General features: G+C 34.9%; 3 protein-coding genes across 3 annotated transcripts; 1 reads left to right on the top strand and 2 right to left on the bottom strand.

Moving 5' to 3' along the window:
* Positions 1 to 36961: 36961 nt before the first annotated feature.
* Positions 36962 to 44103, top strand: LOC149031297 (uncharacterized). The gene is made up of 2 exons (XM_089176361.1): positions 36962 to 38768; positions 42417 to 44103. The coding sequence occupies exons 1-2, from the start codon at positions 38540 to 38542 to the stop codon at positions 43805 to 43807; spliced, it is 1620 nt and encodes a 539-aa protein (XP_089032487.1). The 5' UTR covers positions 36962 to 38539; the 3' UTR covers positions 43808 to 44103.
* A 3349-nt stretch (positions 44104 to 47452) lies between these two features.
* On the bottom strand, positions 47453 to 52215 carry LOC149031296 (uncharacterized). The gene is made up of 2 exons (XM_089176364.1): positions 47725 to 52215; positions 47453 to 47504 (listed from the first exon to the last, which is right to left on the bottom strand). Exon 1 carries the CDS (start codon positions 52213 to 52215, stop codon positions 48427 to 48429), a length of 3789 nt encoding a protein of 1262 aa, XP_089032490.1. The 3' UTR covers positions 47453 to 47504; positions 47725 to 48426.
* A 6443-nt stretch (positions 52216 to 58658) lies between these two features.
* On the bottom strand, positions 58659 to 60364 carry LOC149031295 (uncharacterized). The gene is made up of 2 exons (XM_089176359.1): positions 59246 to 60364; positions 58659 to 58894 (listed from the first exon to the last, which is right to left on the bottom strand). Exon 1 carries the CDS (start codon positions 59555 to 59557, stop codon positions 59252 to 59254), a length of 306 nt encoding a protein of 101 aa, XP_089032485.1. The 5' UTR covers positions 59558 to 60364; the 3' UTR covers positions 58659 to 58894; positions 59246 to 59251.
* Positions 60365 to 72089: the final 11725 nt, after the last annotated feature.

Below are 72089 nucleotides of genomic sequence, written 5' to 3'. Positions count from 1 at the left end.
AGCCTATGGTTTTTGGTAGTGAGAACTATGCATAAAGAAACTTGATCAAAAACATCGGAATGTTATCGCTTTTTATGGTGTATATATATATGTAAGATTTATTTAAATTTAAAAATATAAGTATTTATTATAATAGAACAAATGTTTAATATAATAATAAAGAGATAGAAAAGATAAGAAAAGCAAGTAATAATAGTTGACACACTCGAATTACACTTCTTTCACTCACAGATAGTAGCACCGAATCAAGAAGGCGAAGACCGCATTCTTCGCCGCGCTTATATACACATTCACCCCACCAATGGTCCTAATCACTTCCGTCAATCATTCTCGAAATCTCCAGACTATTCCCGACCGATTAAACAAAAGACCTTTTCCTGATTTCCGGTTCGGGAATATTCGAGAGACTTCGGGGTGCACGCTCGCTTTTCTTTCTTACTGGACACACTCATATTCATACTGCTGCATGCACTCACACTTATACCCATATCGCTGCGCGCACTCACACTCATATCCATATCGCTGCGCGCACACACACTCATACCGATATCGCTGCATACTCTCACACATCTTTCACATTCATCAATTGTTTTCACACACACCATACACTCTCACTCTTCGTCTTTCTCTCACTCTCACACTCGGCCGTTCTGACAAACATATCTGTCCTCAGATATACGATCGGCTTTAACTATCTTCGATAAATATTTCTTCTTCCTCTTGAGCCCATGGCTTCATCGAATCGGCCGCAGTCGATGTTGTGTATGGACCTTCGTGTTCTCCCACTTTTCGCACCATATAGCGATCGCCCCTTAATACTGTGATTACCTCGTATGGTCCCAAATATTTTGGGTGTAATTTCAATCCCGGTCCAAATTGTGTTCGTCGTATCGCAACCAGATCTCCTTCTTTATATCGCGTTGCGACAGTTCTTTTTTATTAAATGATCTACGATTTTCCATTTGTGCCCTTAGGATGGCTTCTTTCGCTCGTCTGCGACACTCCTCCCGTTGTTCTTCAAACATCTGTCTCCATTCGTCTTCTATCATTTCACGTATAGATGGATCCTCCTTCATCTTCATATCCGTACCAAACAGCAATTTAAATGGGGTGGTTTTTATACTCTTGTTAGGCGTAGCATTTAGATATCGCTGAGCCAAGTCAAGGTAGCGATACCAATCTTCCGGTTTTGGAGAAGACATTTTCGTTAATAGGGGTATAAGCGTGCGATTAACCCTTTCCACCTGCCCATTACCCCTCGGCATTCCGGTTGCGATCTTTATATGCTCAATGTTCTCCTCCTCGCAATACTTCTCGAAATCATTTGATGTGAAAGCGGTTCCTCTGTCCGAGATAATTCGTTTCGGATTTCCGAACACACTCGCCTGTTTTTGTAGATGACGTAACACCTCAGCTGAGTCCGTAGATTTAGTTGCATACAACCATACAAACTTCGAGAATCCATCTACCACTACGAATATGTACCTATTGTTCTTCCTGGTGGAGGGGATAGGTCCAAGGTGGTCGACGTGGAAAGTGTGGAGGGGAACCTCTCCCTTGTCGATTGGATGCAGCCAACCTTCCGCTCTTCCACTCTTTCTTTCGGCCAAAATACACTTAACACAATTTCGCACTACTTTCTCCGCGACGTTGCCTATTCCTTCGAACCAATAGTCTTTCTTTACCAACATAACAGTCTTATCTACCGCAAAATGTCCCTGTTCATGCGCTCGACGAACAACTTGCGCCTGTAATGCCCTAGGTATTACCACCAGCATATCACCGTTTACATCTTTATACAATATTTCGTTTCTTATAATATAACCACTCAGTTTATTTTCCTTCACACCGTTAACTATGCCGCGCAGACCTTCGTCTTCGTGCTGCGCTCGCTTGAAGCTAGCTATGAGTCCACTTTCGTCCTCGCAAACAAACATTACCGTCGGCAAAGGATTGCGGCTCAACGCATCCGCATGCACCATCTGCCTGCTCGCTTGATGTTCAATCGTATACCGAAATTCTTCGAGAAGTAAAGCCCACCTCGCAACGCGAACGCACAAATCCTTTTTTCGCATAGTGAGTGTAAAAGCACGGCAATCTGTAACTATCTTAAATTCTATCCCTAATAGATACACTCTAAACTTTCGCAACGACTTGATAATCGCGAGCACCTCTAGTTCATAACTAGGATACTTCTCTTCGGCAGGTGTGGTCTTTCCACTCGCGTAATATATCGGATGGAACATATTATCAGCGTTATCTCGCTGCATCAAAATAGAACCGTATCCCTTAGCGAACGCATCTGTATGCAACTCGGTTTCGGCGTTCACCCTATATAGGCGCAAAACCGGTTTACTACACAATATCTCTTTTAATTTTTTGAAGGATTCCTCTTCTTGGCTTCCGAACTTAAATTCTACTTCTTTCCGCAATAGGTTAGACAACGGTCTTGCAATTATCGAATATTGCGGTACAAACTTCCGAAAATACCCCGTTAAACCGAGAAAGCTTTGTACCCCCCTACAATTAGTCGGTCTAGGGAATCTCGCGACCGCGGCCGTCTTAACAACAGAAGGTTGTATCCGACCGTCCTCAATTATGTGTCCTAGATATTCCACGCGTCTCTTCAAGAACTCGCATTTTTTTCAATTAATTATCAGTCCGAACTCGCTCGCCGTTTTTAAAACCAATTCTAAGCTAGTTATCCCGTCTTCGATGTCGTCGGAGGGTATAATTATATCATCTAAATAAGTTAATACCTTTTTTAAAGCTATCAATTCCCCAAATACCAGATTAATGAACTTTTGAAAAACAGAAGGTGAATTGCATAATCCAAACGGAACCTTTAAAAATTCATAATGACCATTCGGCACCACAAACGCTGTGTACTTTCGGCTGCTCTTATTTACTGACACAGGGAAAAAACCATTCTTCAAATCTATTGTGGTGAACACGCGTGCGTTTTGTAAAGCGTCCAACTGATCCTCGATCAGCGGTAAGGGATATCGATCCTTTACAATCTTATCGTTTAGTTTACGATAATCGACACACAATCTTCCCGACCTGTCTTTCTTTCTTACTAATACAACCGGGCTAGCGTAATCAGAAAACGATGGTTGTATTATACCGTCGTCCAGCCACTTTCTTATCTCGGCGTCTACCTCGTCTTTCTCTTTCGGCGATAACCGTCTTGGGCGCGCATATACCGGCTCATCGTCTTTTAAAATGATATTCATTTCTAAGTTTACTTCACGGACTTTCTCTGGTCGATAATTTTCAATAATTGATTCTATTCTCTCTCTTTTTTCCGCGCTTACAATATGTGACAGATCTATTTCGCTACAGTCATTCAATGCATTGATTTTAAAGATTTCGTGTACCTCGTCATCTGTCTTCGCAACCTCGTTCGCGTCACTAATGGAAACTTTACCGGCGTCTATCGTTACACTCATCTTCCGCAAAAAATCATTGCCTATTAGTAAACTATGATCTAAAAGAGCATCGGAAACTACGTGAACTTTGATCGGATACATTTTCTTATCGATAATGATACTTGTTTCTATCACGCCATATGTTTTAATTAGGTCAGAGCCCACACCCCGAAAACGCAAAATCTCTTTATTTAATTTCGGTGTGCCTACCTTAAAATATTGTTCTGTCGTTATTAAACTTATGTCACTACCCGTGTCTATTAGCGCTGTAATTATATCGTTTCCCATTTGCACCTCTTTTACACACTTCCGTTTGGTTTCCATACTCACACCACACACTTTCTCCGACGCGTCCTGTTGCTTCTCGTTCTTTTGACAAGCTGTTGAAATATGTCCGAATTCGCCGCACTTAAAACACTTTGATCCTTTTTTCTTAAATGGACAACTCCGTCTCTGATGGTTCAACCCTCCGCAACTAAAGCAGCGTTCGCCGCTAGTCTCCGACGGTGGTCTGCGTGACTGCTTCCCCTTCTCGTTGGTAACATGTGTCCCTTGTGTCTTTGTCGTCTTCGTCTTCGCCTTCATTTTTTCTTTCATCACTTCATATAATGCAATTTTCTTCTTTAATTCTTTGATCGTTGTAGCTCCGTACAGAATTGTTTTATTTATTTCTTCGTCTTGAATGCCGTCGATGATATATTGTATCGTAGATGTTTTATCGATACCTGCTTGAGCGGCAATTTCACACATCTCGTAAATGTACTCTTGATAGGTTTCATCTGCTTTTCTTTGCCGTCTTCTAAGTGTCTCATGTACCTTATATGTGTTTGTTACTTCCATGAATTCCTCTACTAATGCCCTCTTTAGTTGTTTCCACGACTTACAACACTTTTCATACCGCACGAAAGATTTCGCCGGTCCTCGTAATAATCGCTTACAATAGATAATCTTTTGTAAATTACCCCACTGGCATATTTCAGCCATCTCTTCAAATTCTCTTAACCAGCTTTTAATGCTAGTTGTTCCGTCTCCACTGAATGTGTTGACCGACTCTTCAACGTCTTTAAAAGACAACATCTGCATTGCCCTTGCAGAAGTTTCTTTTTCGTCGATGATAGATTCCTCGTCTTCGGTATCATCATCCTCTGAATCCTCTTCATCATCATCGTCATCTTGTTTTTTATTGTTAGCTGCTCGAAAGCGTTCCGCTAACTCCTTCTTTCTACCCTTTGAGCTTAAGCCCATTCTCTTCAAGCTGGCTTTCAGCTCCAGGTACTTCATCTGATCGACGTCTGGCTCTGCTGCCACAACAGTCGTATTAGATACATCTTCTTGTGATGTCCCCCTTGATTCCATGATGCACTAGACACTTTAACGCTTCCAACTAATAATTACTTACACGCTCGTGAAATCGATTCTATCCCGGCTGAGCCCCCAAAAATGTAAGATTTATTTAAATTTAAAAATATAAGTATTTATTATAATAGAACAAATGTTTAATATAATAATAAAGAGATAGAAAAGATAAGAAAAGCAAGTAATAATAGTTGACACACTCGAATTACACTTCTTTCACTCACAGATAGTAGCACCGAATCAAGAAGGCGAAGACCGCATTCTTCGCCGCGCTTATATACACATTCACCCCACCAATGGTCCTAATCACTTCCGTCAATCATTCTCGAAATCTCCAGACTATTCCCGACCGATTAAACAAAAGACCTTTTCCTGATTTCCGGTTCGGGAATATTCGAGAGACTTCGGGGTGCACGCTCGCTTTTCTTTCTTACTGGACACACTCATATTCATACTGCTGCATGCACTCACACTTATACCCATATCGCTGCGCGCACTCACACTCATATCCATATCGCTGCGCGCACACACACTCATACCGATATCGCTGCATACTCTCACACATCTTTCACATTCATCAATTGTTTTCACACACACCATACACTCTCACTCTTCGTCTTTCTCTCACTCTCACATATATCGCATATGTTTATATAAGAATTCGAAATTCTTCAAAGGTCCCGACACTGCACACAGGATTTTTATTGCACCAATATATTCCGATAATCCTTAGGTTTGTTTAGGGTTTTATGGCCTTCCTAATCTTTTCTTTTAGTCTCTGAATAGAGTTTTCCTTTCCAAAAAATAAGATATAAAGAAAAGAACTAAATACTAGTTTTTCGTCTACATCTGCTACACTTAAAACTCTCCTACATACATATCATTTTTCAAGATTTCCGATTCCACGGAGAAATCAGGTTTTTCGTCTTCAGCCAGTTGGTGAAGTGTGCGAATAGCTAGAAATGGTGCGCAAGAAGTTCCATACGTAATGGTAAGTAGTCTGAATTCTTTTACAGGTTGCGTTGGAGATTGTCGCCATAAAATTCTCTGGTAGTCAACGTCATCGTTAGCTACCAAAATCTGTCTGTAAATTTGTTTAATGTCTGCAACCAGACAGATTTTGTGCTGTCTCCATTGGGTTATTAAATCTTATAATGTATCTGAATTAAACTCATATTGTATCTTTAAGCCAGGTCATTAAATCTAAATAATGTTCTTCTGTTTGTTCAAAGTTCTCCTCTAAGTGAATTTTGTATTCTTCTTCTAAGGTTTGTGTATCTATAGATCCAGCAAGAGCATCATAATACTAGGTATAATTAGTCCAATACTCCTGTAAAGTCTCCTTACGTGAATCTAAAAATCCTCTTGTTCGTTTATCCTTAGCACATTTTTTCGAATTCACTTGTAAATTTTCAATCTAAAGTGCGGCTTGACTTAGTTTCACCATTTGCTGTTTTATTTGTTTATCCGCCATTGTATATAAAGTTCACAAAACTATCGCGGGTAGACCAGGAAACTTAATTAGTTTTTATTCTTACAGTTCTTTTTATTGTTCACTATACCGCAGAAACTTATCACAAAATTAAACAAACTTATCACAAAGTCTTAATTCACTTTCAGATTTTAGATTATAGATTAAATTATTTTAAGTCCCTTTCACTTCACAATTTTCTACAAGTTATTTTAATCGTGAATTTTTTAAGTCCTTTTCACTTTACAATTTTCTCTAAGTTAATTTTAATCGTAAATTTTCTAAGTCCTTTTAGAGCAGAAATATTCTAAGTGTTTTTTCTTCACAAATTCTGCTAAGTCCTTTTTAACACAAATTTATCTAACAAGTTCGTATCACTATTCACCTTATCATCATATGTAAGTCCGATATCATTGTTCACTGTATTGCACTCCGTTAATATTTGCACTTTCACTTACAACTTATCCGGCTCGAAGGACTAAATGGTTAATTGAGACACTCACTCACTTTAAAAATATATTTTATTGAAAACAGAAACTTATGGATACAATGTTTATTCCGCTTATATTCCCTAACTCGGAAAATAACAATAGCGAGTTTTACTTTAACCAGGAACGCTATCTCGTGGTTAACATTAAAAATTACTCGATGTTTAAACAATATGTAGTCGATACGTGTGTATATGTATGTACGTGATACGTGAGTGTATGTATGTAACCAAAAATAAAAACGGTTATAAAGTCGGTTATCTGGGAAGGAAAACTCGATGTCTAAACAGAAGGAAAATAAAAATATAACAGTAATTTACTTGTTTTTGAAAACAATTTGTAAGCCGCTTCTAATGTATTCTACAGTGTTGTCTAATTCTTTTTCTCTGATGTATCTTGTAATCTTGAAATAAAGAATTTAATATTAATTTTTCAATAAAATAGAAACATTTTTAAATAGAAAAGAAGTGATACGTTTGGTAAAAAAAAACACACTATATTTGCTATTATATTTTCAATAAAAATAATGCAACCTACTGTAGAAAAATAGAAAAAAAAAATGAAATTAGGAAGTTAATCTGATGAGACTTGATCCAGCGATCTCTAGGTTACGAGTTTAGGTCAATACGCGCTACGTTTTTTTTTTTGGTTTGAAAAAGATTGTTTATTTTTAACACTGTCATTATACATATATAAGCTATAAACGACCTTACAACAGATTAATCAATAAAGTATATAAAATATAATTTTTGGTAGTCTTTTTTGGTTGAAGCGTCTCTCCAAAACTCATTAATAACATTTATGGTAACTAATCGTTATAATCTTAAGCTCTACATATTGCAGTCTGTTATGAGATCATCTAATATGGTAATGAAAAACTAAAAAAAATAAGAAAACCATTACATCTTTGGCAATCCTCTAGGGCAAAGGGGGGGGTAAAGAAGTATAAGGGAAAAGATTTGAAGCTTATAGGAACTTATATACAATATTTACATTAATTACAACTATAGCAAAAGAACACAGTGTCTAAAGCACATTCTGTAAAAATTATTATAGGTAACACTGTTATAATTAATACTGATATAGTTACTGCTGTTCAGTCTTATTATCGGATATTATATTACATCCGTTACTGCTGCTCTTCTTGCAGCTGCGACCGATGTTGTCTTTTTGCTCTAGCTCTACGTCTGATTTCGTTGATGTGTTTGGCATCATTCTGAAGCCTCCAGTAGTTCCTTGATAGTCTATCCAGACTTTGTTGGTCTTTAAATGATAAGGCTTTCGAGTAAACCCATTTATCGTTCGGTATGTTTTCAATGTCAGTCCAGATTTCTTTTTTAGCAATATGTCTTTGGATATGGTAAATAATCGGAATATTATTTACGTCTTGTATACATCCTTCCTTGTCCAAGTTGGTAAAGAGTACAAGGGGTGAGTAATTGCTACGTGCAATTCGGAATTCCATCGCTGTATTTTCCACTTTTAGAGATTTTAGATGAACATTATCTATTTTGTGAAAATTGCTGAAATAATTTCTTGTTAGCATTATTGTGAGTATGTCAAATCTATGTATACCGGCAATGTTATACAGTGTGGTGTTGCTGATACGTTTGGTGTAATTAGATTCTGCTGTCCTGTACATTCCCAAGCAGGCTTTAATGCAAGATCTTTCAAAACGTTTGTAATGCTCCATAGCTGATGGCTCTATGTTCCACCAGATAGGTGCAGCATACAATATGATTGAACGAATTAGTATTTGATAGCAGATTATTTTGGCTTTAGATTCCATGTGCCGATTGTAGAAGATTCTTGCATTAGCCCGAAAGGCCTTTTTCGGTTTATCTAGTTGGTTAGCGTGGTGTTTATTCATTCGTAGGAGATAGTCGAAGTTGACGCGGAGGTATTTGACTTGATCCTTCCTTGGAATTTCGATGGATGTACCTGTATTTACGTCGCCGATTTTAATGGAAAATTCTTTGATTATAGTGGTACTGTTAGTGATAATATCTCGTATAACCGTTTTGCAAAATAGTATAGTTTCGGTTTTAATTGGGTTGATTCTTAGGTTCCAGAGTTTGTAGTAGTTATATGTATCGTTAATTATTTTTTCTAATTTTTGTTGAATAGTAGGGATTTTTCTGTCAGCAACATATACCACCAAGTCGTCGGTATATGCGATGAAATTGGTTTGATTACCTGAATTAAAGTCGAATAGATTTAGAATTTTTTTATTATAGATTTTGAACAGTATTGGGGCAGTCACTGTTCCCTGTTGCAATCCTTCCCTTACCCAGAAGGTTAGTGTAGAAGTGAGAGTACCATTCCAAACTACGAACGATTGCCAGTGTAACATGTCGCAGATAAAAAGTACTAGTTCTTTAGGAAAATTACGCTCTAATAGAATGTAGATCAGACCATTTAGCCAGACGGAGTCAAAAGCTTTTTCCAAATCTAAGAATACTGTCCCAATCAACAAACCGTTATGTAAATATTTATTTAGATCTGAGGCGAATTTATGGATAGCATAAGTGGTCAAGTGCCTTGGTTTAAGCCCGTGTTACGTCCTAGAGGACGAGTTTAGATAAGTAGTAATTGTAATGCCTGTTTCTGGTTACTCTGCGTCCACCGAGTTTAACCGGGACCAGGCTGGTTCGTTTCTCGTTTGAAACAGTGATAAAATCTGGCAAAAAGTGTACGATAAAGAGGGTGGATTGAGGAAGGTTTGATGCAAGGGAGAAGATTTGGTAACCGCAGCTCTGATTTATCAATAATTTTAATGAAAATAAAGATGATTTGTGACTTACAGTATGTGGTACAATGGCGGGTTGTCCTCGAGATTGCGCAGGAGGCTTGGGGCTGCTTCTTTCCAATGGAAGTTCGAACAACTCAATGACTCAAAAAGTAAATTATTTATTGTAAACTGATCAATAAAATCGAATACTCGAACACTGGATAGCTGGACGCTAGTAGTGAACGTGGAAATTACTGAATAATTATAAGTGACGACCGAGTTATAAAATGACTGATAAAATATAAGTTGAAGTCAAAACTATAAGTTGAAAAGGAAAACCGTAAAGTGTAAACTATAAGTTGAGTGAAAAACCGTAAGTGAGTGCGGGGGCGATGTCCTCTGGCTTTTATAGCCCCCAAAAGTCCTTCGTGGAAGGGGTAGCTCTAGTACCCCCACTCTTTGTCTTTAGCAGGCCCAAGCTTCCTGTGCATTCCCGTTCGAGAAGGTTTTTACGCACTCATGGCCTACTAATACATGCTTACATGTTAATAACATTCTTACATATTCTACATATTCTTATAGATTAACATTTGTGGATTTTTATCTTCCTCATATTCATCGTATATCTTTGGTCAATTATACTTTGCCTCTTATTACTCAATTACATTTCATTAATTCCTAATCGATAACATCTTATTATTCTCGAACAATTACGTTTCATTATCCCTTGATTAATTATCTACTTAATACAATTCCAACGTTGAGATTATTTATTTATTATTCTAGGATACCTCTAAGTTCACATATTTAGTCATGCATTCAATCATATGCGTAGCTTCGCGAGTTACATTGTCTTGAGGCGAAAATTATTAAAGATTATCTTTGGTTTTTGAATGTTCTAAAAAGTGATATTTCCATTAGGCCTACGTGACTCTCGCCGGGGTGTCTTAGCTTGGCGACACTCAGTCGTGGGAAAAGTAAGGACGAGGAATGTTTCGAGAGAATTGTTTATAATATTTTGTTGCAAGGAGGTATGGTTATTCTCCAGGATTTCGGTAAGGGTTGCTTCCCTGCGTTATAGTTTTTATTTTTATGTTAGGTTTCATATGTTGAAACATAGGCAGGGGTTCTCGATATTATGAATGTGAAGGAAATCTTTGAAGAGGTTTTTCTTTAGTTGAAGGTGCCTCTACGCCTATGCATCGGTGAAATTTATGAGTTAGCTAATGGGTCCATGTAAGGGAATTGAAGAACATTAGTGGCTATTGAAACCTTGTAGTCTTTACATGACGAATCTCATATTTAATTCTTTTCCTCGACATTTGTTTATTCGTTGATTACTTTTCCACGCTGGCTAAAAGAAAGAACTCTATTCAACAGGAAGTATTCCTGGGACGATAGATATTGGTGCAACGGAAAATCTTAGTGCAGTGTCGGATTCTATGCGTGGCCTTGGAGTGAAAGCACGTGCGTCCTGGAGGAAGAATAGTATTCTTTGTTCTGGGAATTAGGTTCTTCAGGAGATAATTTATGGTTCCGGCTTGTGTCTGGCACGGGACAATCCTTCCAATAGTTTATTTCAATATAGAGAATTAATATTCGAGTAATGCGAGTAATGATTATTCTCTTATGCGTACTACTTATAATTGTTTCTATTGTTATTCATGCGAATTACTGGAATGATGTCTCACGCAACTGGATTTATATCACTGCGAAAAATTTAGGTAGGCGAATCTTGGCGGAACGTCACACCCGTATTGGCTATCCGGAATGATGTTGTTCTTCACGTGGTCCATACTTTTTTTTTATTAGTTTTTCAAATATTTTGCTAATATTACACGTTAGGCTTATAAGGCGGTATCCTGACGGATCATTGAGATTTTGTCCTTATTTTTGATTGGGATCACCTTACCCTCTTCCATCTCTCAGGATAATATGAGTGATTTAAACAGTTATTAAATATGGTTATGTAGTCTTTGATTAGGTCTGTTGGTAGATGTTTTAACACAATCATCGGGATTTTGGAGAGTCCGCATGACGTTTTATTTTTTGTTGTCTTTAGTATTGCACTGACCACCAAATGAGAGTGAAAGTAAGCAGGTTCGTTTTGTTCTAAAATGGGAGAAAATGCTCGGTTGTTTTCGGAGAAAGTTAGAGTGTGTGAGTGAGTTAATTCTGTTATACTAGAGTTGTATTTTGATGTTGTTGGCTACTTCATCTGCCTTCCGTTTTGTATCTGTATCAGTATTCGTGTACCGTGGAGAATTGATTTACTCGAAATATTTCCTAATAATATTTAGTTTTGGTGGCCGGTTGAGAGATCCGAATCTTATCGTTGACTATGGTTGCCGGTTCAGGTCCCAAAATTTCAGTAGAGTATATTTTGTTGTTTAAGAGTGTGTGGTTGGACTATATGTGCCATTTGATGACCGTGTATTCGATCACTTTATTGCAACAGGTACGTTATTGTCGTGAAGTTGATTCGGTTGTTGATTAGGATTGCTGTTCCTCCACCGTTCTTACCGTTCACTCTATCTGTTCTAACAAACGAAAAGTTATTAAAACTCAATTTATGTTTAGCGTTTAATTTCGGAGATGAAATTAAAGCAACATCAATATTATTTTTCATGACGAAATCAAGTAGGTCATTTTTTTTTTGTTGACGCAAAGTGAGTTACCATTCATTGCGCATATGGAAATAATGTTTTCATCGTCTGTAATTTGTGACGATCGGTTTAGATGTGCTTGGCTATTTTCGGCCAGATTAGTAATCATACTGAAATAGCAGAAAATCGATCTTCCTAATATTGTCAGCTACTATTTAATATTTCCATGTGGTGATTTACCACCTTCATCATCGAGTTTTTGAAGTTATTCAGAAACTTATTCATAGCACTGTTTGCTTGGTCGTTGTAGTTAATGTTAGCAGTACTCGGGATGTTTCCTGGTACTACACTGTTGCTGAGGATTATTGGTCCCATGGGCTGAGTACTCTAAGAGGCCCAAATATTCTCTTCATGTGGCTTTAAGCGGTCTGTACTACCACAGTTTACGCATATAAGCATATTGTTTGCATTATCACTTGCAACAGGTCATACATTGCCAGCTTTTATTGGTCCATGGTTACCGCTACATTTAACACACCTGAATTTAAGTGCACAGATTCTACTAGCGTATCAAATTCTTTGAAAACGCATGCACTGGATAACATCTATCTTCTTTAAACGCACCCACCTGGCTCATTGACATAGTACGTGCTTTATCCTCGTGATCGCTGCTGCATTACTCTCCGACGAAAGCTGTATTAGGTAGAATCCTCTTGTCAAATCGGTCTTATTAAATCTTATTTTTGTTACTTTTGTAATGTGGCAGTCGTCCTTTGTACGTTCTGCTTGGAATCCTGCGATTTTCTTCCTCGGGATAGTCTAGATTGATACCCTTGAGCACAAGAGATTTGGTTTTTGAAGTGAAAAATTCTTTAGAATAGGGAGTGATTTGAAAAAAATGAAACACGTTCTTTGTTTAATGCAACAGACCGGACGTTTTGGAAAATTCGAGAACCACGTGCGGAAGGTAATAAAGAAGCAATTATTGGGTCGTCATGAAAAGTCGCCAATCACCAATCGTCATCAGTCGTTGTTTATCGTCATTTAGTTAAAAATGTGCAGTTGTGTATATCTTTTATTACAATAAAATTATAAGCTTTTATTGTATCTTTTCTAATACCAATTTTAAATATATTATATCAATAGGGTTAAACTGGGTGTACTGTAGCATCGAACCTTTACACTAAACACAATCCTACATGTATAAGTGCATGGTCTATATTTTTTTACAAAACGTGTCAAATCTTTTCTATTTTTAAAAATGTTTCTATTTTATTGAAAAATTAATAATAAATTCTTTATTTCGCGAATATTATAATTAATAATTATGAAATATATAGAATATAATAATTGTATTGTCCGCAATATTTTACAAAAAAAATGATTACAAGATACATCAGAGAAAAAGAATTAGATAACACTGTGGAATATTTTTCTTAGAAATATCTAAAGAAATGATTTTTAATTATAATGTTTGCGTATTTAAATAATTTATACTAATTTTTCTATAAAATTAAAGAGTTTTTAAATAGAAGAAACTGGACACGTGACACAAACAAATAAACCTTATTTGCTATTATATTCCTAGTAAAAATACAATGATATAACTTATTGTAAAAATATAGAAAAAAATATGTTAATAGATTCTAAGAATTATAAAATAAAACAACGAAAATAAAAAATAGAATTTTTAATCGTCGTAACTCAAAACACGATGAAACGAAAAAATACAACCAAAATTGTTCTGTTCTTTTTCAAGCATCAAAAGCAATAAGTAGCAACAAAAAAAATACTTTTATGTGCTAACCCATAATCTCTTATTCACAGAAAGACTATCATTTACCTGAATTACAGAAAAGGATATATTATATTTACTTAGATTATAGGACAGGGTATCTTTCTACCGACACACCTTCTACCATTTTTGTATTTATCTATGGCTATCACATTCGGCATTTTATCTTAATGGATAGAATTTTGAAAATGTTAGTTTTCGTCAGCTACCTACACCCCAAGGTCGGTTTATTTTCATGAGCACAAAATTATAAAAAACAGGAAAGATCCGTTAAAATTTGATCTATATTCCTAATTTTTATTATGGATGCAAAAATATTCATGTCTATAGTTTTATAAGGAACATAGACGTGTTTTTATCGCTTCTTCCTACTTCTTAAAATTTTTGTTAAGAATACCTTACTCTGTCCATTAAAAAATTACAAAGTATGTCAGGAAAAAAAATTAGGCAACACTGTAGAATACATTAAAAGCGGATGACAAACTGCATTCAAAAGCAAGTAAATTACTGTCATATTCTTATTTTCCTTCTTCATAAAATACATTCGATTAATTAAGATTTCAAGAGGTCTATTAAATTTGATTTATATGTTTTTTTAAAAAATATACAGATTTGTATTGACCCCGAAATACGAAAAAATTAAATTATTATATTTAATATTTACGTAATAAAGAAATTTACGTTGATTTTTTATTCAAATAAAAACATTTTTAACAGGCTAAACGCACAGCGTGAATCAGTGGAGCTTACCACAGGACTGAAATTTGGTACTCGTAGTGTACACAGTTCGATAAGCTGAGGGAGCGATACGATTCAATGAATTTTTGAGATTTATCGTTGTTCAGATCTTTATTTAGACGAGAGTATTTAGAAAGATAAGTTTGTGATCCTAGATAGTCCAATAAGATTGTAATGCTTTACCAGTCCAAGAAGATTGTGGTCCAATAAAGACGAGATATGTTATAAATAATGAGGGTCTCGAAGTGTTGCAGGCTATGGAGTTGAAAAATCATTTCTAGAAAAGATCTCTATTAGATCTCTCACTGCATTTGTACCAGAACCTTTGTTCAGTCCAGCAGTATTTTCCATATGTTTTTTGTAACGTCTTTATTTCGTCATTCCTAAAATGTTTGTTAGACAGCGCAAGATTGTAAATAAAAACGGGAAATTGAAAACCATACTAACAAAAAAAATTTTATATCTGAGTTTCACAAAAAGAATATTCTATATTTACTTATTTTACGCCGAATTATCCCACATAACACGAAAGGTTTTGAAATCTTTCAGCGAAATTTTTCGTATAATATTTCCAAAAAATCTTTCAGAAACCTTGCAGGCATAATTCTAAAATATTTTGAAAAAGATTCATAAAAGATTTTACAAGAATATTTTTAAAACATTTCGCAAATATTTTACTGATAGAGTAATTAAAATGTTTAAAAATATTTCTATGTAACCTTGCAGAAACCTTGCAAAAAGATTTTATAAAAATATTTCAAGAAAGTTTTTAAGAATATTACTTAAAATATTTCATAAAATGTTGTAGAAAGGTTTTCAACCGTTCTTTAATATTATTTTTTCAAAATGTTTTTTAAATCTTGTAGTATTCATTTAAATAATATTTCTCAAAACATTTTTAAAAACTTTCTTGAAATCTTTTGCGATATGTTCTGGAAACATTTCCGAAATATTTCAAAAAAATATAATTTTTCGCAAAACCTTGATGAAAATAAATTACAATAAAACCTTGCAGAAACCTTTTGCCTAGATTTTACACAATATTTCAAAGAAGTTTGTAAAAATATTATGAAAAATATGTCAAAAACATTTCAAACATATTTAGAGAAACCTTTAAGGCCGGCGATACATGTAAACGCCTAAATTTTGACCGTTTCTTAGAGGCTTATTTAAAATGGAAGGAATAAATGAAGCGTTTTGAAACTTAGCATGTTTATTTATTACATATTAAAATATAAGAATCCGATTTTTTTTTTATTTTACTTGTAATGCCGGCCTTAACAAAACATGACGATAAGGTTTCAGAAAATCTTCCAAAAACCTTCTGTGGAACGAGCGCCTCCATGTCAAACTTATAAGGCATTCGTAAGAAGTATTTTTTGGTAACCCTGAATAGCTTAATTGATTAAAGAGCAGTCGCGCCGGGAAGCGAAAAATCCGTGGTTCGAATCCCCGTCGGTTCAGTCAAAAGTCAGCGGACCAATTTTGTTCACGAATCCCACACAGGGGGCTCAGCCGGGATTGGAGGGTCTGTTTCGAAATATGTTCCACAGTCTTACAACGCCACGAAAAAAAAAAATTCGGTCATTCGTGAGAAGGATTTGGTCGGTAAGCCCCCTGGCTGGAGAAGCTCTCAATTGTCTTTTTTGAAAAAATTTCAAAAATGTTTTCTAGAAACCTTTCGCAAAATATGGTGAAAAGATTTTAAAAAATCTTTCAAAAACCTTTTTAGAAATCTTTTGCAAGTTTCTGAACGCGGACATTTTCACCTTGTAGAAAGATTTTTTAGAAACCTTTTTGAAAGACCTAAAGCTTTCCAAGAAATGTTTTAGAAAGATTTTAGAAAGTTTTTATGTTATGTGGGATATTTCCCTAATAAACTTCCTACGATTTTTGTGTCTATCTATGACTATCGCATTCAGTATTCCATTTTTATGGCTTGTTTTTTTAAAAGTGTAATTTTTATCGGCTATTTCATCCACTAATCATAGCGGTGCCCTTTGTTATATATAGTAACAATATTATAATAAATAAGTCCTACAATTATCTTACTGTTGATACTGTGGATTCGTCTTATTTTCTCCAAACTTAATTTTTCGAAGGTTTCACTTCTAATACTTGTGATATACACACGTGATTTTTTATCTCTCTCGTGGTGTATGTCAAATAATTTATGTTCTTTTTATTAAGAATTTCTCTTTATTATTTGTGTACCTCAGTAGTGGAAGCATTGACATTAACCCCTCGACCTATTACCACGAGTCAGACTCGTGATAAAAAAATTTGTGCCATAAGCGAACACAACGAGTCTGACTCGTGGTAAAGAACTTGTGCCATAAGCGAATAACACGAGTCTGACTCGTGGTAAAGAATATGTGTTTTAAAAGAGCGGGTACGCAACGGAACAGTTGAATAACATAGCGCGCGACCGATTTTCTTGTTTCTTATGGCAAGAAAAATTGTCAGATATCGCGTAGGTCAAGGGGTTAAGGTAGTGTTTATCGGATCTATCCAAAATGTTGTCACTTTTTATATTTTCATTAATTAGTGTTTTTACCAATTCTATGAGACGTGCACAGGTGGGGGTCTTACTTTTTCGTGGTTGCTTTAGGCCTTACGCTAGATGTCACTTTATGTGACATCCGTGTAGAGGGTTTCTATATAGTAAAGATAATATTAGACTGAATTTTAGTTTTAAAGGATGCGACTTGCTTTTCTTTCTTGTACACTTCTCAACGGCTACGTACAGACTGTTCTAGTCTAGTGGCCACTACTTGTTAGCGTGGTTCCCTAGCCTTCTAGTAACTTAAGAGGGCGCGACCTTCGGTCGTACCGCTACATTACTCCCTTCGGAGCATTTTTCTTATTACATAAAATGCGAAACTTAAAATTATAGATATTTACAAGTATATAAAAATATATAAAAATATATAAAGATATATAAAAATATTGCACTATCTCTATCCTAACTTAATAAGTTTTAATTGGTACATACGAATCGGTATTGCAATCTTTTTCGACGAACGCTGGTTTTAGTCTTTCTATAGATACATTTATATGTTTTCCTTTATAGTTAATTTTGAAAATATTATCTGTAATTCTTTGTATACAACGTGCGTACATGTATACAACCTATCCTGCATAAAATGTTTCTTTTTGATATGGTGCGCTGTGGGTATCGGTCTGATTTGCCTTATATGTTGTCTTAATTTTTCTAAGAATATGTGTGGATCTTGTAATAGTTCTTCGCTGAGGAAAAATTCTCCTGGTAGTCTGATGTTTTCACCATATACCAATTCCGCAGCTGAAGCTTTTATATCTTCCTTTAGGCTTGTGCGTAGACCAAGGAGCACTGTTGGTAGTATTCCTACCCAGTCTTTTTCTTCATGGCACATTATTGCTGCTTTAAGTGATCTATGCCATCTTTCTATCATTCCATTTGATGCAGGGTGATATGCTGTTGTTCTAATTCTTTTTGCTCCGACTAATTTGGTTAACGCTTTAAATAGTTGACTTTCAAATTGTGTTCCTTGATCAGTTGTAATTGTAATAGGAGAACCAAATCTTGAAATCCACTGCGAATAGAATGTTGTTGCCACTGTATCTGCTGAGGTATCCGGCATTGGAATTGCTTCTGGTCAACGAGTAAACCTATCGATCATAGTTAGGCAGTATCTCATATTTTTAATCGTTGGTAATGGACCTATTATATCTATGTGTACATGTTCGAAACGTCCTTGTGGTACTTCTATTTTTGAAGGTACCTGTTTGTTATGACGGCTAATTTTGCACTTTTGGCATGCTAAACATGTACTTGACTATTCTGCAATATCTTTGTTCATTTTTGGCCACATGAAGCTTTTTCCTATAAGGTGTTTTGTTACTCTGCCGCTGGGATGTGACAAATTGTGTACGTTCTTATAAATCTGCCTCCGTAAAGAGACTGGAACGTACGGTCTTATGCTTTTTCCTACTATGTCGCCATAAATATATTTATCAGAGCTATCGAGGAAAATCTTTTGCAGGTTCCATTTTTCTTCTGCCAAAATATTCTTTAGTTCGTCATCCTCTTGTTGCTTTGCTATTAGTTCCTCTGTTGATACTAGGACTGGCATGTCTATGGTTTCCAGTCTTGACATAGCGTCAGCTGCCACATTGTCTTTTCCAGCAACGTAAACAATTTTGGAAGTAAACTGTCCTACGTAATCCAACTGTCTGGCTTATCTTGGGCTTGCTTTGTCCATATTTTGCTTAAAAGCGTATGACAGTGGTTTATGGTCAGTCTCTATTATTAATTCTCTTCCTTCGACAAAATATCTGAAAAACTTTAAACTTTTATAGATAGCTAATAATTCCCTATCATACACACTATATCTAATTTGCGGTTTTTCTAGTTTCCTTGAGAAATATCCTAGTGGTTCCCATTTGTTATCGCAGAATTGTTCTAACACTGCTCCAATTGCGTTATCGAAAGCATCAGTCTTTAATTTTAATACCGCTTTTTTTTTCGGGTATGCCAATAACGTTGCTGTGGCAATTGCTTCTTTGGCTTTTTTGAAAGCTTCTTCCGATGCTTGATTCCATTCTATCAGTCTTTTGTCGTGCTTCTTGGCACCTATCATATATTTGTTAAGTGGGTCAAGCCATTCTGCAGCCTTTGGTAAGAACCTCCTATAAAAATTCACTACCCCAAGGAGACGTCGCATATCTGAAACAGTCTTTGGTTTGGTATAGTTTTGTATAGCGTGGACTCGCTCATCCAACGGCGCTATACCCTTATTATCTATCTTATAACCTAAGTAGTTTACGCTATTTTGAAAAAAATTGCACTTTGAAATGTTTATTGTTAGTCCATATTGCCTAAGTCTATCAAATATTGCACGCAGATGTTTTTCATAGGATTCCTTATTTTTAGACGCTACAATTATATCATCTTTGTAACACGCACAGAAATCTAATTTGCTTAATACTATATTCATAAACCTTTGGAATGTTTGCGCCGCGTTACATAAACCGAAAGGCATCACTGTGTATTCGAACAAACCAAAAGGTGTCATTACCGCTGTTTTTTCTATATCTTCCTCAGCTAACGGAATTTGGTGATATGCTCTAGACAAATCTATTGTGGAAAATATATTACAGTCACGAAATTGTTGCGTGACGTCGTGTACATATGGAATGGGGTACCTGTCTGGTACCGTAACGCTGTTTAATCGCCTATAATCTCCACATGGCCTCCATTCGCCGTTTTTCTTTGGTACCATATGCAGAGGGCTCGCCCATTGACTCTTAGACGGGCGACAGATTCCTTCGTTGACTAGTTGCTGAAATTCGGCTTGTGCGATTCGCAGTTTTTCCGGATTTAGCCTTCTTGCTCTCTCTGCTATTGGAGGACCTTTTGTGGTAATATAATGTTTCACCGTGTGGCTGATGGGTTTCCTTGAAGTTGGTTTAGTTAAATCTGCGTACTCTCTAAAAAGTTCTAAATACGGACTATTGCAATTAATGGTCAAAATGGTTGGAACGTCAATATTTACTAATTCTGCTTTCCTAGAAAGCAATGTATTGCCGTCCAACAATTTTTTGTTTCTTAAATCAGGTAATAAATTATAAAAATGCAAGAAATCGGCGCCTATTATTGCTTTTGAAACATTCGCTATAATGAATCTCCATGAAAAATCTCGACGGAGTCCAAGATTTAAGTTTAAAAGTTTTTTTCCGTATGTGTCTATTTCTGCACCATTTGCCGCGTATAACTTACACGTATTGTCTTTGATTTCACTTATCGAAGTACGTGGAATCACTGAGACGTCTGCACCAGTGTCTATCAGAAAACATGCTCCTGTTTTCCTATCATTTACCATGAGGCGCAGGTTTCTCGTCGCGTCGTCAACTGCCTCTATTTGAGACGCTTGCATTAGTTTTCCGAAGGCTTTCTTTTATCCGGGCCTGTCCACTTGCACGGGGGTCTGCACTTCCACGATTGTTCCGCGAATTTCCAGTGGTAATAACATAGGCCGTCATTGTTTCGGTGTTTGCTTGATGATCGGCTTCTACTTCGGGATCTTCCGCGGAAACTTCGGTACCTTCTTCTGCCGCGCATTAGGTTTTTCATCTCCTTCGTTAGTTGCGCGATTTCCCGCTTGATTTCCGCTACCTCGCGATTGATTGTTGTTTGAGCGGCACTTCCTATTGGCGCTGCTTCCGTAATGGCGGCCGTTTCCGGCAGACGCTCTCTCTCTAGGATCTTATCACCCATTTCCGCTAACTTTGCGGGTGACGTATTTTCGTCTGCAATGGCCAGGATCTCTTGTGCCCTGGTTGGCATCCTCTGCATCCATAATGTTAGGAGCATTTTCTCGCTAACACTATCTCCTGCTAAGCGTTTCATTTCTCTCCAAAGTTCGGAGGGTTTTTTGTCTCCTAATTCCACTCCCATTAACAATCGCCTTAGCCGTTGTTCGTCGGATTTAGTTAGTCTCTGTACTAAGGCTTCTTTCAAATGTGTGTACGTACATTGTTCGGGAGGGGCTGCTAGGATGTCGTATACCTCTCTTATCAGCGTGGTATCCAAACTTCTTACCACCGCTGACACTTTTACGGCATCCGATTTAACGTTGTACGCCGCGAATTCCTTTTCCAACATCACGAACCATAAATTTGGTTCCTCTTTCCAAAAGGATGGAAGGTTTACATTTCTAAATTCACTGGCGTTGACTTCCTTTGTGTCGGTATCGGCACGGGCCACGTTGGCTTCGCTGGTTGATTGTGCCATTGTTCTTCCTTTTTATTATGTTTTCTATTTTAGTTTTTGTATTATTTTTTTATTTTTTTACGCGGACGTTCCCGGGTTTCGGCACCAATTTACTGTAGAGGGTTTCTCTATAGTAAAGATAATACTAGACTGAATCTGTTTTATGATCTTTATTGTTAGGATGCGACTTGCTTTTCTTTGTTGTACACTTCTCAACGGCTACGCACAGACTGTACTCGTCTGGTGACCACACTTGCTAGCGTGGTTCCCTAGCCTTCTAGTAACTTAGATGGCGCGACCATCGGTCGTACCGCTACACCCACCAGCACGGTGCTGACACCTCTCGGCCGTCAACGTTAGGCTCATTATGTGCCACAGGTAACGGCCCCGCAGAAAGTGCGCCTGTCTGGAAGTGGCACTGTCTGCCTCTGTCCAGTGCTGTCAGATCGTGGGTAAATCTTACCCTCTCCCTGTGCCACTGGGATTGCACACAATGAAAGTTTTCCATGTCCGTGTGTTTGGGATGTCGATGAAAGCCGAGTGTAACTGAAGTTGGCAGTTGGCCACGAAGTGGCACACTATGAAAGCGACTCGTGTCCATGTGTTCGGACGACACGAGTCGCTTTCATAGTGTGCCACTCCGGCGTGCCCGCCAACTTCGGTTACACTCGACTTCTTTCGACATCCCAAACACACGGACATGGAAAACTTTCATTGTGTGCAATCCCAGTGGCACAGGGAGAGGGTAAGATTTACCCACGATCTAACAGCACTGCTTCGGTCACGCGCATAGAGATACTACGTAGAGAAAAGAAGCCAGCATAAAACCTGTTGGCAAAATATATATATATATATGTGTGTGTGTGTGTGTGTGTGTGTGTGTGTGTGTGTGTGTGTACCGCATGAGTTAGAGAAAGACAACATCAACCTTTCGTTTTTTGCTGCCATATTCATGCAGAGACATTTCCACTTACACAACCGCCTATGGTTTGTTTCCTCTATCTGTAATATTTCGATGGTCACGCGGCTTCACTGTAACGCAGAGTCATCCGATTAATTAGACTACGTGGCGTGATCGTGCCCAGGGCATTCGATTGGTCAGACTACATGGCGTGATCGCGACCAGGGCATTCGATTGATCAGGCTCTGCGGCATGATCGCTCCCTCCCTCCCCTGCGATCGTCTCCCTCTCGTCCACATCTGACGATCAGACCGGCATTGTGATTCTCTCTACTCATTCATTTTATTATGAGATTTTTATAATGATCTCAAAGCAACACATCTAATTGAAGTTTCGTGTAAGTCAGCGTGTTAACAGACATAAACTATGTAAATTTTTAAAATAAAAAAAAATGCTGGCTCTATAGATTGTTCATTTTTTTACTATATTACCTATTAAATTAATATAATATATTCTAGAAATAAACATATGTGCAGATCACACAAGTTAAAAATGAAATCTTCAAAAAAGCAAATTTTGAGAAAATGAGACGAGTGCATACTATTAGAAGTAAGATCATTTATTATATTGTACAATACCATAATAATATTTTTTTCTATCTTTCTACAGTAAATTATATCATTTTTATTGGAAATATAACAGCAGGTATGGTGTCTTTTTTAAAACGTGTCATTTTTCTTCTATTTAAGAATGTGTTTGTATACTTATAATAAAAACATATAAAGAAGAAAATATCATGTGTGCAGATTACACGGTATAGAAGTGAAACCTTCAAAAAACTAAGTTTTAAGAGAATGAAACGAATGCCCAGTATCAAGAGAACGATAATTGTAGGATTTATTTATTATAATATTAATACCATATACATATATCATAGAATCATCAGCCATAGATAGAAAAGAAATTGTAGAATTTTTGTCGACGGAAAGATAAGCCATCCTAACCTTAGTAAATATAATAAATCCTTTTTTGAAACTCAGATAGATGATAGTCTTTCTGTGAATTTGAGATATCTTTATAATGAAAAATGAAAAATACCAGAACAATTTTTGTCGTATCTTTTTGGTTTCATCGAGTTTTGAATTACAACGATTTTAAAATCTATTTTTCATTTCCGTCGTTTAATTGTTTTTTTTAATTTATTTAATTTAAAAAAAAAATTTTTTTTAATTTTTTTTTAATTTGAATTCTTTTGTTCTATATTTCAGAAATAAGATACATTATTTTATTTTTACTCGAAATAAAATAAAAAAAATATGTTTTATTGTTTGGTCTTACGTGTCGAGTTTCTTCTATTTAAAAATGTTTCTATTTTATTGAAAAATGGTTATTAATTTCATAAATACGCAAATAATATAATTACAAAAATATGTTTAGATATTTATTAGAAAATCCTAGAAAAGAAACATTAAAATCGCTGGAAAAAAATGCACAGTATCAAGATTAAAATAATTTTGTAGGATTTATTTATTATAATATTGTAACCATATATATATATATATCAATGGGCACTGCTATGATCTTGGGGTAGATGACAAAAACTATCAATCTCCAAATTTAATCAATTTAAATGGAATGCCGAATGCAATAGCCACAGATAGAAACGAAAATGGTAGAATGTTTGTCGACAGAAAGATACGCCGTCCTAACCTAAGTAAATAAAATATTTTTTTGTTGAAACTCAAGTAGATGAATTTTTTCTTTCACACTTTTCACACTTTCTGTAAATAAAAAACAGACCACGCACCTTCTATCTTTATTTTGACCGTCGGTTCGTTTGTACCCTATTCTTTTGTCGAAGCCTACGTGCTTATCTCTGTTTATTCTTCTACCCTTCTATCGCTCCTACCTACAAACAGGTATAGTATCGAAATTATTCTATATGTGTCTACGCTTCGTAGTATGCAGTCGTACACAAACACACGCATATGCAACAAAGAGCGATGACTACGAAGTAGAGCATAAAGAGGAGACCGAGGATAGGAGGAAAAACTATATGGTTATATTCTATCTCATTCTCTCGCAGGCTCAATCCTATATGTTTGTCTCTTTTTCTCTTCTTACTAAATATCATTTGCCGTTCGCAGATTTCTCGAGTCGCCGCAGCGCTGCCGCCGGCGAGATTCACGCTGAAGGAAAATAAGCCACGCGTACGTGACAGCGGCCGATAACAGTTGACAAGAAAAAGTTACGTATACGTGACAGCGGCTGGCAAAGTGTTAAGAGTTAATAGATAAGAGTAGTTAGGAGGTTACGATGCACCGTAACAGTACAGGAGACCGTGATAAAAGGAAACACTGTATACTCTATTCAGTATACTCCAGTGGTTCCCAAGGTGGTCGATATCGCCCCCTTGCGGGAAAGAAGCGATTCAGGGGGTTATGATTGATACAGACGTATTTGGGGGTGGGGAAGGGCGACGAATTTCCTTTTTTGAGTTACTAAAAGAAAACAAAAAGAAGTAATATTTTTTCAGGAATGGGGGCGATCGGACAAAAAAGTTTAGGAATCACTGGTATACTCTATTTTATCGAAATTTTTCTTAGTCTAAATCCTGTAGATGGACTTATGTTTGTCTTTTTTTAGTGTTGCTTTTTCATTCCAACGAATTGTAAATCACAACGACTTTTAAAGAAGTTTTCGCTTAAAAAAATGTTCCCTCTAGAGTTATTGATCTGGCGACATTAGAGGCGCGAGATCATTTTTGCGATATTTCTAACCCCCAATTTTTTTGATAACGGGGTAAATATATAGTTTTTTGTATTTATAGTTCTTTTGGTGTGTTAGGGAAAAAATAATGACTGTGATCTTTCCGACGTTTTAGCACAGCGACATGAAATTTAACAGCATGAAGTTATTCGATAAATTTCTCCTTTTTTCTTGTATTTCTGTATACATAAAACGTGTTATATATCGATACAAATGAAATGAATTCGATATAATTCGATATATTCGATATAATTCGATATGTTCGACATGTTCGATATGTTCGTTATGTTCGATATATCTTTCTTATTCCGTATTTCTATGTACAGAACTTGTGTTTTATATTCATATCAATAAAAATTAGATATTCTTATATCTTTTTTATTACTACATGTACGAGTGATTAATATTAAATAACTCTTAATATTTTCAAAAACATCAATTATTCGTAAATATTAGTAATAAAAGTTATTTTTGTAATCTTTTTTAAAGTATTTTTGTATCATTGAGGTTATAATTGAGGTATGTATTATTTGTTATATTATTTATAAATTATTACTTTATTATTTACTAACATATTTAATATAAATATTAATCAGTCAGATCAATTATAGTATAATGCTATTAATAATAATAGAAGATTTGACCAGAATAACACTTTACCGAGTGCTAGAATTTCTACAACATATCCCCAGTCCGACCGATCGCTCAGCTTCAAATTCTACTAACAGGTTTTAACCATTAACAAACGAGTGCAGATTAATCCATTAGTTGCCACGATCCCCATTTGGGAATTGGGGAATTTTACGTACACCATTCGGTGCCAAAAAGATATTTGGTACGCGTGAATGTCTTGTTTCATTCTATCTATTTTAGTCAGTATTTTTAGTGATGGAAAGTGTGTATTCTGTGCTTTGTTTCGTTACAACAAGCGAACAAATTTGAAATTCGTCTGTAAGTTGAGCAGAACAGAATTTTCATACTTAAAGCATTATATTTTTGTGGTGTGGTTTTTATATTATAATGAAATACCGTTGATAAATATGTAATTTAGAGGTTATAGTAACGATCTGTTATTTATTCAGTCTTTTGTTTTTTATTGAAATGATTTTATTGATCATTTTATAACGATAACCATTTAAAGACTGCGGCTGATATCAAGTTTCTTTTTCTCTCTTATAGAGTTTATTTTTATTTGATGAGAGATAGGTACTAGTAATTTTTTTAAGCTTGCTGAATTAGAAGACGCTGTAGATTATCCTAATTTTTTTGAAAGTAACGATTATGGTGCTACTGTTAATATTGTTGAATTTTCTTTTGATAAAGTCGATATTGTTTCGGATATCAAAGCAATAATGAGACTACATTAGAAGACAGCTATCCCAGAGATGTTTCTATTCGAGTTCTTTGAGTATAGCTTCTGCATACACACACTCTAATAACAACAATGTAACTAGAACTGTACAAAAAAGAAAATGTATAAAACAAACTAATAGGAAGAGTCAAGAAAAGAATTCAGATTGGCAAAAAGTAAGATAGGACTTTGTAAAAATACTTGGAAATGATAATGACATTGAGAATGTTCGATCACAAATAAAGTAGTCCTTAGAAGGAAAGACACCGGTTGAGGCTTTTAAAACTGTTTTTGATGAAGAGATAATTACAACAGTTGTAAATGCCTACGTACTATATTGCCATGGTAACAAAGCCATGCCATTATTGGAATGTTGACGAAATATCGCCCGAGCATATTTGCAGTTAGCATCTTCTTCTAATCTTAATATTGGAAAATTCTATCTAATGATTTCCAACACTCTTGGTTAAGATACTGAACAACTATATTTCAGATATAATAATATGCATTACATAAAAGAACAAAAGAAAAACTAAGAATAAGAAACGCTACGTCCACGCATTTCGGTTGACGTCCTATAACTAACAACGCACGCACTTCGAGACGTACAGCACACAAAAAAAACAACGGAAGAACAATGTAGCGTTTACGAGTCCACCGTCACGACGCCACGCGGCACTCTCAATACTACATTAGCCTAAATATTCTTCCAATACTCCCACTTATTTAGACTAATACACCGATCCCGTGTCGTAATTTTTCAAATTGTTGCTTACTCAAGGGCTTCGTAAAAACATCTGCAAGCTGCCGTGTGGTATCGACATAATTTACAATAATATCGCCTCGTTCGAAGACTTCTCGCACAAAATGATAACGAACGTCTATGTGTTTTGTTCGTTTATGATACTCAGGATTACTTGCTAGTTTAATCGCTGATTGGTTATCTACATTCATAGGTATCGCTTCACATTTTAAGCCAATATCTAAACAAAATTGCTTTAACCACAAAGCCTCCTGAGTACCCTTCGCAAGTGCAATATACTCCGCTTCAGTTGTTGACAATGCTACCACACGCTGCCTCTGACTAGACCATGAAACTGCCCCATTATTTAATACAAATAAAAAACCTGTCGTTGATTTACGAGTAGTTACACATCCTGCATAATCTGCATCCGTATACCCGTTTAGAATGCCATTACTCCCACTTGTTCCGTACACAATTCCATGATCTAGCGTTCCTTTCAAATATCTGAAAATTCTTTTCGCAGCTTGCCAGTGTTCCCGCCCATAATTCGTTAAAAACTGACTTAATTTATTCACCGCAAATTCAATATCCGGCCTACAGACCCTTGCTGCAAACAATAATGAACCTATAGCTTCCCGATATGGTACATCACACATTTTTACATTTTCTTGTGATGACAAATGCAAACCAGGCTCAAACGGTGTACTAACTGGTTTTGCATCCTCCATTCGAAATCTTACAAGCATTCTTTTGATGTACTGTTCCTGCTTTATTTTAATAGTACGATTTTTGCGGTCGCGCTCAATTTCCATACCGATAAATTGTTTTCGTTTCCAATAGTGATTTCAAAATTTTCTTTTAATTTATCTAAAACCATTTTAACCGCTTCTTTTGATTTTGACAACACTAACCCGTCATCTACATATAAAGCTAAAATAACGTCTGCATCATTCACTTTCCCTAAAAATACACAATTATCATTTTCAGAATGATGGAAACCAAAACCTCTTAGAAAATTTGTAAATTTAGAATTCCAACACCGTGGTGACTGCTTAAGCCCATGCAAACTCTTATTTAATTTACAAACTGCTCGTGGTTGACATTTATCGACAAAACCTTGTGGCTGCTCCATGAAAATAAGCTCTTTCAACTCACTGTGAAGGAAAGCAGTTTTAATATCAAATTGTGCTAACTCCAAATCATCTCTCGCCGCGATCGCCAATAATATTCTAATAGACTCATATCTAACCACCGGCGCGAAAGTTTCAGAAAAATCAATTCCTTTTCGTTGAGTGAAGCCTTTTGCCACAAGCCTAGCTTTATAACGCTGCACATTACCGTTCGAGTAAAACTAGTTAGTAGAGTAAAAGTAAAAACCCACTTACAAGCTACAGTCTTTTTATTTTCTGGTAATCTTTCTAGTGTCCATGTTTTATTTTTACGAAGCGCACTCATTTCTTCATTCATCGCACATTTTCATTGCACTGCTTCTACACTAGACACCGCACTTTCATACGTTTGGGGCACTACATCCGCTATGGAGGCATAACCAAACTCACTATAGCGGTCTGGCACACGTAATGTTCTTCTATCGCGCAATTGTCTACCGGTTTGTTGCACTTCATCCTGTTGACGGTTACTTACACTTGGAGATGCTTCGTCATTATCTTCACCTGATGATTCAGCCGACTCAAAATCTTCTTCGTCCTCTTCAAGTGATTCATTATAATTTCCAAAATCCAAGTTTACAGAAAAACGTTTACAGGACTCTTCATCAAAATTTTCTGCAGCTTCTTCATTAAAGGTGACATCACAGGCTATATGTATTTTCCGTGATTTCTTGTTCCATAGTCTATAATTAGTAGAATCGCCTTCGTAGCCAACCAAAACCAACCGAAGACTTTTACTATCCAACTTCCTCCTACTTTCCTTGGGAATGTTCTTGTAGGCGATGCTTCCGAAAATTCGCATATGTTGTACTTCCGGTTTTCGTCCAGTCCATTTTTCATATGCAGTCATTTCATCCAACTGTTTTGTAACAGTCCTGTTAAGAATGTACGCTGCTGTTTTTACCGCTTCCGCCTACAAATATTTTGGTAAGCCTTTTGAAATTAACATGGACCTTGCACTTTCTAAAAGAGTTCGCATTTCCCTCTCGGATCGTCCATTCTGTTGAGGAACGTACGGCGTAGATTTTTCGTGGATGATTCCCCTCGATTGTAGAAAATCTCGAAATTCTTTCGAAATATATTCTCTCCCATTATCCGAACGTAGAATTTTTATCTTGTTACCTGTCTGCCTGTGGACAAGAGCTTCAAATTCCTTAAATTTATTTAGAACCTCCGATTTGTTCCGTAGGAAATAAATTGTTCGAAAACCTGTACAATCATCCTTAAACAGTAGAAAATACCGCGAACCACCTGCAGACTCCACATTTATTGGGCCACACACATCCGAATGCATCATCTCGCCCAGTTTATCTGCCTTGACCCGCCTACTTGAGAAATGAGGTTTTCGTGCCTGTTTCCCCAGCGTACAAGCCTCACAGAAAAACTGTGATCCATTTTTAATTTTCATACCATTTACAGCTTTCATTTCATCAGTTTTCTTGATGGCGTTCACATTGATATGGCCTAATCGCTCGTGCCATAATTTTAACGAGCTTTCTCGTATTAAATAACATTCCATAGACTTCTTCGTTTTAAATAGCATTCTAAATAATTGTCCATGGCGCTCTCCCACTGAAGATAAAGCACCGCTACTATTTCGAACTTCGCACCGCTTTCCGATAACATGAAATGAGAACCCTCTTTCAGTAATCGCTCCCACTGAAAACAAATTCTGTTCCAAATCCGGAACAAAAAGAACATTTGAAAGTTGGCGGCTCTCCTCTTTACCGTCCACACACGCGACGATATCTATTGTCCCCATACCCGCCACGGATAAAGTTTCGCCTCCTGCCACTTTCACATATCTTATCTTATCGGCCGGTCTCAATTCTCGAAATATTTCTTTATGTGGCGACATATGCATCGACGCCCCCGAGTCAGCTATCCATATCGATTGTTTTTCATTTGTTGCCTCCAAAGAAAACGCCGCGACATTATATGTTTCTTCAAGATTAGACGGCTTATCCGATTTCTTTTTATTTTCTTTATCAGCAATTCTTTTCTTACATTCACGATACCAGTGTCCTTTTTCATGGCAATAATTACACGAAAATTTTTGTTTCATTTCATTCACTCTGGCTTTACTTTTCTTTTTCCCAGCTTGATTACTAGAAACTGCCTTATCGTTGGACCTCCCGGGCTGCAAATTCATATTTCTCACCTTTAACGCTAACGACGATTCTTCTGCTTCGACCGATGTGAGAGGCTTATCTTCTCGGATTATTCTTGCGATTAATTTATCTTTCTTCCTCTCTCCTGCAGTTGTACTCTCCCATGCCATTCTAAATGTAGAAAACTTCGACGGTAAACTATCTAGGAGTCTCGACATAACCGCGCTATCGGAAGGCTTATCTCCGGCATTTTCTAATTTCCTACAAATGCTTTCGAATTTTTCAATACTCGATGCTACCGATTCACCATCAGAAATTCGAAATTTGTAGAATGCTTGCCAGTTGCTCTGCTTCAGATCTTCACTGGTATCCCCGTACAGCGTATTTAGTTTTTCTCAAATTTCTTTCGGCGTGTCACAGTTTATCAAAATTCCATGTAAGGACGTTTCCACCGAGCTAAGGAGAATAACCGACGTTTTAGCACGAAGCGTTTTCCAATCTTTCCATTCCTTTGACGTTTTACTTTCTGGCTCTGCGTCCGTTCCTTTGACAAAATTCGTTAAATCTTCTGCTTCAAGCAAGAACGATACACTGTATTTCCATAAAGCAAAATTTTTCCCATCGAATTTTGTAAGACTATATTTCTCCCTATCTGCCATTTTGTTCTATATTACAATAAAACACAGCCGAGAAAACACACTACGGAACACTACAGAATATTCTTTTACAAGTAACACGCACGTATCATAACCCAGAAAATAACACTTTAAGCGCAGTGGAAGCGTGCTGGGCCCATAACCTATTGGAAAATTCTATCTAATGATTTCCAACACTCTTGGTTAAGATATTGAACAACTATATTTCAGATATAATAATATGCATTACATAAAAGAACAAAAGAAAAACTAAGAATAAGAAACGCTACGTCCACGCATTTCGGTTGACGTCCTATAACTAACAACGCACGCACTTCGAGACGTACAGCACACAAAAAAAACAACGGAAGAACAATGTAGCGTCTACGAGTCCACCGTCACGACGCCACGCGGCACTCTTAATACTACATTAGCCTAAATATTCTTCCAATACTTAAAAATCATGGTGACCTTCTCTACAAAAGCAAGCGTCCAAACGTATTCCCGAAAGCGTAAGGACGGACTTAATGGGGCATTACTTAGAAAGAACTCTTGAAGGAAAACAAAGCAAATGCGCAGTATGCAAAACAAATGTAAAAAAACAATGTAACAAATGTAACGTCGGGTTACATGTGAACTGTATGAAAGAATGGCATAAATAACAAATATTCTTGTATATATGAGAAAACGCATATAATGAAAGAATTAGCTTTCTTTCATGTAACCTGCCACAATCCCCATTTGGGACTTTTCAAAAATATTAAATATTTTAAAAACAAACATAATTTGAATATAATTATACTGGTACACAAAATTTTGTGCATATATATAGCTTATCCGGCCAAAACTAAAAAAAAAAAATTTGGGAGTTAATGGGTTAATATAGCTTTATTGGATTTTATGGAAATTTTTAGTATATGTACAGATTTGTCCATTTAAAAGGATATTAAAGTGAATGTTACAGAAAAATAATTATATTTGCAATAAATCAATAGATATATGTATGTAATATATAGACATATATACACTTATACATTATTTTTATTACAATTAATCTATTACAATTAATCTATACAAAATTAGATAATATTTTTGTATAATTTAGGGACTTTTAACAGTCCCTTATGTTAATACAAGATTTTTTAGGACAATTATAGCAATAATTACGCGTTTCGTCAGGAAATCACGATATTAAACTTTATTTAACATTAGAACTACCAGACCAGTAATTTTGACTGGTCGTTCAACTTCATTATTAAATTCCCACTTCATGTTACATTTTTGTTCTGAAATGATATGATAACTTTTATAGATATAAGTAAAGGTTTAAAAAAAATAACTTTTTTTTTCTATAACTTATACAGAACTCGAGTAATTTTGTACCTTTGCTACTTCTACTAATACCAGTTATTTTGACTGTTGCTTTTTAAGATATTTTAACATCTTAAAATATCGGTTTTTAAAATCTACACCGTTGATTAGAGATTTTTAGAATAATCTAATATTCTTTGTTAAAATATTTCCTTTCTTGCCAGCTTATCTGGCGAAAAAATAGAGATAGAATCATTGCTATGGTACAGCAATAAATGAAAAATACAAAGGCAACGTAACAATAGTAATCGATGTCGTTCCACACAATCATTCTGATGTTCAAACAAAGTATATTCTGAATTGGTTTCCTTATCTAGGAGAAGATGAAACACGAGCAAAATCACAACCTCTTACTTAGTGAATATATCGTACTCAAGCTTATGAACCACATACTATGAAAGAAGATGTGTAACGACTGACAATTTTTTTACAACCTTACCGCTTGCATTGAAATTTCTTTCAAAAAATACCACGCTTGTTGGTACTATACGCGGCAACAAAAAAGAATTGCAAAAAATTTGTAAAGCAAAGAAGTATACCATGACTCGATTTTCATCATTGTTGTAGAGATTAAATGAGATTACTCTTACTAATTACAAAAGAAAGCCGAAAAAGAAAGTTCTTATATTGAGTTCTAAACATAAATCTATCAAAATTGACAAAAGTAAAAAAAGCTTACCCGAAACGGTTGCATAATATAATAAAACTAAATTTAGATACCAAATGGCAAAGAAATATAGTGTAAAATCGGATCTAGAAGATGGCCACTCCAAGTATTTTATAATATTTTAGATTTAGCCTGCATAAATGCCCTGATCTTATATAGGGAAACCGCAGGTGAAAAGATATCTCGATAAGACTTTATATTTCAATTAGCACATGAACTTGCCATAGAAAATGGAGCAACGAGACACTAATATTCAAAGTATTTCAACAAGCTCAACTTCTTTACAAAAATGGTGTCAAATAGGGTACTGTAATAATAATAAGACAACCATCATTTGTAATATATATATATATATATATATATATATATATATATATATATATATATATTATGATAATTATAATATACTTCTTATATTTACTTTAATGTAAGTTTATTTTATTATTTTAGATACCAAAAAATCTGTTTATACTTGTTAGTATTATTATATTTTTTATTGTTAGCAATAAAAATAGTTTTAATTCTATAATCTTAAATTCTTTTTATAAGATAGTTTTAAATTAATAAAAAGAATATTCTGTTTTTACGTTTTTTAAATGACCAGTCATTTTGATTGGTTTTGGTAGAGGTAGCATCTTTTTTTTCCGGTAGTTCTAGTGTTAAGGAATAAAAAACCGTATTTTTTCGCTCAATGCTCGAAGAGGAATGCTCCAGAATACATCCTAAAACAATTGTCAATCGCTCTTTATTGTAACATAATAATTAATGACTAGCTTCATTATTATTATTATAAACTGGTGTTAGGAACTCGAAAGTTCATTGTCGCAAAAACTACTTTTTGTCAGTGCTTTCTTCCCTGAGCGCGATCCCTCCATTCGCGATCTTTGTACCCATTTTCTTTAACACATTCGTCGCCATGGCACCGTATACTGGAGATGGGCATGCTTCTCCGTGGGCCCCGTCACCGTATACGGTAACGCTCTTCTTGTTGAAGTTATAGTATTTTTAGTTGGAAAAACTTATCACATTTCCCATTTCGAAACAAAATTATTTTCGGTAAATAAAAGATAGTTTTATAGTTTATTTTTTTTGATAAGTAAAAGATAGTTTTATATTATTATTTTTTGTAAATAAAAGATAGTTTTATATTTTATTATTTTTGGTAAATAAACGATATTTTTATATTTTATTATTTTCGGTAAATAAACAATATTTTTATATTTTATTATTTTTGATAAATAAAAGATAGTTTTATATTTTATTTTTTTTGATAAGTAAAAGATAGTTTTATATTATTATTTTTTGTAAATAAAAGATAGTTTTATATTTTATTATTTTTGGTAAATAAACGATATTTTTATATTTTATTATTTTCGGTAAATAAACAATATTTTTATATTTTATTATTTTTGATAAATAAAAGATAGTTTTATATTTTATTTTTTTTGATAAGTAAAAGATAGTTTTATATTATTATTTTTTGTAAATAAAAGATAGTTTTATATTTTATTATTTTTGGTAAATAAACGATATTTTTATATTTTATTATTTTCGGTAAATAAACAATATTTTTATATTTTATTATTTTTGATAAATAAAAGATAGTTTTATATTTTATTATTATATTATAATAATATAATATAACCATAATACTCGGGTTGTATTGTTGATATTTCTACTTATCGCTTCTTTACGTTATGGCGCGCCGACAGTCGAATTTTGGTCCTGGCGAGAAACTCAATCGAAACAGTCTGGACGACGAACGCGTTAAGAGGCACAACTAGTATAACCTCTTGAACAAAGGTAATTTCTTTGTAAAGAAAACTACTGCATAGTATGTTTCAATTTTTTAAGGAGATTTTTGTGAATATGTAATGAATATATGACAAAATTTTTGAACCGAAAAATTGAAAACTAAGCGAGTTATTCAAAATCTCCTAAGGCTAAAAAAAAAACTGTGTCCCAACAGTACTGCAGTTAATGCGACCTTCATAATGCATGAAATCAAAAAAATCAGACAGTTTATTAAGTAAGAAAGGATTTCCTGTACCATGAACCTCGGTCGAAACAAAAAATTGAAATATATTTAACAAAATGGCGGAGTTTTCAAAAAAAGTTCCAAATTTCCCACGAAAATCAGATGATTTTTGGCCTGTCAAAATTACTTTTTTTTTTGATCGGAAAACTGGAGGTTCATGGTATGTAAAAATATATATATAAAAAAAGCTGCAACAAGAATCGAATTGATCAGATGATTTGTCTTCGAGTTATAACTGCAGTAAATTTGAAAAATGTAGTTTCAAGAAAAACGCGTTTATAGTTGCTGATTTCATCGTTCTAAATTAGGAAATATTAGATGACTATAACTCACAAGTAATTTAAATATAAACTTGAAATTTTAATATGTTATTTTTAAAGGTATAGATCAATAGTTCCCAAAGTGAGCAATATCGTCCTTTTGTGGGCGGTGAAGTGATTAAGGAGAGCGATGATGGCTACAGCACAAGTGCATACAGGTGCATTTGGGGGCGGGGGGGAGGCGATGAATTTCTTTTTCAGTTACTAAAAAAAAAGGAAGAAACAGAAAACCAAGAAATTAATTTTCAGGAGGGCGACAAGTAATATTTTTTTCAGGAAAGAGGGCGCTAAGACAGAAAAGTTTGGGTATTGATGGTTTTGACTGTCGAAATATGCAAAAAAAAAGAAATTGATTTTTTCAAAATTTTACACTAGTGATGCAACTTAAAATCCCTTTATTATTGTCCTTCCATCTACGTCTCGGTCTACCCAGTGGTATTTTCGTTCGGTATTTTATACGCTGTTCATTCCTCCCCCATACGCGCTACGTTAACTGCCTACCTTAATCGACGTGATTTTATGACTTAAACTCCTTGCACTATTTTCACGAGTCTGACTCCTGATTATCAGGTCAGACCTGAATATCAGGAGTTAGATTCGTGAAAATAGTGCAAAGGGTTAAAATTTCGAACATTCTATCTCGTTTTATTGAATCGTACACTCTTTGAAAATCGATATAAAGTTTGGCAGAACTTAATAGATTTTCTAAATTATCTTGTCATACCGCTTGTATGACGTTATTCGGTTATTGGAGAGTATTTAATCCTTTGCGCTCGAGACCCTTATCGCTCGGGCGAACCAGCAACTCGAGAGCAGTCAGCCGCTCCTGCTTATTTCATGAGTTCTTTACAGTAAACTTAAAATAATTTTAGGCACAATACAGAACACCTTAAACTTGTATATTTTAACATTATACATATGTAAAGAAAGTGTACTTTCTTCTGTTTGAATTACGCGCGCTTCTATAAATAAGAAGGTAGTAGGAAAGACGTTATGTGTATAGACCTGATTGGATATACAAATAAGAGAGACAATGGAAAGGAAAGACGTTACGTATATAGATCAGATTGGATATATAAATAAGAGAGACAAAGGAAAGAAAAGACGTTACGTATACAGTTCAGATTGAATATTTAAAGAAGATAGATAGATTTAACGGACTAAGAAAGTGAGTGTGAAAAGTGAGGAATAGATATAATTGTCATTTTTCTTTTCAGATAATATTAAATTGTTCGTTTTGTAAATATTGTATATAGGAAAATGAAGTTGACATAGTAATAAATTCTTTTCATAACAACACCACGTGCTATTCTTGATCATTTTGTCTGAAAACACTCCTATTTTGGTCTTATACATATTTTCATAATTCAATGAAGGATATTTGTTAAACATTACGTTCTATAATTTTGCTTCTTATGGTATTTTATAAAACAATCTCCATATATCATTCTTGGCTTGTTGGGGCAAGTGTCACAGTAGTACACAGTTGGTCGCCTTTGGACAGACGTTCGTTGGGATCCTTGTAATCCTTTTTTTGTTCCATCAAAATAACATTCAGCTTCCCATTTAGTCGAAATCCTTCAGAACTGTTCTGTAAAGTAGAAGCTGCAGGTACCTGCGGTCCTACTTGTTTTTCACTGGATACAAACAGTATTCTTGTGGGGATGTCTTTGGATTCTGTGCACATTGTCCATTCTGAAGGTTGAGTCTCTTCTGTACAATCACTATGGCTTTCTGATTCACTATCGATTATTCGGATTTTTCGTCTTCTTACACCTGTAACGTCGTTGCTATCTTCATCACTTCCGTCTTTGTTCTCATGGATAAGCTGCCTATGTAGTGATGTAATTTCGTTCATTATTGCCGAAAAACTGAACTCATCTTCACTAGAAGTAATTTCTTTGTCGTGTTTCATTCTTATTGGGCTCAGTATCTTTGAGAGAAATATTGTGATTGCCAAGAAAGTTGAATTTGAATTAACGTCGAAGGCAGAGTCCAACCCGTGATCGCGAGTGTCTTGCGATAAGACATCTTTGTAGCCATTGTGTACATTGTGTCATTCGACACAACATACGATGACCTACAAAACCTAAATAAATACCGCTATTGCTCAATTACCCGCATCAATTCGAGTGGTGCCTAAGAGCACCGCTCGAGTTGTCGCATCATGCAGTGGTGCCTGAAAGGCACCGTTCGAGCGCAAAGGGTAAAGATGTCGCGAGTATAGTAGCATTCGTTAGCTAAGGGTTAAAATTTTACTGTCCGCACGTCTTATCAAAATTTTTTCGTTTGGCTGCAGTAGGACTGACTTACATCCTTTTACTTATCGCCAGCGATTATTATTAATATTGTCGTTACTTCTCATAAGATCTCAATCGTATCCCTCTACATTTTTTATATTATGTGTTTATCTATTTATTCATATTTTGTTAGATAATCAGTATTTATCTTCTAAATGAAACCACCCACCAGCGCTTGTCCGATAATTACCTCATAAAACAAACGTGGTGCCGCGGATGGCTTAATATCAATAACAGATTTTAACCCTTTCACACCGAGCGCCGCAAATATGCAGCATCCACTTGATGACCTGTAAGTACGAGCGGCGCATATACGCCACGACGTCTGGCGAGTCTCCGTTCAGGGTCAGTATCTCGGCGGATGAGACTGCTGTAGCGAAAGGGTTAATAAGATAATAATAAAATTCTAATAACAAATTACTATTCATGCAATGATAATGACTTCTCATCGCCATGTCAACCGATTAATAAGTTATCGGTCAGCAGCATAAAGTTGAAAAATAAATTTTTATTCGATAGGTATCAGCAACAAAAAAGCCTATATAATAGGCTAGCGATTGTTAAAGTTTTAATAAAACAGTAGTATCTATCGGACGTAGATCAACAACAATAAAACAATTCACGTTAAACGTTCACATTTTCCTCTAATTTAAATATATTTATTTATTATTAAATTAAATTTTAAATAATTTTTTTCTCTACAATAATTCTTATTTATTAAAATATAATCTTTTGCAGCTTTCTTATTGACCAGTATCAGTATACATTTAAATTTCTGTATGAATTTTTGAGATGACTAAAACTAATGAAGAGAAGTGTAAAGACGATAACTATTGTAAAAAAAATCAACTTAATAACAAGGGTGTACAACAAACAAATGCGAAAAATTGGAAAATGTCTAAGCAACATCAAAAAATGATTACACAAGGATACAAATCGTCTGTGTATGAAAATTTATGTACTCCATCAACTTCAAATTTACAAATGACTTCTGGACCATCGCCTCAGTCTGTGATTACAGGTACAAATTTAAATAATTTAAATGACAAAGCAATAACTAATACATCTTTTTCTTATAAAATAAGTCAATGAGAAGAAACTTTATTTAAGCATTTGGAAATGGTATAGAATAGGACGTAATCTTTGTATCTAAGGTTTCCAATATCTTTTTTATTGTTTCGGAAATAGCACAGATATCTAATTTGTGTTTTCTTATTTCTTCTATTATTTCTTAGGCTTTGTTTCTTATTGATGTTACATTCCAATATTCTATTCTGAATGTTTTTGTTTCCTTTTTCCATTTTTCTTCCTTTTTCATATTGTCTTGCCGTATTGTCATCGATATTTTTCGTCCTATCCAAAGCTCTGCATCTATTACTGTAAGTTTTTTGAAGTGAAAAATTCTTTAGAATAGAGGTGATTTGAAAAAATGAAACGCGGCGGCATAATGTGGCGATGAAACGGCTAAGATACTAAGAAGAAGAGAAAAAGAGACAAACATATAAAATTAAGCATTTGGCAAAATGAAACAAAATGTAGCTATACAGTTTTTCCTATTGTCAGTCTCCACTTTTTGCGCTGCTTTGTAGGCTCCACTCTTAGCTACAAAGCTTTGTATATGTGTGTCTTTGTTTGTGACTGCATACTACGAAGCATAGACTCATATTATTTCATAGAGAGCCCACAGCTTGTATTTTTAAGACATTTTTGAAACTTTCCAAATTTATATGTGTTCGTTAGGGTTACAAACCGTACATATGGTGTATGGTAATTAGTTTCCGAGGCACAGTCGTTTTTAAGAAAATTACGGTTAAATATTTAGTAGTTATACTATATACTATTTCTTATATATATATACCAAAGAGAGTTTATATTGACCGAATAAAAGCATTCATTGCTTCAATTTATTCTTTTCTTAAGTTTTACGTTAATTTCGTTCTTCTGATTTATGATCGATCCTAAATACCAAAAATTGCTGATCCATTCAAAAATTTTATCCCAAACGATTACAGTTCACGTATTAGGCACATTCTGAAATCTCTCGGTGACCATATATTTTGTTTTTTCCACATTTACTTATTGCCTCAGATCTTTTGTATTATCTATTAGTATTTTCCCGTTATTAATTAATACGTAATGCATACGCAGTCAGCAGTCGATACAACAGCGCGCCGCGCGAAATTACGCGCTCAACTCAGCTCTCGGACTATAAATGATGCGCTGTTGTATCGACTGCTGACGGCGTATGTTAAATAAAAATTCGGGCTGACTATTTTTTTTTTATTTTTCCTATTATTAACAACTTGTATACCAAATTTAATATTTTAGAAAACTGTTGCGACATACATGGTTTTTTCACAACTTTAACGCTTTGCTGACGCGTCCCGTTACGATATTTTGAAGACTGACGGTATCCACATAATTTTTTAGTTAATTCACTATTCAGAAACCAATTTTGAGATTTTAGAAAACTGTGGCAACATACATGGTTTTTTCACAACTTTGAAACCGTCCCCCCGCTAATCGTTAACAAAACTGGCTGACTGACATCAGGATATTGCTATACACCCTAAATACTACATAATATCGAAATATCAGCTTTTATAAAATTGTTGCATTTTTTTGCCACTCAGCTCTCCGACTATATTTTGCAGTTTTTTGACAGATAATTCTAGTACTAAATAGAACAAAAGAGATGACATTATTTATATATTTATATATAAATTAGAGTAAATAGTCGAATTTTGTGTGCTGACTGCTGATTTCAACTACACGATATTTATGTGGAAATATTTATATCTTTTTTTATGACTTGCTTGTTTATTATTGAAAGTAAAATTGAAAATAACTAGTATCGTTAAACTAAAAAGTTGTTGCAAAGAATTTTTTTTCTGTTATGGAGTTCCCACCAAGAAAAAATAAAAGTAAAGTGTATTGCTGTGTATTTGGTTGTACAAGCAAAGCTTGTCGTGATGAAAAAATTAGGTTTTTTCATTTTCCACCTCCTAATAGACATATAGCTTGGGTACGAGCGCAAAAAATTGGAAAAAGTATAACTCCTGGTATAAGAGTCTGTTCACTCCATTTTATTAAAGATGATTTTTTACCTTCACATGAGTATTTTCAACAATTATTTTTTCTGGTTATTATAAATTGTTAAATCTTTTATCAAAATTTTCCTTTAGGATCATCCAAAGAATGTGCTTGTCCTGTAGATCAAATTGATTCTCGAGAAGAAAGAATACGTAGAAGATCAATTAAAAAAGGACTAGTGACAGTAAATGATATTGCAATACTGAAACAACATGTTTACAAATACCACTTAAACCAACCTTGTATGAAAACCTTATTCCAATTATTCGACCATCTTTTAATATTCCACTAGTTATTTCATGTGGATTATCTTTAATATGTGAAGTTTGTAAACAAAAAGCAAAAATACTTATAATATTACAATCACGACTTGGTACTTGCCCATACTTAATCACATGTCCAGCATTTAATACACTTTCACCACCAACAAAATTTTTATTACTTAGCTTTATGCAAGCAAATTTAAAAATTTCTTGCAATGTAAGTTTCATTTTATTGAATTTAATTTAAAAAAAATGATAATTTTATAAAAATATTTTTATGTTGTTCTCCATTTTATCTTTTTTATATCTATTCTCACTTTACCCCTAGTTTCCTTTAAGCAAACTTGAACCAGGTTTACCAGTTTTTTAGTATCCCCTGTTGAATTTTAGTTTGTAACATTTTCTGCCATTTTATTGAATCCTACGCTTTTTGAAAATCGATATAAAGTTGGTGTACTGGCTGAATAAATTCTCATTTTTTCCCTAAGATCTGCCGAATAGTAAAGATTTGTTCTGCAGTCGATCTATTTCTCCTAAAATCGCACTAGTGATCCCCTATTATCTCGTCCGCATACGGTACTATCCTCTCTAGTAAGATATTCTTCAAGATTTTATAGCACGTTGGTAAGAGTAAGTTACCCCGGTATTTACTAAAATTTTTTTAATTCTACATAAACAACTTAATTTTTAATAACAACATAAATGTATTTGCAACACAAAACAAAATACAAAAAATATTATTTTATTTAACAAAACTTTAATTAAATAAGTTTCTTTGTTGTTACTTTTCAGTATAATTAACCGAGAACGTTTTTTCGATAAAATTATATCGCCTTTACTATCAGAACTTTTTTCTTTATTTAAATTTCTTGCATCTTCTTCTCTTTTTAAAAAATCTTTAATTTTACTTTTCTTGCTGGCAATTACCAGTTCATTGTAAATTTCTCGGTATTAAGCTAAATAGTTTTGTAGCTCTCTTTTAAATTTTCGGCTTTTTTCAATAGAGGGGTCTGCATTCAAGAAAAATGATTCGATATTTTCAGCTAAGCTTAAGTTTCTTGTAATTTTTTTAATGTTTAATTATTAACTGCGTTATAAAAAATTTGTTGCAATTTTCCTATCGTATAAGAGTGAAACCATTATATAGGATGTTGTCTTGTATGAGGGCTACCTGTATATCATCGTATAACATATGAGAGAGATTCGTTCCCTATATTTGCTCAAACGATTCGTGTATGAGATAGGTTCGTTTTTGGTCCTTGATAATTTTCGTTATGTTTGACAAATGATTGATAATTACTTTTATTTCCTAGGTGTTGATAAGGTTGTTAAAGAAGAACGTCCAGATGAAGCGGAGATCAATGAATTAGCTGCCAAAATGCGTAAAGAGATGAACGCGAAAATGATTTTGATCGCGACGACGGGAGGAGCAAGTAGGGCAAGGGGTGGAGAATCAACACAACAAATAGGAGCAGCAAGGAGTCAGTGTTTATCTTCCACACAGAGAAATTTTCCTGGTACCCAAAGATATTTAAACAATCGTCAGGCTAACTCGACTGTGGCCAAGACGACAGATTCAACTACTTCAACAGGGGAAGGTACATATTCTTTGGACTATGAAAGTCGAATTGGTAGATTCGGATGGACCAGTTTTGACAATTATCATGTACCTTACATATTCCGTGGCAGTGAAAAATATTGCTCAACACGAATCCTAGAGTTTAGGTTTTTCGATAAGTACCTGAGTTATCTGCACTCAGATATCTATGATTGTATGTGCATAAAAAGTTACTATATTACGGATTTTGAAATGAAGCTTTTCAACGAGATTAATATAAAACATTGCAATAGTAAATTTGGAAGAAAATTATTTTCGTGCAATGATCATGTAGTGAAATTATCCGATGCTAAAGAATTCTACACGTTTTTGAAAGTTTGTTATATCACGGTAACGGCCGACAGTAGTTCAATCATATCTGACCAGCATAAGCCCGAGAAGTGCGGTTTCGTACTAATTAGTAAGAAATCAGTGGTACCTTATACGGTAAAGGACGGTACTCGATATGTACCCTTATTTTTCTTCGAGGGCGAAATGGAGAATTTTGAATTAAAAGTGGAAAAACTTGAAGGTTGGGACCTTTCGTATATGAAGTTTTGCTGCAAGTTGCAGGGTATAAAAAAAGAATTGATTGCAAATAAAACATGTTTCGTGATCAGTTTGAATGATATTAAGAGGTATCTTCCTCCCGACACGGTGTTCGAAGATTTTATGCCGTACAAAGATTCTCAGTTGATAGTGATTAACAAAGATAGCAGAAGTGGTGATGGAATTACCGAAAAATCTACTAAGCAATTACTTTCAAATAAAACCTCTGTACAAAATAATAATGATTATTTTCTGACGAAATTACCACGCTCAATTAGTGCTATGAGTGGACAACAAATTCAACTCGTTAGTCAACTAAGGCAAACTTCTTCTGTGACCCACCCTGAGCAGCCATCTTCGTCAGAATTTCCTATCAACAGATCATACATAGTTCCACAAACAATGTTTAGGGTCGTACAAGTTATCAATAAAATGTTAAAATTCCCTAACGATCAACCGGCTCTTCAAACACCTTTAGTCTCTCAGACTAATTCCTTCATATATGAATCAAATCCGTTAAATGTGCACAATGTAAGTTATCTTCAAAATTTCGATTAAACCTTCCTTACTATGATGATCCAGTTATTCAATAATCTATTATAATATTTATACGGTAAATTCCTCCATTAAATCAAACTTATACAACTCAACAATTGGAAGTCAAGAGGGTGGTAACAGAGCAACGACTCAGTACGCTGAATTTTATTCAGTAATAGCTACACAAGACGTATCTTAGATACAAAAAACCCTTCTCATTACCACTACGACTAACACTATTCAACCTAATAATGGGTTAATTTAAATAAAAATTTAATGTTTCTGTTCTGTGGTTGTACATACACCTATACACACAAAAACACGCAGATATATGTATATATTTATATAAGGACAATGAGTCTTTATGAATAAACCAAATTGTTTTTCTATAAAAAAAGATTATTTTATTTATTAAAACAATACGATAAGTAGACAAAATTAATAATTTATTATTAATTCTGTGTTAACATAACAGCTGCTAGTCTCGGCTCTATAACTCTATAACTCTATAGCTCTATAATTCGCTGCTAGGAAAATTAGTTTGTAGTGGTCCCCGGGGTAAGTGAGTCCCAGTCATCACAACACAGCGCGTCCTCAGGTTGCGGATAGAGGAAGGGCCTCTTAGTCCTGCATAGGAACGGAGGTTAGCTGCGAATAAATTGAATAAACAGTAGCGAATAGCCGACTTGAAATTGCCCCTCCTTTTCGAGGGTTGGGCGTAGGTCTGATTACCTCACACCGTAAAACGACTTTATCGAGCATCAAAAAATACCGCAATGGATTCTATAAAGAGTAAATTTTCCGGAGGTTAACTAGTCCCTCGTTCGGATATCCGGGTAGGGACTACCTTGAGGAATTCGTGTCGGGTAAAGTCGAAAAAACGGGAGGAACATTAGAGTTGGCACCTGGAACGTGCAAAGCCTGTTCAGACCCGGGGCGTTTCAGGTGGTGGTCGGGGAGTATTAAAAGTACGAGGTAGAAATCGTCGCGCTACAAGAAACAAGATGGGCCGGGGAAGGTTCGGTCAACGCGAGGGCGGGCGTATACGCTTTATTATGGAAGGTCAAAGATCTATAGTTTCAACGTCGGATTTATGATTAGGAAAAGAATATTATCCGCGGCAAAAGACATTAGGTTCTTAAATGAAAGATTAGGATTGCTCGTATTGCAGGGTCGATGGTAAAAGATCGCGATTATTAATGTGCAAGCGCAGACGGAAGATAAAGATGACGAAGTTAAAGACGGTCTCTACGAGGAACTCGAGCGCGTCGTAGATTAATTGCCGAAAGATTACATGAAGATAGTCGTAGGGGATTTTAACGCGAAGATCGGTAAAGAAAAGTTTTTTAGACCAACGATCGAGCCCGAGAGTCTCTATGAGTAAAGTAACGATAATAGGGTAAAGGTAATTAACTTTGCTACCGGAAAAAATGTCATCGTTAAAGCAGTTTTTTAAACATAAAGATATTCATAAACAAACCTAAGTCCGCCTGCATGATCACTGAGTGGATTGAGTATCTCAGTGGTTATGTTGCCGGTCCCAAGCCCGGATAAAGGATGAGGGTTGTAAGGTTAGTTTAGCTCCCTGCCTGACGTAAAACATATAACACGCCCACAGACCCGCAGAATTGCCTCGGGTTAGGAATGATACACGGAAAACGACCCAGGCACGAAAAAGGATAGCGAGATGGAAACAGGAAAATATCCTAAGAATAGCTTCCTGGAATGTCAAAACATTCAACAATAAAGAGTAAGAAATAATAGAAGAGTTAAAAAATATGAAAATGGACGTTGCTGCATTACAGGAAACAAAGAAAAAAGGCAAAGGTCAAAAAGCGTACGAGGAATACGTGGTAATATATACTGATGTTGACAAGAATGAAAGAGCTAAGGAAAGTGTTGCTATCGCCTTACATAAGAAATACACCAACCAAGTGGAAAAATGCCAATATATATCACCACGTATAGTAATGGTAAATTTGATGACCGAACCACAACCTCTGCATATAATATCTGTCTACGCGCAAGAAGACAACAAGCCGAAACAAGAGAAGAAAATTTTTTTTAACGAACTTAAGAGTATCGTGGAGTCAATACTACGAAGGGAATCAATTGTCATCTTCGGAGACTTTAATGCTCGCATCGATAACGAGCCAATCTCCGGAGTCATGCAACGGTTCAACGAACACATAATTAATGACAACGGGAAACTTATGATAAACCTCTGTTCTCTGACAGGGCTTAGAATCAACAACACCTACTTCAACCATAATGCCCAACACAAATATACGTTTAGTAGCATCCGAGGTCAAAATTCAACTATTGACTACGTCGTGACGAACAGATGCATACCACCTTCCGAAATTTTAGATGTCAGAGTGCTTAACTCAGCTGATGGGAAGCGATTTTGGTTTACTCTTTGGCAAATTTAGATTAAAGTATAGCTTCAAAAGAAAACAACCCCTAGTTAGAGCAAGAGAAAAAATTAAAGTAGAAGTTCTCTGGGACCCAACAATCCGAGATCTGTACAGGAAACGATTAGAGGAAAAAATTGAACTGCATCCAATCATTAACTTGGACGATTTCAACACAATTTGGAGCAAACTAAAGACAAACATCAGAATTGCAGCTATAGAAGCTGTAGGAACAACAAAGTACAAAAGCAAAGGTTTTACAAAAAATAAAACACCATAGAAGAAGTTAAAAACAGTGCAGAAAAAAGAAAGAAGCATACATAGAGTATCTAAAAACCCGAACTGCTGAGTAATACAACGCATATAAACAAATTCGGAATGAAACCGGTACTAGGGTGAGACAACTAACAGACAGGTACTGGGAGATCTTTTCAAAGCGACAAGAAAGAGACTTTTACGGGCTCCAGAAACAGATGTAGCGATTCATAAGAAGCCAAAAGAAAGAAACAAGCGAGTTAATACCCGCTAGTCAAATTAGTAAGGAAACTTGGACCAGTTACCTAAAGGACCTATATAAAGGTGCATCCATGTTACAACCAGCACCGAGTGTTGTAATAGACGACCATATATAAATAAATGAGTGGGACATAAAAAAAGCACTAAATAAGCTTGAAAATAGGAAAAGTCCGAGTCAGGATGATATCACTAACGAACTGCTCAAGTATGGCGGCGAAAGATTGCTTCAGGAGTTAACGGTCCTAAAACAAAAAATTTTTGAACAATAAAAAATTCCAGTCGAGTGGCGGACAAGTACAACGATCCTTCTCTTTAAGAAAGACGACAAGAAGGTGCCCGCGAATTATAGGGGAATAAATCTACTGGCTTCCACCCTGAAATTAGTGACCAAAGTCATAACGAACCTGATAAACGAACGAATCACATTAGCTGATGAGCAACAAGGTTTCCAAACTGGACGATCATGCATAGATGCAGTGTTTGTGATTAGACAAATAACAGAAAAGTCTATAGAATACAATAAACCAGCATTTTTCTGTTTTATAGACCTAGAAAAGGCGTTCGATCGAATACGGTTAGAGGATATAGTGAACCTTCTGTATGACAGACAAATACCGAGTAACATCATCAAAACTATCGAAGACATCTATCGGAATAATCGAATACAGGCAAAGATAAACGACTAACTCACAGAATCCATAATGGTTGAAAGAGGTATTCAACAGGGTGACTCACTGTTCTGACCAAAAGATTCTTCAATGAAAATTCCTCTGATCATTACTTATATGCTATGAAGTGGAGAATAAAGGATTAGATTAAGGTGTAAAATAAAACACGTGGTTGAGCCAAACAAAGAAACAATGTCCCTTTTATTGGCTCGTCAGGGAAAAGCCTTGCGGCATAAAAACCCTGGATGTATTTTAATTATAACAAGAAAAGTCTACCACGTGGTGTAACCACGTGGGAAAAATATCGTTGATAGAAATTATAATAATGGAAAGATCTCACCTCTCGCTCTCCTGAATTATAGCAATCACGACCTTAAGGGTTGTGATGTCGAATAGGCTTGCCTTCACAAGACTTAAAGATTAAAGTGATCTTTCGTTGTCCTTTGTGAATTCTTAAAGCCCTTTGTCCACTGTGGCCTCTATAATCCGTGAAGATGTGTATTCGTAAGCGTCCGGTGAAGAAATAGGAAGAATATCCCTTTGTACCGTCCCAGCAGGGCGTACGCACTAGCGGATGGAGAAGTGGGGAGGCGAGAGGTGGGGGTTGCTAGAGGGGCGCTTCGGTAGCTACTGGTGGTTGATCGATGCTCACGATGAGCATCGATCTAGAATTTTGATGGAGGTGGACGCGCGCGAAATTTGAATACTGCTAATTACCGTATGATCCTTTTGGATCGTACATACTCCCCCCGTTGAGAGTGTAACGATCAATGATATTCTTAATACATGTGTTGTGTTGTACGCTTATTCTCATTGATTTACAATGCTTTCGACCTAGGTCATTGAATCAGTTAAGTATATCGCTAGTTATATAAGTTATTGAACATGTTCATTCGATTGCTTATGATATAACGCTAGACGTATTCGCTGAATCGCTCAGCGTATTTTTGCTGACTTAGTCAGCATTCTCGAATTATCGCTGGCCAGGCGCCTTACTTGTACGTACAAGGGAACCGTTGGGTCTTAAAGACAATAAAAGAAGTTAACAATGAATTAACAATGGACAAATAGTCGTCACATTACGCTTGACAATTCCGTGGACCGTCTTCACGGTAACCACTCGTACTACATCGTCTTCTCCTGGATGTACGTTCACGATCCGGCCTAACGGCCATCTCATGCAAGGTTGATTCTTGTCGATGAGAACGACGACGGTATCCTTTTCGATTTTCTGCTTGGGTTGTATCCACTTTTGTCGTTTCTGCAGTTCTCGTAGATACTCAATATGCCAGCGTCGCCAGAAATCTTGTCGCACTTTCGTGATATGTTTCCAGGAGGACAGTCGATTGGCTGGAGTTTGAACATAATCTTCCTCCGGTAATGTCGTAATAGGTCTTCCAACTAAAAAATGTGCGGGTGTTAGTGCTGTTACGTCATTCGGATCTGACGATATGGGGCATAATGGGCGTGAATTTAAAATAGCTTCGATTTCGATCGCGAAGGTGGATAGTTCTTCATACGTGAAGAGTAGTTCACCGACGACCCGTTTAAAGTGATGTTTGAAAGATTTGACCGCTGCTTCCCATAAACCGCCAAAGTGAGGTGAGAGGGGTGGATTGAAATGCCACGATATCCTATGATCTATCGCGAAATCACGGACCTTAGTTTTATATTCGTTCGATTCCATCAGGGCGTATAGCTCCCTTAACTGGTTGTTAGCCCCGACGAAGTTGGTTCCGTTATCAGAATAAACGTGAATTGGAACAGCTCTTCGACCTACAAATCGCCTGAACGCGGCCAAGAAAGCATCCGTAGTCAGATCGCTGACTAATTCAATGTGTACCGCCTTTATAGTCATACAAATGAAGATACACCCGTATATTTTAACGCGACCCTTATTACGATATTTCTTTTCCTTCGCGTAGATCGGCCCGAAAAAGTCTACTCCGACGTGGGAGAATGCAGTGGTTTCCTGCACTCGCGAGCCTGGTAAATCCCCCATTTTATATCGGATGCCGGATGCACGGAATCGAATGCAACGTACGCAATGACGTACGATTCTTCGCACTTGATTCTTGCCGTCGAGAAGCCAAAACCGTTGTCGAAGAGCATAGAGGGTAGTCTGTATGCCAGCGTGAAAATTTTGTTCATGGAATTTTCGGATAAGGAGATCAGTGACGTGATGATGTGAGGGCAATAATATCGGACATCTCTCATAAAAACTTAAATTCGCGTTTCGAAGTCGGCCCCCCACTCGAATTAAGCCTTCTTCGTCGAGGATCGGATCTAACGCGGCTAGTCTTGTGCTCTTGACTCCCCCCGCTGTTTCTAATCTTTCCCTTTCGGCGTGGAATTGTTCGTCTTGTACGATTTTTAAAACGCGTCGTTCTGTTTCTGTTATTTCCGCCGTCGACAATTCTCCCTTATACGAGTTAGTTTTGACCCATCGTCGGCATCGAGCCACAATTTTCAATAATCGCGCGTAGTTGGAGAATCGCTGAAACACATTTCCGGATTCGATTCGCGTCGTTAATACCGATAATTCCTTTACGTCCGGTAATTCGAGAATTTCCCCTTCCGTCGGGTTGGGCCACTCAGTCTCTGGTCGCGTGAGCCAGGGTGGTCCACGGAACCATGCCTCGTTCTTCAAAAAATCGCGCGGAAGTTGTCCCCTAGATAAAGCGTCCGCTGGGTTGTCCTCGGATCGCACATGTCGCCATATGATATTTTCACAGATTTCATGTATTTCGCGCACGCGATTCGCCGTGTATAATTTTAACGTGTTGGAGTCTCTTTTCAGCCAACCCAGTACAATCATCGAATCGGACCAAAAGGTTATCTTGTCGGGTTTCAATCCGCCGGCAGTTCGGACTTCTCTATATAATCGCGCGAGTGTTAATGCTCCGCATAGCTCTAAACGTGGTATAGTGGTATTCTTAAGGGGAGCGACACGACCTTTCGCGCAAAGTAGACGTACATATGTGTTACCGAATTTATCTCGCGATCTTACATATAAGCAGCCGCCGTAACCAGATTGACTCGCGTCGGAAAAACCATGCACCTGCACGTCAATCGGGTCGTCGAGTGTGATGCGTCTTTCTATCGTTAAACTGTCAATTAATGTCAATTGTTCTGCGAACTTTATCCACGAGGTGTGTAACGTATTGGGTACCGATTCATCCCAGTCGATATGTGTTTTCCAGCAGTCTTGGATGAAGATTTTGGCTGTTAGAATGACGGGTCCTAGAAGTCCGAGTGGATCAAAGATCTTTGCGACTTCGGATAAAATTCGTCGCTTGGTAATTCTTTCGCGAATATCTACTGGCGCGACGGAGTAAATTAACCAATCATGATGTGCGTTCCATGAAATACCGAGTGTCTTTAAGATAGGATTTTCCCCAGAGCAGAGCTCGACATCGATGTTTTTTATATCTAAATTTTCGAGTACCGGTCGGAAGTTAGACGCCCACTGTCGTATATTAAAACCGCCTCGTTTTAATATTTCAATAGTTTGATCGCGTATCTTTCCGAGGGTTTCGACATTATCAGTTCCCGTAATGAGGTCGTCTACGTATAGATCGCGGTTAAGTATTTCGGCTCCGAGTGGATAATTAGCACCTTCATCTTTCGCGAGTTGTTTGATGGTTCGTATGGCAAGAAACGGTGCTGACGCTATTCCGAATGTTACCGTATTAAGTTCGAACGTGCGAATCTGTTCGTTATGCCACCAAAATATCCGTTGATATTGGCGATCGTCTGGATGAATCCATATTTGCCGATACATTTTCTCAATATCCGCTGTTAATACGTACCGATATGTCCGGAATCGTAATAAATGTTCTACTAATGTGTCTTGTATTGTAGGTCCGACTAATAAGGTGTCGTTGAGAGAAAGTCTTTTGTCATTTTTCGCGGAGGCGTCGAATACGACCCGTACCTTTGTTGTCGTGCTAGCTGATTTGATAACCGCGTGGTGGGGAAGATAGCAACCCCCTCTGGATTCATCTTCGACGATCGACATATGTCCTAAATTGATATATTCCTGCATAATTCGTTCATATTCCTTCCGAAGTTCAGTATTCGCGTACAATTTCTTCCGAAGGTTATGGAATCGACGTAGAGCTATACCGCGTAGGTAACTGTAATCATGTCCTTCTTCGCGAAAAGGTAAACGCACAATATATCGTCCCGACTCATCGCGCTTGGTGTTTTGGACATAATGATTTTCACAATCTATTTCGTTTACCGGGTTCGATCGCGTTATATTCGCTTCCTCCCACAACCAAAATTTTTCTAACTGTTCTTTCAATTCGGTTGTCGCCAAAAACGTTTGATTTCTCTTACGATCGTCAGATTCGATTCCCCCGGCGACTACCCAACCTAATCGTGTTTTCTGGAGTATCAGATCGCCGCGTCCTGGTGATAAAGAAACTTGTCCTATTGTCATGAGCGCTAGTGTTACTCCAGAACCTATCAAGATATCGACGGGTCGTGGTAAATGGAACTGGGGATCTGCAAGTTTTCGATCGGACGGGATTTCGATGAGTTCTCGCGGGAAGATTTCGCTAGGTACCTGATCGGCTATTCTTGGAACGATGAGTAGTGAAAGGTTTCGGCTATATTCGTTATCTAGTGATCGAATGTTTATCTCGATAATGCCCGTCGTTTGAGTGGTGGTGTCGTTGATAGCGTAAATAGGGATCGAATATGGTTTGATCGGCAAACGTAGGTCTCTCGCGACCTTCTCGGTGATGAAGTGCGCGGCGGCACACGTATCTAATAGCGCCCGACATAGTCTGAAAGTTCCGTCTCCCTTTCTTACGCGGCACATCGCGCTCATAAGGAGTTGATTCGGTACACCGCGCGCGTTGCTATTAAAGATCGGAGTGAGTCATGTGGGGGTGGGTTCAGTTTGGGAGGTTGACGCGGTCTCCTGCTTCGCGGAGGTCGTGGTCTTCTGTATCGCGGCCTTCCGTTGGTTAGTATTCTTATGTAGTGATGTATGATGGGGTCGTTTACAGATTTGGCAATGGGAAGCGTTGCATGGACCTCGATGCGTCCGTAAGCAATTCTGACATAATCTATGACGTTTAACCACTGTCAATCTATTTTGTTCCGTCATATTATTGTATCGAGGGCAGCGATATAAAGGGTGTTCAGCTCGTCTACAAAGAATGCACTTCATCGTGGTATGAGTAAGAAATGTGCGTGTCGGACGTGTGTCCTGTCGTTTTCGCGGTCGTAAATTCACTTTCTCGGGATATCCACGTTTCGCGTGAGGTTCTGGGTTCGCGGATGTTGATGACGTTTCCAGCGGAGCACACGCACGCGCATATCGGGTTAAAAAATTAAAGAATTGCTCGATAGTCGGATATTCGTCGGAATCTATCTGTTTATTCCATTCTTGCAGCATCTCGGGGGGTAACGCGCGTTCAGCGAGGCGTACTGGCCAGACCACCGAACTTACATTATATGTCTCGAGTGTGGAGATGTGAGAACGCAGTTCGTTCAAGAATGCCGTTACGTCCTTTGCTGATCCGGCCTTCGGTCGGGATATGTCGATTAACGCGTCGACTACCCGAGCTAATAGTATCCGTGGCACATCGAACGCCTTCAATAAAGTTCCCCACGCGTCCTTATATTTTTCCCCAGTTAATTGATAATGCTCGATCGTTTGAAGGGCTTCGCCGCGAAGAGAGTCGCGAAGGTATACGTGTTTTTCTAAATCCGATATATCACTACGCGTGTCTACGAGGGTTAAAAAGCTAGATTTAAATGGGATCCATTTCCCTATATTCCCGTCGAATTGCGGGATCTCAATGCGCCGTAATGGTATTTGTTGATCGCGGGTTTTCGTGATATCGTTGCCTTCGTCCGCGTTATTCGGGTTGTTAACTGTGGCGGTATCGTTTGAATGAAGTTTGTCTCCGATCGCGCAATATCTCTCTATGATTGGAGTGTAACTATCGACTCCTCCTGCTTCGTTGATAGCAGTAACGCACTTTTCATAAAAGGTTTCGTATTTCTCTACTAGTGGTGTAAGTCGTTCGTAGCGCCTTCTTAAATCCTGCTTATTTAGATTTCCTTCATTGATTAGATTTTCGACGTGCGTTAAACCCAATTCTAAAACTAGCCGTTTTTGTTCGAGCTGTTCGAGCTGTTTTTGCGCTGCCATCACGAACCGTTATTAACTATTCTACTCTTCGAAATCTACTCAAATGAATTTATGATATTATAAAAATTTCTTTTGCACGAGTATATGACCGCGCGTTGGGTTCTTGATCACGCGAGTACGGTCCTGCTGCCGTAAATCGTTGGAGGGGGTGTCCGTTTATTGTCAGTGGTAGCCCGATGGAGGGGGTATGCGATCGTCGCTAGCTGTATGCCGATAGATGGGATGTCCGGCGATGACGTCACGGCGTCTTCGTTCTAGTCGACCGTTCAAACAAAGGAAGGTGGCGTGGCGGTGAAGCCGCCGAAAATCTTATCGTTCTTTGTACGAGAATAAAGCGATTTCCGCGTGATTAAGAAATGACTATTTCGTGAATCTATACGTTTCTATCGTTGATATTAATAATTAAATTATTCATATATCGATTCAAAGCTTAATGTGAAATTTCTTACAAATGATGAATAAATGAATAATGATATTAGAAATTGCAAACTTCTATTGGATTCGAAGGCGCAGTTTCACTTGAAATATATGTTAATGAACAAAGGTGTGTACGCATAAGCGTACGCACGGGTAATTAAAACTACTTATCTCGTTTCTAAATTTTTCGTGATGATGGTTGAGCTGGGCGATGAAGATGTTCGCAAGATGGCGGACTTTCTCGACTTCGTTGTTCTCTAATCGGTTTGCTCGGCGTGGTGATAGTCTATTCACTGCTTCGTAAATCAGAAGTCGGGAACTCGCACCTTACAGGATTGCACCAAAATGTTCTGACCAAAAGATTCTTCAATGAAAATTCCTCTGATCATTACTTATATGCTATGAAGTGGAGAATAAAGGATTAGATTAAGGTGTAAAATAAAACACGTGGTTGAGCCAAACAAAGAAACAATGTCCCTTTTATTGGCTCGTCAGGGAAAAGCCTTGCGGCATAAAAACCCTGGATGTATTTTAATTATAACAAGAAAAGTCTACCACGTGGTGTAACCACGTGGGAAAAATATCGTTGATAGAAATTATAATAATGGAAAGATCTCACCTCTCGCTCTCCTGAATTATAGCAATCACGACCTTAAGGGTTGTGATGTCGAATAGGCTTGCCTTCACAAGACTTAAAGATTAAAGTGATCTTTCGTTGTCCTTTGTGAATTCTTAAAGCCCTTTGTCCACTGTGGCCTCTATAATCCGTGAAGATGTGTATTCGTAAGCGTCCGGTGAAGAAATAGGAAGAATATCCCTTTGTACCGTCCCAGCAGGGCGTACGCACTAGCGGATGGAGAAGTGGGGAGGCGAGAGGTGGGGGTTGCTAGAGGGGCGCTTCGGTAGCTACTGGTGGTTGATCGATGCTCACGATGAGCATCGATCTAGAATTTTGATGGAGGTGGACGCGCGCGAAATTTGAATACTGCTAATTACCGTATGATCCTTTTGGATCGTACACTCACTGAGCTTTCTACTTTTTAACATTATAAGGATGAAATCATAAAGAAGGTGCCCGAACAAAGAGGATATCGAATGGGGAACCGTGAGATAAAAATCTCGTGTTACGCCGATGATGCAGTCTTGATAGTGGAAAATGAGGATGACCTACAAAGGCTCTTGTATACGTTCAACACAGTTGCTAAGACACTCAGGATGTCTATATCAACATCCAAGACTAAGTGCATGACTACATCTAAAACAACCCCTAAGATATAAATCGGTTGTCGATGACAAAATAATACAAGTGATGAAATTCAACTACTTAGGCATAAAAATTTCGAGCAACGTTTACATAGAGTCAGAAGTAAGAAGACAAGCCATCAAGGCAGCAAGAACAGCCTCAAATTAAAACATATGAAGAAACAAGACCTGAAACATCTAAAACACGCCAAATCATGGAAGCAACTGAAATGAAGATAGTTCGCAGAATAGCTGGGAAATCACTATGGGACAGAGTAAGAAGCGAAGACCTCAGGAAAGCATGCCATATCGAGAATATCAACGACTGGGTATTAAGCAGAAAAGTTGAGTGGAATGACCACATCACTCGCATGACTGATGATCGAGTGGTCAAAATATCCCGAGATAAGTCACCATCGGGGAGACGAAGCATTGGAAGACCTTAAAAGCGCTAGAGCGACAGTCTGACTATATGAAGCGCGTCGCGATGAAGAACAGGCATTGTGCCTACTTGGAAGAGAAAAGAAGAAAAAGATAAACAAATCTGGATTTTCCTGGACGGAAATACGTGTAACCAAAATGATCAGGTTCTAGTACATAAACGACGACACACGAACTTACTAGATGTTAGGTCGTACAGGGGGCGAATTGTGTCTCGGATCATTTTTTGGTTATTGCTAGGATGAGGAAACAGCTTTCCGTAAATAAGACCAATAAACAGCAGATAGGGAATGAACAAATAAACGTGAAAAAGCTTACCGAGATAGAAAACGGGATAATGTACGCGGCCGAAGTAACGAAATGACTCGCGACCACAAAGAAAATTGACGAAGCGAGTAATAGTACGGATAGAAAATGGCAAACATACGCAACACGATAGTCAAATTAGCGAAAGCCATCATAGGTTTTTGTAAAAGGCACAAAAATAAACCGTAGTTCGACGAATAATCCGAGTTAGCCGTCAAAGCCCAAAACGAAGCGCATATCTCGTGGCTGACCCAAAACACGGATCTAACCTGGAACCAATTTTATAATATTAGTCAAGCGACGTACAATTCAATTAGGAAAAAGAAGCGACAATTTTTAAAACCTAAGTGGAAGATATAAATGAAAATTGTCAAAGCAGTAACGTCCGTGGTATGAACGCAGGGATAAATAGACTCAGAAAGAGATTCCAGGCTCATACGGACATAGTGAAAGATACGAACAATAATTTAGTTTCTGATGCAACAAGGATATTGAACATGTGAAAAAATTATTCTGATCGGTTATTAAGTGTAGAATTCGAGAACGACCAGTAAACAGACTTTCGACGGGACTTATGGTAAGTGAACCAACTATGTTGGAGGTTAAAAGCGCGATTAAAAGACTAAATAATAAAAAACATGTGTGCAGATCACACGTGTTAGAAGTGAAACCTTCAAAAATCTAAGTTTCGAGAGAATGAGACGAATGCACAGTTTCAAGAGTAAGATAATTGTAGGATTTATTTATTATAATATTATTACCATATATAATAAAGGTCACCGGTATGATTAGTGAGTGAAATAGTCGATAAAAAGTACACTTTTCACAATTCAAGCAATAAAAACGGAATGCGGAATGCGATAGTTATAAATAATCACCAAAATGGTAGAATGTTTATCAAAGGAAATATAATTCGTCAGAAATTAGGTAAAAATAAATAATCCTTTTTTTAAAACTTAGGTATAAAATTTTTTTTGTTAGTATAGTTTTCTATTTCCCGTTTTCATCTACATTCTTGCGCTATATAACAAACATTTGAGGATAGATGAAATAAAGACGTTACGAAAAACATCTGGAAAATACTGTTGGACTGAACGAAGGTTCTGGTAAAATGCAATGAAAGATCTAATAAAGATATTCTCTAGAAATATTTTTTCAACTCTGTAGCCTACCACACTTCGAGACCCTTATTATTTATAACATATCTCGTCCTTATTCTTTGGACCACAAACTTATCTTTCTAAATACTCTCGTCTTAATAAAGATCTGAACAACGAAAAATCTAAAAAATGCATTGAATCGTATCGCTCTCTCAGCCTATCGAACTGTGAACACTACGAGTCTCAGATTTCAGCACCGTGGTAAGCTCCACTGATTCACGCTGGGCGTTCAACATCTTAAAAATCTTTTTATTTTATTGAAAAATTAGTATAAGTTTCTTAAATACGCAAATATTACAGATAATAATATAATTTTTTTATATGCGACTTAAAATGTGACAGTAATTTACTTGCTTTTGAATGGAAATTGTCAGCTGCTCCTAATGTATTCTACAGTGTTCTCTAATTCTTTTTCTCTGATGTATCTGATAATCAAATTTTCTTTGATCCGGTCACGCTACTAGCGTTTACTCGGTCGAAAGAATATATGCCCTATTTTGGGTCAGTCTGTAAAGCCAGTACTTTACCCGGGATCTGGGCTAAGAGAGTGAAACCTATTAAGCGAGTAAGAGATAGTGGTTTATCCGATATTACTATTGTCTTAAGGTGGTTAAGAATCCCCAAAAGATAATCTTCTGTTGGTGTTAATCGTCAGATTTAAAAATCTTTAAGTCTTTTAGTGTTTAGTGCCGTGTTATAGGTTACTGAATTCGGTTATTGCAAAAGCACATTTGTTACAGAACAGAATACGAATTTATTACTAATATAGATCTTTTAACTAATTTCGAAAATATCAGATTATAGGAAATACAAAGATTCGTCGCAGCTCTCGTCATCGGTACAATACACCTTTAACACACTCACGCTATCGGTACAATTCACTTTTAACACACGCACGCTATCGGTACAATTCACTTTTAACATACGCACGCTATCGGTACAATTCACTTTTAATATCTAACAAAATGCAAAGAGAGGTATACGAAAAACAATTAGTTTATATGAAAACGTATATAGCTGATCTACAAAATCAATTAAAGACCGTTAAAAATGATTTTAGTCACTGCAGGAAAGACGAATATAAGGGGGGGGGGTTCATTCGTTACATGCTTTTATACTAAATCCCCATCTCTATACCGCTTCTTATTCTTTCCCTCTTTCGCGTACTTCATCTTAAACTACACTTTCGTTTGAAATCCCCACTTTGCATTATCGCGGAGAGCCACAGATTTCATGATTGAAGTGTTCAAGATCACGGACGCAAGAAACACACACACACACACATACATTTTCCCACTTCTCCATACCATCATAGCAATAAAAACATGTTTACTCAATATAGAAATATATATTTAAACTCGTAAGAAGATCGTTCTTGACCTATTCTAGAAATATCGGTTTACATCTATTTAAATGAAAACACCTTTATATTCTGTGTTTATGTGAGAAATGTATTTATTCCATTCTAGAAATACTTTCACTTCTTCATATCGTAACAACAGAGGATGACAGTTTTTATACTTTTACTTAAGGGGACCTTCTACTCTGAGCACCTAAAAAAAAGGCTATTTTCGCGAATTTTTTCCAAGAAAACTATAAAAGATATCGATCTAAAAGTTGTTGGGTTTGTTAAATTGAGTCTTAAACTATATAAATGAATTTTTATTTTTTCATTTTAATTAATTTTTTATTGCAAAAACAGTAGTATAAAAAAACACCTTAAAACTTTAGTGCTTTGGTAGCTCCATCAGAACTTGAGAATGGCTTACCTGAAACATAAAAGTAAAATGGTTTTATATTCTGTATGACTTCAGCTACAAAGTGACAGTTTTATATAAAAATTTTATCAATAAATAAAAAAATGGTGGACAAATTACAAAAAAAACGTAAATTTGACCTTTTTTTTATTGTTTTTGACTAAAAATAAATAGTAAAAATTAAAATATAAGAAAAAACTCTCCGTCACTTTGTTACAGCTCATGTGTAGAATATGTGGATTAAATTTTATAAGAATCGGCTTACTGGTTCGTGAGATACGATGGAGCTAGTATTTCAAAACATAGTTTCGAGATAAACGCGTTTAAAGTTTTTTTCTACTCAAAATCGTTAAAAATTCTTACCTAAACTTAATCTGCGATGCCTGGACCGTACAATAGACCTTCTTCTTGTTCATATTCTTCAATTTCTTCCAGTCTTGCCTTCTTCCACTTTGATCTGGTATCTTTTGAGCACTCAGAGCTTCGACGGTTCGCAGATTCGATACGTCGGTCGTCGCGTCTTTTAGCAAAGTCGATCGCTCCTGGCCCAAGTTTCATGCCCATCGTTTCCATTATCTTCATCACTGTTTGAAATCCTTCGTTAAAGATACATGCTGAAACTTTGCACGCAATTTCAACAACTTTTTTGCCGTTAAACAGGTGTTTAGGTGCCATGTTCCATCCGCAGTTATTAAAGCTTTCATTATTATTCTGCGTATGTCTACCTAAACATCTTTCCAGCAGTTCTGTCTTAGTCAGATCCTCATAAATAGGCTTTAGCACTTTCTGTACATCTTTAGAAAGTGCCGGAGGATGCTTGTATTTTTGCTTCAGTGCCTTAGTTTTGAGGTACTTACACCAGTCGATGGAACACGTATGGTAATTATTATTATCTTTTTTTTTTTTTTTATGAATCGTGAGATATTATGATCCCTTTCTATTTGTAAGGAAAGATACAGTCTCCGTCGAAAGTGTACGAACAAGTTGAAATGAAAATAAATTAAAATGCAAAGAAACTTTGAAAAGGGTTGAGAACATGGGAATCTGTTATTTTATAAAATTCAACTTCAATGATCAATTAAACATTTCTCATTTCTTTTTCTTTTTATGAAATAAAAATGTTTCCTTGTCGAAGATATTAGAATGAGAATTGAAATGAAAATAATAAGGGAAGTGTAAACACAACGCGGAAAAGGAAGAGGAAGAAGAAGAATATGAAGAAGAAGTTGGGGTAGGGGTTGGTAAAGGTGAAAAGTTGGGGTGGAGTTATTCTTTTATTTATTTATTTTTTTTTTCAAGTCGAGTGATATTAATAATTCCCCATACAAAGTTTGAAAACAGGCCCTTGGATGGCCAATCGCCGGGCAAAGGATGACAACTAACGGCCGATCATTGACGTTTTCTAATAGCCCATAGAGGGCTCAATATCGAAATGATAACCCCGGCCCATTACCGGCAATTATTATCGGCCCATTACCGGCAATTATTATCGGCCTATTACCGGCAATTATTATCGGCCCATTACCGGCAATTATTATCGGCCCATTACCGGCAATTATTATCGGCCCATTACCGGCAATTATTATCGGCCCATTACCGGCAATTATTGTCGGCCCATTACCGGCAATTATTATCGGCCCATTAATGGCAGTTATTATCGGCCCATTAATGGTAGTTGATCATTGGCCGATTAATGGGCCCAGCAATGGGCCACGTATTATTCAAATTATTAGCTCATTAACATCCTCATAATTTAATAATCTATATATCATCATCTTCAGACAGTTATATATTTCTCTATGTCTGATCCCCCGAAAAATATACCTGACAATACGAAGGATTAGACAGATTACAATAAAAAAAACTGCTTGAATAAACAATGAAAGAGAAAGGGATTGAACAAGATAAGAGTCGTCCGTGCGCGCCGAACGCTCAGGAAAGCGGTCCGAGGTAGTTACGTTCAGGCACCAAAAATGTAGTTAGAGACATCGGATCTTTTTGAAATTTTAACACAATATTTCTACATATATATACATTCGAAAAATGTAAAAAAAAAAAAAAATTTTTTTTAAATTGCAGAGTAGAAGGTCCCCTTAATCGGAAAGGCATCTTCGCTTATCCTAGAATATTTACTACATTTCTAGAACCATCTCTTTTCTTTTGTCTGTATAAGAAATCACGTATTTATTCTATCATAGAAATACTCTCACCTCTTCATATCATAATAACAAAGGATTATATTTCTTATACTTTTACCTAACAGAAAAACATCTTTCCTAATCCTACATGTGATCAACGAATGCCAATATAAATGATCGTTCATGAAAGTGGTTATAAATTAAAATTAAAAATACAAATATTACAAGGAATGAATATAGTTAAATAGTAATTAGTAAATCACTTATAAATAGGACACTCGCACAATTGGTGTACCAAAGTTCGAAATTAGTCGTCAGTAGAATGTGACACTATATTTCATAATTGTTAATTATAATATTTGCGATATAAATAATTTATTATTAGTTTTTTAATACAATAGAAACAATTTTAAATAGAAAAGAAATGACACGTTTGGTAAAAAAAAACAGACCACGCATCTTCTTTCTTTATTTCGACCGTCGGTACGTTTGGACCTTATACTTTTGTCGCATACCTACGTGCTTATCTCTGATTATTCCTTCTACCCTTCTATCGCTCGTACCTACAAACATTTCGAGTATCGAAAGAATACGTGTCCACGCTTTGTAGTATGCAGTCGCACACAAACACACACATATAAAACCAGGAGCGATAACTACGAAGCATAGCATAAAGAGGAGACCGAGAATAGGAAAAACTGTATGCTATATTTCGTCTCATTCTCTCGCAGGCTTAATCCTATATGTTTGCTCTTTTTGAAGTGAAAACTTCTTTAGAATGGAGTGATCTGAAAAGTAAATAAACGGAAACGCAGCTATGTAACAGCTGCTATACTAAATAACGAGAGAAAGAGAGACAGACATTTAGGATTGAGCCTGCGAGAGAGAGACGGAATATGGCTATACAGTTTTTCCTATTTTCGGTCTCCTCTTTATGCTATGCTTCGTAGTTATCGCTCCTGGTTGTATATGTGTGCGATTGTGTGCAACTGCATACTACAAAGCGTGGACACGTATTCTTTCGATACTCGAAATGTTTGTAGGTACGAGCGATAGAAGGGTAGAGGGAATAATCAGAGATAAGCACGTAGGTATGCGACAAAAGTATAAGGTCCAAACGAACCGACGGTCGAAATAAAGGAAGAATGTGCGTGGTCTGTTTTTATTTTACCAAACGTGTCGTTTCTTTTCTATTTAAAAATGTTTCTATTTTATTGAAAAATTAATATTAATTTATTTATTTTGCAAATATTGTAATTAACAATTATGAAATATATAGAATATAATAATTGTATTGTCTGCAATATTTTACAAAAAATTGAAATGATTATCAGATATATCAGAGAAAAAAAATTAAACAACATGGTAGAATACTTTTCTTATAAATATCCGAAGACATGTTTTTTAAATATAATGTTTGCGTATTTAGAAAATTTATACTAATTTTTCAAAAAAAAACAGAAAAGTTTTTAAATATGAGAAACTAGACACGTGACAAAAAAAAATAAACTCTATTATCTACTTTATATTTCCAATAAGAATAAAATAATATAACTTATTTTACAAATATAGAAAAAAAATATAGAAAAAAAAATTTTTTTTAAAGATTTTTAATATTATAAAATAAAACAACGAAAATAGAAATAGATTTTAAAATCGTTGTAATTCAAAACCCGATGAAACGAAAAAGATCCTACCACAATTGTTCCCTTCTTTAACAGCATCTACAGTTATTAGTTGCAAAACAAAAAGAAATACTTGTGTATGCTAACCCATGATAAAGATATCTCAAATTTAAAGCGTGAAAGAAAAAATTCATCTACCTAAGTTTCAACAAAAAATATATTATATTTACTTCGTTTAGAGGACGACGTATCCTTCTGTCGATAAATATTCTAGAATTTTTGTTTCTATCTATGGCTATCGCATTCAGCATTCCATCTTGATAGATAGAATTTTGAAAATATTAGTTTTTGTCATCTACCTACACCCCAAGGTCGGTTCCTTATCATGAGAAAAGAATTATAAAAAACAGGGAAGGTCTGTTGAAATTCGATCTACATTTATTATCTTTATTATTGATGCGATAATATTCATGCCTATAGTTTTTTTTAACAAAACATGTCATATCTTTTCTATTTAAAAATGTTTCTATTTTATCGAAAAATTAGTATTAAATTCTTTAATTCGCAAATATTATAATAAATAATTATGAAGTACATAGAATATATAATAATTGTATTGTCTAAAATATTAAAAAAAAAAGGATTACCTGATAAATCAGAGAAAAAGAATTAAAGAATACTGTGGAATAAATGAGAAGCAGCTGACAAATTTTATTCAAAAGCAAGTAAATTACTGTCACATTTTTATATTTTGCTTCTTTATAAAATATATTTGATACCTAAAGATAAAATATGTCTATTAAATTTGATTTTTATATGAAAAATATCCAAAGAGATATACTGACCCATGCATATATGAAAATTATATTATAAATTATGATATTTGCGTATTTAAGAAACTTATAGTAATTTTTCAATAAAATAAAAATATTTTTAAGATATTGAACGCCCAGCGTGAATCGGTGGAGCTTACCACGGTGCTGAAATCTGAGACTCGTAGTGTTCACAGTTCGATAGGCTGAGAGAGCGATACGATTCAATGCATTTTTTAGATTTTTCGTTGTTCAGATCTTTATTAAGACGAGAGTATTTAGAAAGATAAGTTTGTGGTCCAAAGAATAAGGACGAGATATGTTATAAATAATAAGGGTCTCGAAGTGTGGTAGGCTACAGAGTTGAAAAAATATTTCTAGAGAATATCTTTATTAGATCTTTCATTGCATTTTACCAGAACCTTCGTTCAGTCCAACAGTATTTTCCAGATGTTTTTCGTAACGTCTTTATTTCATCTATCCTCAAATGTTTGTTATATAGCGCAAGAATGTAGATGAAAACGGGAAATAGAAAACCATACTAACAAAAAAAATTTTATACCTAAGTTTTAAAAAAAGGATTATTTATTTTTACCTAATTTCTGACGAATTATATTTCCTTTGATAAACATCCTACCATTTTGGTGATTATTTATAACTATCGCATTCCGCATTCCGTTTTTATTGCTTGAATTGTGAAAAGTGTACTTTTTATCGACTATTTCACTCACTAATCATACCGGTGACCTTTATTATATATGGTAATAATATTATAATAAATAAATCCTACAATTATCTTACTCTTGAAACTGTGCATTCGTCTCATTCTCTCGAAACTTAGATTTTTGAAGGTTTCACTTCTAACACGTGTGATCTGCACACATGATTTTTTTTTCTTATTATTTAGTATAGCAGCCGTTTCATAGCTGCGTTTCCTGACCGACCGCGCTTATTTATTTTTCAGATCACTCCCATTCTAAAGAAGTTTCACTTAAAAAATTAATGTAAATGTCTTTATAACGTTAATATTATAATTAATAATATAATTTTTTGGATTCTTGGGTCAATAAAAATCTTTGTATATTTTTTTTATAAAAACGTATAAAAATCAAATTCAATAAACATATTTTTTCTTTATGAATCAAATATATTTTATGAAAAAGCAAAATAAAAATGTGACAGTAATGAAATTTTGAATTGAATTTGTAAGTTGCTCCTAATGTATTCTACAATGTTATCTAATTCTTTTTCTCTAATGTATCTTGTAATCATTCTTTTTTGTAAAATATTTCAAACAATACAATTATTTTATATTCTATGGATTTTATAAATATTAATTATATTATTTGCGATATAAAGAATTTAATATTAATTTTTTAATAATTTATAGAAACATTTTTAAATAGAAAAGAAATGACACGTATATACGTAGGCTGGAACTTAAATAGTGGCAACTATTTATTCACAACCGATACAAAAGAGTTACATGTTTGCACCTGTTACTGTCCTTCAAAGTAGTCACCAACGTTGTGTAGAACCCGTTGCCAGCGATTTGGAAGGCGTAGTATACCGTTAGCAGAGCCTGTTCTGTTGATGGTGCGAATGGAGCGGTCTACTGCCTGTCAAAACTGAGGCTTATTTTGAAACTAAAAAGAAATAATACTATAAAAATGGTACCGAAAAATTATATAACCGATATAATCGTTGTATTGCTCTCAAAGTCAACTATATTGAATAAAAAAATTAATTTTTATTAAAAAAATGTGTTTTACTATGTTATCCTTCAGCCTTTTCAGCTTAACTGTTATAACTTATTGGCGTTTAATATTAAAATTTCATCCTGTTAATGTCAGAAGTACAAAGAAATCCATTAAAAAAATTTTTGGTTCCACCAATGTAGATAAACAATTACAAAAAATATAAAAAAAAGACCTAGTACAGCACTTCTATTAAAAAACGTGCGATAAGATGAAGTAGCACATTTGCCAATTTTTTCAGACAATAGAGAACTCTGCAAAAAACCTGGCTGTAAAAGATTTCGGAAAATAAAATGTTCAAAGTTCAACGTACATATGTTTAACCTCAAGTGAAAACTGCATCGTAGAATTTCTCTCTTAAGTTATTCCAGGTATAAGTGAAGACCGTTTTTAATGAATATAAATATTATATATTTTATTACACTTAAATTTTATATATATATATATTATTATACTTTATAATATAAATTATATAAAATTAAGTTATACTTTAATATATTCCGTTTTTACCTGAAAGTTACATATTGAATTTATTGTAATGAAATTGTTTTAACCGGAAATTTTTTTCATCTCCATATGTATATTAACCTTCTATGAGCCCGTGTAACTTTCAAGTAACATATTCAATTTTCAGAATTTTACTAAAGAATTTTAGTTTTTTTAATGAAATGTCATATACATCTTAATTTTTAAATCTTTCCGAGACAACTAATATCATATTTATGACGGTTGCTAGCATAATTAACATAAAATAATAAAATAAATGTTGTACCAACTGTCTGTAGTAGAAGCAAGCGAAACCTTTTTTTCCAATTGATATTATTTTTGTTTCTGTCGGTGTTTACCGAATCAAAAATTATGTATATAGTAGTTCTGAGTTTAAAAATCCATAAAAACTAATTTTTTTGCATTTCAAATATCATTTTTTTAATTTTTTTTTTTTATGATAAAGTACTGTTACTTGGAAGTAACGTTGGCCTATAAAGAAATCTTCTGTATATTTAGGATCACGTTTTTGTGTTCCCTCGAATGTTGGAAATAGTTGAAGAATTCATTGCAGAAAACAATTCTTGACCATTTTTATCAGTTTTATTTGAGGAAAAAATTCGAAGATTCTAGAAGGATAAATTTTTACGAAAAAATAGATAAATTAGATCGGTGGTCAATGCTTAGCTGTTATATAAGCGATACTGTTCATTGCATTTTGTAAGACACAGGAATCAATTTAACTTATAATATTTAAAACTAAAATTGCATCCTGTCTATGTCAGGAGTACAAAGGAATCCGTAAAAAAAAGAGGACGTCTTTTCTCCACCTATATAGATAAACAATTATAAAGAATATAAAAAGAAGACTAAGTACAATACTTCCATCAAAAAATGTAAGAAAATATGAAGTATATTTATATATATATTTATGAATAACTTCAAGTGAAAACTGTTTTATAGAGTTTCACGCTTAAGTCTTTTTAGGTAAAAGTAAATACGTTATAGCCTGTTCTTACCTGAAAGTCACATATTGAATATAATGCAATAAAATTGTTCAAACAAAAAATTTTTGGTTTATTTGCATATATATGTTTATAATTATTGATTTTTCGTTCCTAAAATTTTTTTGGATTGAAAACAAAATTCGACCCATAGGGAGTTAATAATTGATGATTTTTAGTTCAAAAAATTTTTCTTTCCCTTTAACAAAAATTCGACCCATGGAGTATTAATCTTTTGCGTCAATGGATTATAGGAGTGGACTTTCTTGCTATTGAACAGTTAACCTAGAGAAGAAATGGCAATCATCTTCTGCTTATAAAAATTTGCAGAGTAAAATCATTCGCCCATTAATTTGCTCTATTCGATTCACTTCACATCAAGAAAAACAACTAATCCAGATAACATCTGCAAAGAATATGTATAATATACTAGAACAGGGGTCGGCAACCTTTTGAGTCGGAAGAGCCAAAAATTACAATTTACAAAATTTCAAAGAAGAGCCACAAAATTTTTTCTTGCCAACAATAAATAGTACTCGCATAAATAAAGCTTTTTTAAAGCTTTTTGATAAAAAAAATTTTTTTTTTACTAAACTCTTTTAACTAACGAGCCGCAACTTCACATCTGAAGAGCCGTATGTGGCTCGCGAGCCGCAGGTTGCCGACCCCTGTACTAGAAGATTAAAAATATACATTTTGTTTAAAAAGTTCATCTTAGTTAGCATTATGACCACCAGTGGGCGTTAAATTAAACGTCACTGAAATAAAACGGTTATTAATTTGGGTTTGTTTATTGTTCTTTTAACAATATCTTGCTTTTATAAAATAACTAAAATCTTTGACATTTTCATCGTTCAAAGTATTAAATTTTGCTATTTATATTTGTTCGTGATTCGATCCGAACGTATCGACTTGTAACAATTAAAATAACTAAACAAAACTGCTTGTTACGTCAATTATTGCGTGCAAATAATAAATAATTCCTGATTTTTGTATTTTAAGGGAAGCTATTATAAACAATAAAAATTTTTCTTCAAAGAATAATGAACAATATTAATTTTCGTCTATCGAACATTGACAGTCAATACAAAAATTTACGTATCTATATTAACATAGTGTTACAAACAAATAAGAATCACAATTTATATTTGTAAGCTTCAAAATAATTTTCAAAATTTATTTTACAAAAAAAATACTCTTTTTACGTTTCTTCTTTTTAGCCTAATTCAGTTGCTAGTATAAACGCAATCAGTGTATTTTATCTTATTTGATCTAATAATTCATACTAGAAAGTAAAAACTTCTTGTTCTCCAGTAAAGGATGATGTGTTGTTGATATGAAGTTTTTTGATTAATCAATTATTTTCATAAATAAACGTTCTAATTACTGGATCTTGAATTACTAAAACAATATGTTGTCTAATTAGGTTATTTTCTCCCAGATGTATGGAATTTTACGATTGCAAAGGTAGACAAAAAATCTCGTCAAGTTCTATTTTTCGTGCGACAGCTACTGCAATAGTCAATGTAATATTTTTATTATTTTCCAATATGGATTTTGCTTTATTGTTTCTTAATCCCTTAACAAATTGAGTTTTTAAGTTATTCACTGTGTTGGACTCATCACTACATTTACTAATTATTTTCCTTAATGCAAGAAGATATTCTGGTACAGATTCGCCGATCATTTGATATCGAAGCCAAAAACGATATTCGGCAGCATATGTCCCGGTATAATATCCGAACATTTCTTCTAGAATCTCTATAAATTGTTCATACATATAATTATGAAGATTAAATTTAGGGTATGCTTTGTTCATATTTGATATAGTCGACGAATCCAACATAAAAAGCAAAAATTCAACTTTTCTTTCTTCTGTTATCTCAAGAAAATCTAATAAATATTCAAATGCAGATTCCCATAAAAGAAAGTCCATGGTATAAGGATTAAATCTATCCAGATACATAGGTCCTACAGTTATTATATTGTCCATTGCATTTATTATACTTATTATTTATATAAAAAATAATAGCTTTTTTGATTTTGATAAAATGTTATTTGATAACTTGTTAGATGTTATTTCTTGTGTCCATTGTCTCACCTACACTAATATACACTATATACTTTTTATATTCAATTTAGAATCCTGTTTTTTTTTCATTCTTATAGGCATATGAATGTTTTATATATTTCAAAATATTCGTTTTACTTTTTGTAAGTTGGTATTATCAGTGTTGTATTAAAAATGAAAAATTATTTCTACAAGCTTATAATGTTAATATGAATTTAAAATACAAAAGAGAGAGAGAGAGTTTTGACTTATATTTAAACTGTTTGATGTTCACTGTTCGCGATTTCATATTTAAACTTAACTGTTGAATGATAAGAGAAACAAGGAGCTGATATTTAATGTTCAAAACATGTCCTTGATCTAGATATCAATATGACTAAAGATTATAAAGATTATAAACAGCTTGTAAGTATTATGAATCTCAATATCGACAAATGTCAACAGTCACAAATTTTTCCTACTTTAGCGTTGTTCTAAATATGATATGTTTTTATAAACTTAAAAGCATTTTCAAAATTATAATAGTGTAATATTTGAGTTGTTTATTTTGAAAGTGGCATAAGTTTATTTTCCAAAAATCAAGTTAGCTATCCTAACATTTATATTTTTACATGATCTTTTCATTCTGAGAAAGGATACTTGTTACTTACGTTTTTAAATTCATTAAAATTTGGTAAAATCCAAATTTGCTGGTTAATGAAATGATGAAAAAGTTTATTTTGAAAGTAGTCAAAGTCTAATCATAACTATCAAAAACATATTATTTCTTAAATAAAAATTATACTAATAGGGATGATAAATATAACACATTTAAAAACCGATAAACATTTTTCTACAATGTCATCTATTATCTATATTTCAAAATGTTATCCAACGTAAATCCTTCAATATCTATTTCGAACATAAATGGATTTAGGCCACTTATAAAATAAACGGCTGATATTCTCTTCACATTGTTAGCCCAGACATCTTATTACAAATTCATTGTTGATTAAAGCCACGTTCATTATCCAAACTAAGCCATACCGACTATTATTAAATCTTTACATAAAAATTCTAACTATATTTAATTTTTTTTTTTAGAAAGCTATTATAAATAATAATATCGTTTTGAATTAACAGTTTCCAATTTCTGTTTTCGTTTATTGTTCTATTGTATTTACACTCTTGGTCTGTAGAACGTTACTTATTATGTACATTATGTGTATATATATATATATATATTAGGGTGAGTCAAAAAAATGACTTATTTTTTTTAATTCAAGTGCCACGCAAAAATGGGTTCCTAGACACCTTAAAACAATTCTCACCAAATATGAGCTCTTAATTTTAATAGGAAGATCCTCCGCATCGCAGTTTTTTATTTTTTTTTTCAGTCCAATAGATTAAAATTCATACCTCATTATTTATTGATTGTACAAAAAAATGTTCTAAAAGAATTTAGTAGGAAATAAAATGCTCTACTAAAATGGTATCTTATATTTTTTCCGTAAACCTCACCATTTGAATGATATTGAAGATTTAAATTTGATGATTTTTAGACAAATTTCATTTTTGTTTATGAATTTTATAACTCGACAATAAATGACTATTAAAAAGTGCACAATACAAATATTTGTAGGAAATTAACTGCTCTATAAAAATAGTGTCTTATGTTTTGGCGATTAAATTAAGCGTTCAAAAAATATTCAGAGACAAAAATCAGTACACATGAAAGTTTGATGATGAATATCTTTTGAACGCTTAATGTAATCCTACAAAATTCTTCCAGAACATTTTTTTGTACAATCAATTAATGATGAGGTATGAATTTTATTCTATAAGTCTGAAAAAAAAAATAAAAAACTGCGATGCGGAGGATCTTCCTATTAAAATTAAGAGCTCATTTTGGGTGAGAATTCTTTTAAGGTGTCTAGGAACCCATTTTTGCGTGGCACTTGAAAAAAAAAAATAAGTAAATTTTTTGAACCACCCTAATATATATATATATTGTATTTCTATTCCTATTAACATTATAAACTTGTAGAAATTACTCTTAATCTTCAATAAAACACTAAGAACTTTAACTAGAAAACTATAAACCTAAGACTTATATTTTTAAATAAAAAACATTCGTATAAAAAAACGAAACAGGATTTTAAGTTCAATACGGAAATAATAGAGTGTTTATTAGTGAAGATGAAAAAAAGGTTTAAGAAATAACTTCTAGCAATTTGTTAAAGTTACAAAACAACAATGGATTCATCAGGATCATCAACGTTATCAGTGGATGATTCAATGAACGATATAATGTCTGAAGGAGATTCTTATCTGGTTAAATTTAATTTAGACAATATGGACTTTTTATCTTGGCATAATACATTTGAGTATATAGCAGATTTTCTTAATATAAAAGGTGGTAATAAGTTTTCCTTTTTTTTTTCTTTATGATGAAAACATCTGCTTTTCAAATTATTTATAAACATTTCTCTTTGTCTCGGCTTTATGGTCTTTTATACGAAGAACTTATAGGCAAAGTATTAATAAGTTTCGGATATTATGACGAAATGTCAGCTGCCGAAGTTAGTTTTTGGAGTCAAGATCAATTTATCGGCAAATCACCGCAAGAATATCTTAACGCATTGAATAGAAAACTGACTAGATGCAGAAATAAATTTCAAAAAATACCTAATTTGAAGAGTCGATTCGTAGACGGACTGATAAAGAAAGAAATAATTAATATATATGCAAGTAAAGAAAATTTAACGCTCAATGAAATGATACATATTGCTAAAATGTATGAATTTAATATCGCTTCGTCTGTTATTTGTTCTTTTCTCTAAAAAGAAAAACATAATTAGATTACATATTACTAGAATATAAATGAATTCAAGAGAAATAAACGACGTTTATAAAAATAATAAACCAATCAATAGTTTTAAGCATGTCAATTTTATAAAGATAATCGATTGATTGAAAATTTCGATATTATCACATTATTCTTTACAAGAGAACAAGAAGTTTTTAATTTGCAGTGTGAATTATTTGATAAGATATGATGAAAAACATTGATTGCTTTTATACTGTTAACTGAACTAGGCTGATAAAAAGAAACATACGTTAACAAACGTATTTTTTTTTTCAGATAAATTTATAAAATTGTATCGAAACTTACAAATATGAATTGTGATTCTTATTTGTTCGTAACATTATGATGATATTAAAAATGTAAAATTTTGTATTGACTGTTATGGTTCAATGTCATTCATTTCTCCTTGAAAAAAAATTATTATTGTTAATAATAGCTTCTCTAAAAATACAAAAAAAACAAAGAT

This window comes from Polistes dominula, unplaced genomic scaffold (genome assembly GCF_049000335.1).
Source record: "Polistes dominula isolate Pdom_NZ unplaced genomic scaffold, Pdom_raw_medaka contig_338, whole genome shotgun sequence".
Classification (NCBI taxonomy): Eukaryota; Metazoa; Arthropoda; class Insecta; order Hymenoptera; family Vespidae; genus Polistes; species Polistes dominula.
Note: the sequence above shows the minus strand (reverse complement) of the source record. Positions and strands in the feature narration are given on the sequence as shown.

Coding starts and splice junctions, on each gene's coding strand:
- LOC149031295 (XM_089176359.1), bottom strand. CDS start 59,557: ATGGCACCTAAACACCTGTTTAACGGCAAAAAAGTTGTTGAAATTGCG.
- LOC149031297 (XM_089176361.1), top strand. CDS start 38,540: ATGACTAAAACTAATGAAGAGAAGTGTAAAGACGATAACTATTGTAAA. Junction 38,769..42,416: donor GCCTCAGTCTGTGATTACAG/GTACAAATTTAA, acceptor TTTATTTCCTAG/GTGTTGATAAGGTTGTTAAA.
- LOC149031296 (XM_089176364.1), bottom strand. CDS start 52,215: ATGTGCCGCGTAAGAAAGGGAGACGGAACTTTCAGACTATGTCGGGCG.